We start from the raw sequence: 72,089 nt of genomic DNA, 5'->3' as shown, positions 1-72,089 counted from the left end.
ATGGGATAAGAGAGAGTGGGCGTGGGGGCTAAATTGGTGCAAGGTGGAATCCTAGTCTTACTAGGATTCAATCTATGACTTGTTCAAATTTGGTTTCTCAAACCAATTCAAACCAAAACTAAATCAACCCAATTAAAATAGGTCTTAACCCAATTAAGAACATAATTTAATTAGATTAAATTAGATTTAAATCTAATTTAATTTTTTAATCAAATTAAAAATTAGGTTGACCCAAGTCCTATTTGAACTAGGACTAGTTTTTTCTTACACTTGGCTTATCCAATAAACCAATTGGACTTGATCCAATCAAGCCCAAATCAAATCTAATTAAATCATATTCAATTAGACTTAATCTCAACCCATTTGGCTTGATCAAATTAAGCCAATTAGCAATCGAATTGCTAATCGATCCTCTTGTAACACTTGCACTAGGTTAAATGTTAATCGTATTGATTGTTTAACCCTAGAACGATTCTTAATCGTTGATCAACCATCTGATTGGATCTTGAACTCTAATGTGTATGACCTCATAGGTCTGAACCTAAACTGGTAGCACAGGAATAAACTCTTGTACCAATCGAAGTGACCATCTAGCAATGGTATCCGACGGTCGGATAGGTCGAATGTGTAGAACAACATCCTTAGAATCCATGCGGATATAGTTTCCATATAATTCATCTCCTTGACCAAAATGCTCACAAAATACTTCAGAGTTCCACTGTCAACTCTAATCAGGTTGTCCACATTGTATTTCAAAATATCAAATCCATCGATGGATTATCCTGACTAAGGTTTTGCTAAATTGAAATACAGCGACTCATTCTTCTCCAACTCTTGGAGTGGTCAATCCTATCTCGATCACACTCTGACTTCGCAAGTACTTGACTGTGCCTAGAAGCCTTTCCTTACTGAATTAAAAATTCAGTTAGTCCAGTACTAAAGCACAGTGAGTTGCTTGCAAGTCACTGAGGCGATCTCAGGTCTAAGGGACACTTATACGTATATCCCATCAGAGACATTCTCGACAGCAGAATGCTCTGGAGTTGGTCACGTTCAATAACGATGTATCTTTACATCTCGTCTGTATGCCATACTAGTGTCTCCACACTCTTTGGTTAAGAGGACAACCAACCCATATGGCCTACAATGACCTATGCTTGATAGAGGCTGTCATCTTTATTAACAGCCTATCATTTAGTCGTGAACAGTTTTAAGGACTAATCGATAAATTCTCTCTTTATCGAACCTAAATAGTCCTAAAAACTTCATCATAACAATAGAGTTCATTAGAAGATAAAAACTTATGATGACAATGTCAAAAATATATTTTATTTATTAACAAATCAATTACAATACTTGGTTGCTCAACCGTCAACAGGCTGACGATTGGCATTTAGGACATATTTTCTAACATAATATTTGTAGGTTAGTAGTCACGTTATACAATCAATCCTAGCTAAGGATAATCCTAGATCTAGACAGCTCTTAACTTGTCAAGGTTGCCTTTGAGCACTCTAGGTAAAAGACTAGCCACTCAACTGGCCAGGTAAGTGTAAGATTGGTGGGGGTCCCCCTGTTGCTTTCCTTAGATACCAACTGAGTTGGTCAGGTAAGCGAACGGAACCAATTAAATAACCACCTTCCTTTAGGATGTAGTTCTTGAACCACTTTCCTAGACACTAGTCAAACTGACTATCCCTAATCCGATCTTACTCTAAGGATCCCTTATCCTATTAAGCTCCAAAGTTCTTAGGAGCCAACTTCTAATTGATTTTAAGTTAAGGTTTAGGTCAATGTAATATGCAGGATGGTGGTTTGTGGACCAAGGAAGAATGATGAAATCTCCAATCTTATCTTGTTTAGGATTTGTGCCCTTAAAATATTTTATGAAATTATGCAATGCAAGAAGAAAAAGTGATCAGATTTGGTAGTTAGTCAAAAGTAAATTAATTTGTTTCACTTTTTAAGTTTTGTGATTAAGTATCTAATTTCCTAAGTAGATTATGAGGTGCCAATATAGAGATTTTTTTTTTGAAAGAAAATAAGTTTGACAAAGAAACTAAGTTAGAAAGCAATTAAAAAAAATAAAAAATAAAAATTATTTTTTTTAAATAATCATGCCTAGATCCTCATCGATGGTACCAAAATTTAATCGCTGTCATAGGCGATCAAGAATAAAAACCAACTCAAACTATATAGATAGGGTGAGTAGGGATCGTTTCCATGAGAATCTAAGGTGATTATCTTTTTCTTTTAAGAAAAAAAAAATTAATTGTAAAAGGATTGAAAAAAAATAGAATAGCAAGAATTAAATTAAAAGTATAAATTAATTTATGAAAAAAAATAATTCAGAGAAATAATCTAGAAATTTTAAATTCATCATGTAAATTAGATTTTTTTTTTTTCTTATGTTATAATATTAATTTTTATGATTAAGATATTAGCATAGCTTATCTCTAAGGGATACAGACTATATCAATAGATCACAGCTCGTCTTATTAGAGTATAAACTATTTAAATTCAATTACAAGATCTAAGATTTAATCTCACATACTATGATCTATCTCTCCTAAGCACATACCGTATCCAGAGATCACGGCACATCAAGAGAGGGTATAGACCGTGTAGGCTAGATCAATACCTCAAAAAAATAAAAAAATATGAAATAAAAATATAATTTTATTACATAAAAATTAAATACAAGAAAAAAATAAAAATTTATTTACAGATTTCATCGTATTTCTAGATTGAAGAGATTTAGCCACGCATCAAGCTCTCTAGCTCCATAATCTCCCAATAATTGATTCCTAAAGCTTTTTGAATTTTTTTTCTATTTTTTTTGTTTTTTCTCTAATTTTTTCTTCTCTCAAAGCTTATTCTCGAATCTCCTATTTATAGATGAATTTTTTATATTTTTTTGATCACAAAAGGAGTCCTAAAACCCTTAGAAAATATATTAATCTCCTAGGAATATTCCTAGCCATCAGATCTGGATTGGACCGCTCAGATCAGTCCAAAAATCAGCCTTTTACTCTTTATCAAGGTCGGATTCAACCACAGCCATCCGATCGTGCTTCAGATTGAATTCTGGCCATTGGATCATGCAGTTTTCTTCCTTAAAACAATCGAGGATGCTAACAACCGTTGGATCAAAGGTCGGATGGAATCTGGGCCATCGATCAGCGCATTTAATCTCTTATTGAAAATCAAAAACTACCACAGTCGTCGGATCAGATGATAGATTGAATTTTGATCATTCGATCATGCAAAACCTTCCACCTCACTTGTGAACCATGCCTGTGGACCGCGAACTATTTCTGTGGATCGCATCCTGATTTCTGTGGACCGACCGACCGGTCTACCGTACATTGGAGGCTATTTTTTTTATTTTTTTAATATATTTTGGCTCCATTTTTACTTCGATTTTCATCTAAAAAATTGAAAAACAAAATGTATTAAATTTTTAAAAAATTTTATATTATTTTGATACTTAAATTGATCAATTAAATTAATATCTATTTTTCATAAATATATTCTAATTTTATATATTTCTTTAAAATTATTTATTTTTTAAAAAAATTTAATAAATTCATGAAATTAAGTTTCTAAGAAGATGTTAGTACCAAATATTATCAAAAATACCTTTAATAGATACAAAAATATATCACTTATCAGTTGAATTATGATTATGAATTGTAACAGGATTTGATTATCAATTTGATTGATAATTGATCCAATGCACATGTTGCATTATGTAACTTACTAAAGAATTAGTGAGTTATAAGAGGATTAATTAGTAATAAGATTGTCAATTGGCTCAATTTGATTGAGCAATGGGGCTTGCATCAAATCCAATTTGATTAGATTTAATTTGATTCATTATAGGTTTGATTTGATCAACCCTAATTGGATTATAGGATAACCCCAAAAAGATCGGATAATTAGCCTCAGTTGAATTAGAATTTGGGTTTGATCCAATTTCTAATTAGACTAGGATGTATGAATTTCTATTTGGACTAGGAATCTTCATTTCTATGGGTGTATCAAATCTAAATTGGATTAGGATTAAAAATTGAGTTTGACTCAAGTACCAAGAAAGAGTTCAATTAGACTAGGACTCCTCCAATTAGAAGATATTAAATTTAAATAGATTGGGCTCCAAATCAAATTTGGATTCTCATCTATTTGAGTCTAATCTGGTCCTTATATGATTAGGATTCATTGATGTTTTATTGGTTTTAAAATAGCCATTTAATCAAGGGTCCCATGATCATGAAACTCCTCCGATCCATGTGCCAAAATCAATCCCACGTTCAACCAGTTTTGGATGCCTCCTCACAACCAAATTTCACACCATATTTGCTCCTCTTCTTAGCATGTAAGAAGCCTTTTAGAACCCCTATTTTACTGTATAGAAATCTGGGGAAATTATCTAGTGTTGGGCGGCACAAAAGGGATAGAGTCCAAGGCTTTTTAGACTCATATCTCCTAATCTATTTCTAACTCCCTTTACATCTATTTGAGGGGCAGCATATGGGACGGTTACTAGAAGATTTCCATCAGGTTATGACGTCCAAAATAGGAGCTTTTTGTGCATGGAAAATATAGGAGAAAAAAGGTGGGATGGCGTGCATGGGTGTGGTGCAAGGTGAGATAGATTTGATCTTTTCTTTCTTACACAACCAAAAGTTGGTTGTTTTGGACATCTTCTTCTCTCCCTCTTGTCCATGTTTAGATATGGTTGTCTCCTCTTTCTTTTATCCAAAAGTTGGATAAAATTTTTACATCTCTATTGTAGAGATATGGTGCATGGATTTTAGGAAGAAAAGAGAAGAAAAGATTCTTCTCATGATCTCTAGTATCGAGATCAAGATCCTCCTATATCTTTTTATTCTCTAAGAGTATCTTAGGAGAAAAAAAGATTTTCAACTGTCAAGATACGATCCCTGCAAGGGAGATAGCACCCCGATAAGATCAAAAAGCTTCTAATCAGATCAGTCTCATGTGGAAATCCATAGAGGTCAGACACTTATGCAGCTAAAAGGAACCTTCGAAGGACATCCATGATCATCTATTCATGTTGAAGATTGATCCATGTCTCGGTATATTTTATATTTATTTTTTTCTATTTGATTTCTATATCTGAATCTTATCTCACATATGATGATCCTGTTATAGTTTGAAAATTTAATCTTATGCATGCTTAAATTAAATTAGATTTAATCTAAAAAATTTTAAATTCTACTGCATACTAGTTTTATAAAATCATGCGTGCATGAAACCATAAAACTCTAACATGACCGTTCTGCTTGCCGTTGGAATCAATCTAGCTTGAAGCAGATCGACTCCAGTGTGAAGCCCCTCAGACCCACCTGCAGCATATATAGACATGGAGTTCTGTGCGTAGTGGATAAAGGCTAATAAATCCCACCTTCTATCAGGGATTTCTCTTTTAAAAAGTTAGTTAGTAACTACAGTCCTAACACCTTACCACTAGTAGACTTGATATACTGTTTAGTGTTTGTATATGTACAAGATTTCTAGCAAATCTCAAGGAATCTGATATGCTTGCAGTTAAAAGAATATTAAGATACTTAGAGGACACACAAAACTTAAGACTATGGTATTCTAAGCAATCATCAATTAATTTAATTGGATATTCTAATGCAGATTATGGTGGATGTAAAATTGATAAGAAAAATACTAGTGAAATATGCCAGTTCCTTAGGTTGAACTTAATTTCTTAGTTTAGCAAAAAGCAAAACTCGATAATATCATCCACGGTCGAGGCTGAGTACATTACAGTCGGAAGTTGCTGTGCTCAGATTCTTTGGATTAGACAACAACTTAAGGATTATGGTATTGATCAAACTAAAATTGCAATAAGATGTGATAACACTAGTTCTATAAATTTAACTAAAAATTTAATTCAGCATTCTAGAATAAAATATATTGAAATAAGACATCATTTCATAAGAAATTATATTCAAAACAATGACATTGAGCTTGAATTTATAAGTACTGAAAATCAATTGACAGACATCTTCACCAAACCCCTAAGTGAGGATAGGTTCAATATAATTAGGAGAGAATTAGGCATATGTAATCCATTCTAGTAAGAAAGCCATTCCACAAAAATTTCTTGTTTTATCTTAATTTCTCTATCAATTCTTTGTGAATTCATACATTTGTTAATGATTTGAGTCATCTCAAGAAATTTAAATTGATCTTTATTTGAATTGAATTGAATTCTCCACCTAAGACTGTGCTCGAGTCGACTCTCGTAGGTGGCTGCAAGTCAACTCATTGTTCAAGTCGACTCACGTAGATTCTATAAGTCGGCTCATTTATCGAGACCCTATTTTTTAATGGGAACCCCTTTGGCCGTTCACTTTACTATTTGTATTTTTGGTCCAAGCCATCTCTCACAAACCCTCACCTGACTCTTCCCTAACCTCCGAAACCATCAAAACCCCATCTCCCCTCTCGATTTTGTGGGTGATTTGAGGAGAATGCCATGCCAAAAGCACACTGCTGTGCGTGATATAGGTCCTAAAAGTTCAAGGAGGAGCAAACGGTGGACAAGAATTGAGACCGATGAGCAACCATCCACAGGTTCCCCTCTTCCCTCCTTACCTGCTTGATATTATATGGCAAATAGGGTAGTTACTATTGGGAGAAAGGTGGATTTTGACTTCTTAGAGAGAAAATTTCAGAATCAGGGGTTGAATTCAATGCCAAGCTTGGGTCAAGATGTGTTCTTTAGAGGTACGGACCTATCCTACTCTTATTCGGCAATTTTATGAGAATTTAAGGGTGGGTGTTGGGTCGATTGAATCTTCTATAAAGGGAGTTTTGATTGTACTATCTGAAAGAAAGATTGGGGCCCTATTGGAGATGCCTAGGGCAGGGGTTCACAAACCCAAACTTGAATAGAAGAGTGTTGGTCTTCAGTGCATTCTTAAGAGGGATGATGTGAGCAATATAGATAATTTGCAAGTGAATTAATTTGTAGTAGAGATGAGGCTCCTCCACCACATCATAAGCAGAATCTTTTTTTCAAAAATGAGAAGGTTTGATTGGGTTACAACAAAGGATGTGGCTATAATGTACCATCTGATTCAAGGAGAACCCATGAACCTACCTTACATGATGATAGAGCAGATGAAGGAGGCTGCTAGGAAGGTCGTGCCTGTCTACCCTATGGGATGGTTCTCACTTTGGTATTTAGAGATTTTGAGGTAGATTTGGAAGGTGAGGACTTTCAAATTCTACTGCACATTGATCAGTATAATGAACGGTCACTCCATCGCATATCCTGCCATAAGTTGGAAGGCGATAGGTACATGGAGGCTCAGGGCAGGAGCCTATTCGAGAGGATGATGAGGGGACTAATGATAGTGATATTGAGCCCTAGACTCCTCCCTCACCACCTCCTTCAGTAGCAGCAAAGCCACCATTAGTAGCAGCACCTGTTACCCCAGCTTCACCACACACACCCAAGGCACATCAGCTTCAATTGATCACATCTTTCAGAGGCTGGATACTTTATTCTCTGAGTTCAGACACGAGATCCTACATGAGCACAGGGAGGATTTTCAGAGGCATCTTGGTGATCTCACATAGGAGGTCAGTCAGATGGTAGAGAGGCTAGCAGCTCTGGAGAGAGTACATGGACAGAGGATAGAGGATCCAAAGCAAGTTTCTGATATAGCATAGGTGTTGGCACGGCTGAGCAAGAAGATTATTGATGCTATCATTTCTCAACATGGGAGTGTCAGGATTATATGTGCTACTGTGAGGAGGTTGGAGGATGAGATGTAGTTCCTAGTCTCTACCTTTGGTCATTCTCTCTCTTCACCCTCGAGATCTCAGCCCAATCCTGCCAGCCCCCCCAGCCTCAGCCTACCATAGCTCCCACTAGGCCCCTCAGTACTATAGTTAGACCTAGCCTAGGTTTTCCTTCTCTATATCGAGGGCCCTCTATGAGGATCTGAAGCAAGAGGACAGCCCTCTCTTCGGCTAAAGTGAGATCCTTGACTCACATTAAGGTTACCTCTGATGATGAGTCAGCTGATTAGGTTTAGGATGCATCTATCATAGTTTGCTTATTTATCTTTATTTTCTATTGTTCTCAAATCATGTATCCTAGATGTATTAGTGGGAGACACTTTTTGTATGCCATACAAATTTTGTATTGATACATGATTCATGAAATGAAATTTTACTTCCTCTTCTATTTTGTGTATTGTGCAATGTTCTCAGTAATACTCTTTCTATTTTGTTGATAACAAAAAGAGATGTTGAGCATAACTAAAACTCCTTAGGCACAACTAAAACTCCTTGCAATACTGAAAGCATTAGCATTACTCCAAACACTTTTAAAGCTCTTCAAAGCACATTGAAATTTGAAATTTGAAAATATTAGAAAGCACGAATTAAGGGGGAGCAATTTATTAAAATTTAAAAAATATTAGATAGCCCCTTATTCCAACAAGAAGGGGAGAACTCTTTCATCTCTAAATTTTTCTCAAATTTTTCTTATACCATGCTATTAGGACCTTAGCCCCTAAACATTTTATCAAATCTTGTTTTGCATTACTTAAAGTTGAACATTATTTCTACTTTGCAATTCAGTAAAATCATATATTGTTTAACTATTTGATATTCTATCGATACTTTAAACTTTTGAGCATTACATTGCCCCATCTTAAGTAAATTCTATATTATTTTTTCATTGTTATGCTCGATATTTTGTCATCATCAAATAGAGGAAGATTGTTGACCCTAAAGAATGATTTTGATGATCACAAAATATTAGAGAATGAAATTCAAACTAATATCTTCAAAGTATTCTAAGAATGTTTTTATAGGAAAATAACATCTAAAGAAGTCCTTGGATTCAGTTGGGAGAAGTTTGAATAAAGAAAAGTCTATTTGATGTTGAATTTCAAAAGAAAAACTAAGTTCAGATAAATGAGTCAACTCATTGGATTAAGGAGTCGACTCTGGCACACCTTGGCACCGACATGCTATTTTGGCATGTAGATAAGTCGACTCATTTATAAATTGAGTCAACTCTCTCAAAAGGACTAAACACAATTTTTTGAAATAGACAATCGAGCCGACTCATAAAACAGGCAAGTCAACTCATGGACAAAATCAAGCCGACTCAAAATAGGCGAGCAGACTCTCTCAAGGTGAAACAGAAGATAGATTTTGTGGAGTTGCACATGAGTCGACTCAATGACTGAGAGAATGGACTCATTTACCAATCTAAGTCGACTCGTGAGCCTTTGAGTCGACTTCTGCAGATCTGACAGTTCAAATGGCTAGTTCTGCAGCATGATTTATTTCTGTCAAATTTTTTTTCAATAGCTAGATTTTGTTTCTAATGATCAAAAATGGTGAGAAATAGTTTCAAAGTGCATCAAACTTGGAGGGAATCAATATTAGATATAAGAAAAATAAAGGAATCAAAAGAAGAACATTATTCATAAAGAAAAAGAGAGAAAAGTCCAATTTCAGCATTCATTGTCTTCAAGTGAACTCAGCTACTTCCAACCAAAATTTTTTTTGAGATTTGTGAGGACATTCAAGAAGATAAGAAAGAGTCTTAATTGCAAGCATTCAAGCCTACATCAAACATGCTTCAATCGACAACAAATCTGCTCATCCAAAGAGCTTTCTCTTGTTGTAAATTATCTTAATTTCTAAATTTCTATACAAGTTTCATTGGGACTAAAATTTGAAGATAGGTTTGATCCAAACCTTTGAATTGGATTAAGAGCTTTGGGTTAAGACTTGTAAAGGTTCTGATTGGTTGGCCTGGTAAAACCAATTGGATTGTTTGTGATCCTACTTAAAACAAACCAGCTATATTCTTTGGAATATAGTAAAACTCCCAAGTAAAGCTTGAGGAGTGAATGTAGGTACTTGGAGTACACTGAACCACTACAAACTCTGCTGTACTTGTTGTATGATTTTATCTTATTTACTTGCATCTCATTTAGCTTGCAATACACTCACTACACTCAATTAAGAATTGAAAATTGCACATATTTGCTTATAATTTTTGAAAACCCAATTCACACCTTCTTTTTAAGTTGTCTAGCTGGGCAACAATAAGTTAGCCAAATGCATTAGAGAATTGATCTTATTGAAAAAGTTCTTAATATTGTATTTTACATCTCAACAATGATTTCAAGCACATTGAAAACTCATTCAATTTGTCTGTTAGATGAGGACAAACACATATTGCATGATACTTGGATTTTATTGTTTTTAATGAGAAATTGATGCTTTATCATTTATTTATGTTCTTGTATATTCTTGAAATTTTAACATGAATAATAATATAATTGGACATTAGTTTTTAAATGAGATATTGGAGGAAAACAAGTTTGACGTATTTCTTGGAGTTACTCATACAAATACAATTTCACATCAAAAAGAATATAAAAGTCAAAGTGAAAGTGGACTGGATTTATTATCCATCCAAATCCATTTTGTATCCAAATTTATCCAAATATTTATAGAAATTTGAGTATCCGATTAATATCTATATCCGTATCTATTTTATCACACAAATAGATATAGATATGGATAGATAACTATTTGATCTGAATATTCAATTTAATTTATAATCATATTTAATTTTATATAGTATTTATAAATTTTTAAAAAATATATATAATTATATTATTATACTATTAATTTGATTTATCATTCACTCAGTAATATCTTTGATCATGTGGTCATAAAGTTGAATTATTCAATTTATATGTATATTTATATCCATATTTTCAATATGATTTGCATCCTTATATGTTTAAAATAAATATAGATGTAAGTTTTATATCTAAATAATATCTATATCCATATATGTATCCATCAAATAAAATAAAAATAGATATAGATATGCTGTTGTTTATATTCTACACATTGTTTCCATATCCTTCCTACCTAATGCTCCTTCTCTTTCATTGTTTCAAGAGTTGAATTATGGAACGATGTCTTATTTGAGGAGGCAAATTGTAGAAAGGCAAGATCAAACAAGAAAAAGTGAGCAGAAGCAAAGAATGGTTTGGGAGGGAGGGATGAGGGTAACTGTCACACCTCTAATCTGAGATCGTGAGTCAAGAGTCATGGCAACTGCCATATATTTATGGAGAACTCTCTACAAGCATACAAGATATCTCATCATAACATCATAAGGTAATAGCGGAACAAAATTTAAATAATTAATATTCAACCTTAATTCAAATAATCAAATCAAATATCTTACAAAATAATATTTCATAGTTTTGCATCAAATTTTAAAAAAAATTAATATAAAATAAAAAAATATTAAAATCTACCTCTAATTCTTTCTTCCATAATAAATCTCTAAGTCAAGCTACTTCTCTGAATCTTTAAAATAATAAATTATAGAATAATGAGTTAAACAGTCCAGTAAGTAATATATACTTTAGCTAGATAAATCAAATAATAACAATATACTAAAAATAAGAATGCAAAGTGTATCAATTCAAAATATATAACACTAATCAAAGATCCATATGAATTTATTTTCATTTATAAATTAATTTTTTTTAAAATATCATGTTCATCTCGACAGTCATGAACTAAAATAAAGTATCAATATATAATCCCCAGTAACAAGATATCAAATTATCAGTATTAGCTCTCCATTGATAGGATATCAAAATACCTGCACACAATCTCCACTGACAATGTATCAAAGTACCAGCATTTAACTACTCTACTGGTAGGGTATCAAAGTACTAACGCACAACCCCTACTGGCAGAATATCAAGGTACCAGCATTTAAGCCCCACTGGTATAGTTCAATATATAGTCAGACTGTGAGTCAAAATTTATCTCAAATCAATACCTTTTCTTAAAAATATATTTTATATTTCAAATCAAATAATTCATAAAGCCATGCAACATTGAAATCAATCAATATGATTTATATCAGATTCAATACATTCAATCATAAATCACTTAGTATTTTAAAAAAATATATATTTAGTAATTTAAAATACATAAATCATAAATAGTCTATTATAAAAAATATTTTATAATTTATCGATAAATCAAAAAAAAATAAAGCATTACTTTACCTTACACATACTTCGATGAATCCACATAATTTTAAAAATTTTTCTTTCAAAATCTAATATCCAAAATTATACTTTTATCGAAATTTAACCATAATTATTTTGATAATAAAAATTTAAAATTTTGAAATCCTTATAAGGCTAGATGAGCTATAACGATCAACATCCAGTTTGTTTGATCTAGGATATCTAGCTAATCGATTAACAGTCATACTAGGATGCAATCGATGGTAAAATCTCATAATATCTAGCTCGAATAAGATAAAGGCTAACAAATTATCCAATAGTCAATGGTCAAGATCCCTTCATCAAGATCTATGAAAGTTATTAGAGGATCTTTCTAAGATCCAAAAAATTTTAAAAGAGAGACACCATCTAGAGAGAGATACTTTTAAAGATAGAAACTTATAAAGAGAGAAAGTGAGCTTTTTGCAGAGAGAGAAAATAAAGAGAACAAGTAGAAAGAGAAAATAAAGAGAGAAATAATTCTAGAAAGAGAGAGAGAGAAGAGAACTCTCATCTTCCCTTTTTTTTTCTTCTTTTTCTTTTTTTCTTTTTTTTTTCTTTCTTCCTTCTTCTTTCTCTCTTCTTTAATGGAACAAGGGACCCTTTTATCCCCTTGTTCTTAAAGCAAGGGAGGTCCCCCAGTCGGCAACACCTATGGTTGGAAAGGCAAACCATGGTGGTGACCAAGGAACTTCGGTTCGGTGAATAGCAACAGTAAATGACACTAGGAAAAGACTAATACACTAATGAAAAAATAGGAGAATTTAAGAGATGACTTTCCAAGAAAAATTCAGCAATCGCTGGCCAAGATCAATGGTCTATAGGCTAAGGAAGGGGAAGGAGAAGATTAATCAATGCTTGCTTGCCTGTTATCTAACTTTTCTAATGACTATTAGCTGAATCTCAAATGAACTTGAGAAGATGAAGATGGATCTTTCTTCCAATGAAGAATGATGGGTGGCAATGGAGGTTTCATAAGGGACTTCATCCCTTTAAATAAAGGTGGAGGGAGGAAAAGAAGCTGAAAGAAATCCAACTCCCATCATGATTTGGAGTCGGAGTCAAAGGAGGAAGGAAGACTCCTTCGGGAGTCCTTCTTCCACCATAATTTATAGTATGTGCATTGCACGTGTTGGCCTTTCCATCCTTTTTTTTTATTCTCTTTCTTGCCACTTTAAAATTTGTGCTGCTGGATTTTAATTGGGTTGGATATCATATTCTCTCCTCTAAAAAAAAATTATCCATAATTTTTCTTGCTCAAGTCCTAAAAAATTCAAAGTTACTTTTACATTAAATCATAATTATCCTCTAATTTCAAAATCAAATCTTTATCATAACATCTTTCAAACAAAATTCTTATTTTGATTAGCTTAAAAATAATTCAAACCACTATGCTTCTACTGTGTCACTCTGATTCAAATTGAATAATGCACTTGTGTCAAATCTAAATTTCTAAGTTAACATAATTAATATAAGTTATCATCCCAATATCCCTAGTGCCCACCCACCTACTCTCATCTTTGATTCTATATGTTATAAATTGTCCAACTCTGATACCATATTAATTGTCATGCTCTCAATCTAAGATCACAAATCAGGAGTCATGGCAAGCACCGTATACTCATTGAGAAATCTTCCGATAAGCACACAAAATATCTCATCATGATATCATAAAGTAACAGTAGAATAAAATTTAAATAATTAATATTAAATTTTAATATAAATAACTAAATCAAATATCTTATAAAATAATATTCTATAATTTTACTTCAAATTTTAATAAATTCTAATATAAATAAAAAATATCAAAGACTGCCTCTAGTTATCTTTTCCATAATGAATCTCCAAATCAAACAAGTCCTTTGAATCTGTAAAATAGTAAATTATAGAGTAACAAGCTAAACAGATCAGTAAGTAATGTACACTTTAGTTAGATAAATTTAACAATAATAATATATTGAAAATAAGCATATAAGGTGCATTAATTCAAAACATACAACATTGATTAAAATAAAATCCATACGAATTATTTTCATTCATAAATTGATTTCTTTTAAAATAACATGTTCATCTTGACAACCATGAACTAAATAAAAGTACTAGCGCATAATCCTTATTAGAAGGATATCAAATTACCAGCATTTAATTATCCCACTAATAGGGTATCAAAATACCAGCATACAATCTTTACTGACAGAATATCAAAGTACCGATATTTAATCATCCTATTGGCAAGGTATCAAAATATCAATATATAATCCTCACTGATAGGATATCAAAATATCAGTATTTAACCGTCCTATTGACAGAATATCAAAATACTAGTGCACAACCTCCACTGACAAAGTATCAAAGTACTAGTATCTAACCCCTACTCAATATATGTCAGACTGTGAGTTAAAATTCATCTCCAATTAATACACTTTTCTCAAAAATATATTTTATATTCTAAATTAAATAATTCATAAAGCTATGCAACATCAAAATCAATAGATATGATTCATATCAAATTCAATACATTCGATCATAAATCATTAAATATTTAAAAAAAAGGATATATTCATTAATTGAAAATATATAAATCAGATTCATAAATCATATAATCCAATATAGAAAATATTTTATAATTTATTGATAAATCTAAAATAATAAAGCATTACTTACTTCATATGTACTCCAACGAATCCACATAATTTTAAAAAAAAATTAAAATCTAATATCCAAAATTATACTTTTATCAAAATTTAGTCATAATTATTTTAATAATAAAAATTTTAAATTTTGAAATCCTCATAGAACTAGTTGAGCAATAACAACCGAAATCATGTTGGTTCGATCTAAGACATCTAATCAATTAACGATCATATTAGGATGCAATTGATGATAAAATCTTATGATACTTGACTCGATCAAAATAGGGACCGACAGACTGTCTGACAGTCTACGATCAAGATCCCTTCATCAGGATCTATCAAGTCTATTAGAGGATCTTTCTAAGATCCACAAAATTCTAAAAGAGAGACACCATCTAGAGAGAGACACTTTTAGAGATAAAGATTTTTAGAGAAAGAAAAGTAAATTTTTCCTAAAAAGAGAAAGTAGAGAGACAAAGTGGAAAGAAAAGTGGAGAAAAAAATAATTCCAAAGAGAGAAAGGGAGAGAAAAGATGAGAGAGAAGAGAACTCTTTTGTCTTCTCCTTTTTTTTCTTTTCCTTTTTTTTCTTCTTTTTTTCTTCCTTCTTTCTCTCTTCTTTAACGAAATAGGGGATCCTTTTATCCCCTATTCCCGAAGCAAGGGAGGTCCTCCAGTCAGCAGCACTCATGGTTGAAAGGACAAACCATAGTGGTAATAAAGGAACTCTGATCCGATGCCGACAGTAGCAAACAGTGCCAAGAAAAGACCAATATGCTGATGCAAAAATAGGAGCATTTTGGAGTTGACTTCTCAAGAAAAATTCGATGATCGTCAGCTAGAATCAATGGTCTATATATAGGCTAAGAAAGAAAGAGGAGAAGGTTAATCGATGTTTGCCTACTTTTTACCTGACTTTTCTGGCAACTATTGGCTAAATCTCTAACGAACTTGAGAAGAGGAAGATGGGTCTTTCTTCCGATGAAGAACGGTTGCCAGCGATGGAGGTTTCATAAGAGACTTCATCCCTTTAAATAGAGGTGGAAGGGCGTAAAAAGAAGCCAGAAGAAATTCGACTCCCATCATGATTTAGAGTCGAAGGAGGACTCCTTCGGGAGTCCTTATTCCACCATAATTTCTGGCATGTGCAACGTACGTGCTGGCTTTTCCATCCTTTCTTTTTTTGGTTGTCTTTTCTACCACTTTAAAACTTGTGCAGTTGGATTTTAATTGGGTTGGGGTATCATAGTAACCATCTAAGGTAGAAGATGGGCAAATGATCTAGGAAGGAAAGGCAACCATCTAAGGCAAAGGAGGTAATGACTAGGGAGGTCATGCAAACAATCTAGGTAAGAAAGACGAATGATCTAGTAGGTGAAGGAGAAGAGGAGAAACAAGATCCAACCACCAATCTTCTTTGGCGAGGATCTAGGAGGTCAGTATAATTTGGGACTAAATGGGTTGAGGTTCTCCCCTTTCTCACCATGATAGGAGAGAGATGCTTCCGATCATTGTAAAGAAGGAGAGACTTTGCTCACATCTAGATCCCACTAAGAAAAGGGAGTCAACTTTTCTTCAACTCTTATTAATGCATTGAACACTTTTAGTGAACAAGAAAAAATAAGAAATATAATGATGGAGAAGAAAATGGCAAGCTCATCTAGTATAATTGCTTCTTTAACTACATTTGGATCACCTTATAAGAGACATGTCAAAGAAATCATTGAATGCTCTCTCAAGAGTAGATAGGTCGAGTAACGCAAAGGCTGTGGCAAAATTTCATGTGGGCCTAATTATGATAGGATTGTTTAAGGATGCCGAACAAGCGATGATTTGGCTAAAAAATCTTCAGTGAAGAAACTAGATGTGATTAGTTTTGCTTGGGTATGCTTAGGTTTGGTTGAAGCTTGTGTGGACGTATTTTAGTCATTTGTTGATGTCATTTATTTGTGAGGGCATGGTTTAGTCTTTGGTTCGGGAATGTCAAATGGAACATCTATTGTGAGGATTTTATGAACGTTGCATTGAACCTATGATATTTGCTTTTCTTAATACTTTTGGTTTGGTTTCTCTTAACTGATGTTGTTGTTACATATGTTTTCATTAATATTTGATGAAGTAGTACGCATATCTGTTATGGTTAAGAAAATATCATGTAATAAGTAGCTGTGCTTGAAATGGTTATTTTGCAGTAGGAAGCATAAGATCATTCTATAATCATACTAAAATGAGATATTAATATTCCAAATGTGATAGGAAGCATTTATATCATTGGTTTATGTTGACAAGATGGAGAGATGCTATCTATTAGCTATGATTCAGAACCATCTAAAGAATTCTATTCTAATACAAATGATGAGTCACTAAAGATGCTACATATTATAGCCATCACCGTCATACGAGAAGTATTTATGTAAGCAATCTTGTAGATTATCTTGCTTAAGAGAGCATATGTATTGAGGTGCTCCAAGTTCTTTGCGATAGATGTTTTAATTTCTTCAAAATGGATCGACATGTGTTTGTGGATTTTTGCAATTTATTGGAGAAACAACTCTAGAAAAATTTAAAATTTTTATCTGTCAAGAATAATGTTGCAATATTTTGATGATGAAATCTCATAATGAGCAAAATTGAACTATGGCAAAAGGATTTCAATACTCAGGAGAAATTATATCTTGAGACTTCAATAAAGTTCTTCAAGAAATATGTCTGGCAAGGAGTTAATTTTTCCCCCTTTTGATACAACTTCAGTTGAGTTTTGATTTAATCCTAAATATTATCCATATTTTCAGGTAATTCATTTTAACGAACCACATCATAAATTTTGCTATGTAATCTCAATAATATTGTGCGCTTTTATCCTTTAAAGAATTATATTGCAACTACAGATGTATACCAGTGAGGAGCAAATTCCATATCGCAGGAAGATGATCGATCCAACACAAAATATCATCAGTTCTCGTGCATGTAATATGTGCTTTTATATGTATATCGATAGTATGAAAAGGAGCTGCAAATGATTCTACTGTTTTCCTAGAGTACCTAACAAACCTAGAATGCCAATTTCCATTACTCCTCGAAGGTAATCTGATATTATCTTTTATTAGTTATCTTTGATAAACTACAAGAATGATGTGATAAAGTAATTTATATGTTCTTGAAATATATGGGAATATTATCTTGTCGATTCAGGATACCCCAATATACCATGTTTTCTGTCACCATATCATGGAGAGAGATACTAAGTGCCTTTGGTGGGGCACGATGAAATTCTACTAACATAAAGGAGCTATTTAACTACAGACACTCATCCTTGTGCAAAGCTATTTAGCCTTGGTTTAGAGCACTAAAAGCCCAATTCCTAATGTTACCTTAACTCCATGCTGTGCCATGCATATTTTTATCAAAATGAACACTACGAGAGATCGTTCATTTGAGAAATATGAGGAGTAGATGATTCTGTATAACCTCAACAAAATAGCACATCATAGGAAAGGGTTTAAGTAAATATAGCACAAAGCCAAATATGGCAGATGAATCAAGCTTGAGATTAACATAATAACATAATACATAGTATATGGCAAGCTAGATGTTATCTGTTGTTTCACTTTTGGACTGATTTTTTCACTTTTGTGGGGACATATATCATTATAATACTGCAGTATTTTCAAGAAGTTTTTTTTCTGAATTTAGATTTATGAATCATCTTCTGTAAATTTTATATGCATAGTTTTAAATTATAGGTGTTATAGTAGATCAACATATCTTAGAAAATAATAGAGAAATTATAAATGTGTTGTTTTTTTATTATTTTTTTTCTTTACCAAAAAAAGTTTCCATTTTCTGTTATTAACAAAAAAAAAAAACTAACAACCAAATATATTTTTGCTGCCACAAATGTTTAAAAAAGGAAACAGATTTCCTGTGTTTGAATTCTTTTAAAAAAGGAAAAGTGGCATCACGCCAAAGGCAACCTTAGTCTCCAATCTCAATCGTAACCCTAATCCCAATCCAATTATTGCTTAGAGGCAAGACATAGAAAGAGAGAGAATGGGAGGGGCGCGACAATGGCTGGAGTGGTAGCAAACTCCATGATCATGGTGGATTTGAATGCTAGAGTACCAATGGCTGTGAGAGATATGACTGGAAAGGGAAGGGGACAGCTTGATTAGAGAAAGATAGGATTGAATGATAAAGGATGGTGAACTGGTGAAGGAGAGACTCGTGTAAAAAGGGAACGGATGGTAGTACATTAGCACAAGACTTAAGAAGAATGCAGGGGGCCAAGGTGTGGGAACAAAAATATAGGGATGGTTTCCTGGATATTATAGACTGGTTGAAACTTTATCTAAGCATACATTCGGAAATTTATTCAGTTGTGGTTTGAAATAAACATGGAAACCACTCTTCCCATGAAAAATCATAGAAATTGAGCTTATCCAAATAGACCTTAGAATATTTGAATATTATGGATAAATCACGATTGTTTGACAACCACTGACCAGTACCTATCCACTTGTTTCACATGGCAATATTTTTCTATGTTTGCTCCGTAGTCCCATTGATACAGTAAAGACACATGCGAGCATGCATTTCCTCTTGCATTTGCATTTGGTACACGCTAAATAGAATTTGAGTATTTATTCAAGATCAAAAAATTCAAACAACACTTTTTAGCTAGTCATTTTGGATGAAATCTTAAATCCTCATAAATAGATATATGCAAAAAAACCGATCAAATTACAAAACCAAACGGAACTGCTAATTTCAATTCGATTCAAATCGATTTTTTCAAATTCAATTTGATTTCGATTTAAAAATTCTAGAAACCAAAAAAATCAATTCAATTTTGATTTTAATTTAAAAAAAACCGATTTAAATCGAACGGACCCATGAAAACTACAATAAATATATATATATATATATATATATATATATATATATAGTCTATTTAGTCCATCTCATAAATTGTCTATTTAATCTATCCCATAAACTGCTCATTTAGTTCATCTCATAAGCTATCTATTTGATATAAACTCAATAGCCCACAACTCAATGAATTGAATTGATTTTTTCGATTTGATTTTAATTTTAATTTTAAAAAACCGATTCAAATTAATTTGGTTTGAAAGTTGACCCCAAACCAACTTAAACTAAACAGTACACACCTCTACTTATAAATGATATTAGAATGAAGTCCACGACTTATATGAACCAGAGACATTGCAGTATAAGCTCCTTTGGTACTGACCATAAACTAATGATTGAAATTGATTGGATAACTTAGCGAAAATGTCGTGACTTAAACAAGATGGATTGTGTAAAGATGGGTGCAATCGTCCATATCATGTAGAGCAGGATGTTACAGAAAAAACCGGCAACAGCAGATAGGCAAGGGGCAGCACTCAAAGGTGGTCGGGAAGTCATTCTTCAAGAAGATCAATTGTGAGAAGTAGAAGATTTATTATTTAAACGAATTGATCATACCACTCCCAGATTTGTTTCTTGGATAATGTGTTCCCAAAAATTTGGACATGGATAGGTTCACAACATTAATAGCCTTTACACTCAATACTAGATAGGACTAAAATCGCATCGGATACGGATCGAATATCATCGTATCCATATCCATATTTATTTTATCTAATGAATACAAATATGAATATGGATATTATTCGGATGTAAAAATTTATATCCATATTTATTTCAAACGGATACAGATATAATTCGAATACTGAAAGTATAAATATACTTATAAATATTACTTAGATAATTAAACTTTATGAATATATAATCAAAGATATTACTAGACAGATAATAAATCAAATTAATAATATTTTTATATAATTATATATTTCTCTTAAAAATTAATAATTATTATATAAAATTATATAGAATTATATATAGATTCGGATATTCGGAAACGGATTAGATAGTCATCTATCCAGATCCATTTTACTTTAACAGATATGGATACAAATATAAGTCGGATCCTCAAATTTTTATCCATATTTGAATTGATTCGAATACGAAAATGAATTCGAACGAATAATATCTATATCACTTTCACCCTCAATACTAGAGGAAGACTAGAAAAAGAAAGAGAACATATCCAAAAAAAAAAAAAAAAAAAGGAGGTCAATGATGATGGATATATAAGGAGCCGCATTCAAGAATAATGAAGCATAAGATGCTCAGAGAAAATTATATTGTATCTTACCACAAAAGAAAATATTATATTGTGGGAAAATAGATGTTGTTCAAGAATTATCAACCATAGACCATTAGTCTCCCCTTCATGTTATGATAGAGAACTTTAACAGCATGGTAATAATGGCAATGTACATTGTATGAGGGTGATATAGGAATACAACACTAAGAAAATACACCCAATAGCATTGGTGAAGGTACAAAACTAAGCAAACAACATTGAGAACTGCATCAACCTAGCACTAGCTTGGAATTAAAAACTGAAAGAAAATACAAAGCAATTACATGGTATGTTAGGTTAGCGTTTGTATTCAGCAAGGTAAGAATGATGACATAAGCAACTTTCATTGGCAAGAAAACGCCAAGACACAAGAGAGGTACCTGCCACTAGTTCGGGATTGAAAGACGTTGGCAGTGGCATCAAACTGAGCTCCAACCATGATAATAAAGTCTTGAGAAGTAATCTTAGAAGGATTTTAGTCAAAGTAAAAGAATCTCGACTAAAAGAAGACCAATTACCTATTAAAAAAATGACATTGTTTCCATTCAAATGGAAATAGACACCCCCAAATCATAATACATTGGCTCAAAAGCATGAGTGGGAAAAAGAATCATTGGAGGGAAATGATCAGCTTGACTGCTTATAGCTAACATTTCCATACGCCTAGGCAGACTATTTTATCCTGGTACTGAAATAACTAAAGTTCAATATATTCAACCAAAAAATAAAAAAAGAAACAGAAACAAGTTCTGTATAATTAATTCAGCTTAAAATGATCTCAAGCCAATGCTTGCCATCTTAGCTCCCTATAGAACATAACAAAACATATGGATATCAAATATCAATTAAGATTTTTACATTGCATCATGGCATCTTTACTCTCTTCTTTCAGCAAATGACATCAGTCAGGTCCAAGTGTGACATTTGTGTTTAATTTTTTTTTTCCTGGAAAGATACAATTTGGGAGATTGAAAGCAAAATATTGCAGATCACCAAGCCAACCACAGTCCAGGTGACCATCACTCATCATATCTTCATTTTTCATATTGAGTAAAAAAAATAAAATAAAATAAAACGAGGTTTTATTTAAAAGTATTTGTGATTTTTGGAATTTATAATGCGTAGCAAATATTTCAATACTTTTGATAGCATTGTAAAATATTAATGTATGTGGATCATATTGTGATTCTCTTTCATCCACAGAGCACATTCCATTCTTCAACCTCGAAGGAAACTTCGAGTACCGGTTAGTTTGCTTGCTTATGTGGAAAAGTAGGAACCTTTTCATATCATGGGAGATCAATGGAACACTTAGAACTGAGTAACAGTGGAAGAAAGTACTCAACATAGCTCCTCTTCCACGCAACTTTTTAGACTTCTATAAAGCACAAGAGTTTCAGTGACCAACTGTCAGCACCACTACATCCTTTCCTGCCTCTAATATTAGACACTCAACTCTGCTACTCCCTCTGTGTAGAAGATGTAATTGAGAAAAGGGGTGAAAAGAGAAGCAACAGCTAAAATGTCAATAGCACCTTGCTGTAAGATCTCACTTCTCTTGTACATAAAAAAAATGGAAGAGAAGCGAATACTAACCTCTATCCATTAGCATTTGAAGCATCTCGTTGATTAGCATTAGCCCGTATCTTCTCTCGCCAATTCTCTCCCCACAATTTTGCCTCTGCCACTGCTCGCTCCCGATCGAAATCCTTGTTCAAGGCCCCAACAACCACCCTTGGGGATTCCTCTCTTTCTTCTACAAATTTCCGGCCAGACCCTCCACCTTCCTCATTGTTTGCTAGTACTCTTACACCTCCTTGATGGCTTCTTTCATCATGGTCCCTGCCAGATCTGTTGCTGAAGGCATGCAATGCACCAGGGTCATAAGCTTGGGATGCCAGGTAGGAAAGTGCAGTGACAACATCAGCAATAAGAGGACGGGAGGCAGCTTGATCTTGGACGCACATGGATGCCACTGCAAGGGCTTGGTAGAGCCCACGCATAGGGAACCGTCCTTGCAGCTTTGGGTCAGCTAATTTTGGGAGCTTCCTTCGATCATTAAGTATGGGCCTTACCTGAGGAGGTACAAATACTAATGAATTACTTTAATCTCAAGAGTGAACATCATACATTACGTGAACACAAATCTAGAAATATATTCATATGATACATTGAGAAGCACAATCGGCTTATTTTATGAAGGTGCCATAAAGCTTCATTTGTTTCCTTAGAAGCATGGACGATACCAAGTTCAGATCAAATTTTTCCCCCAAAGAACCAGATGATTAATTTGCAGTTCCTTGCACACTGCTCAGCTCTGCATCACTTATGCCACTTGCAGACAAAGCGGTATACACCTTTTACAAATTATAGCGCAGACATTTAAAGTATCAAAATCACATTAGAGTCAAATTTTCCCTCTGATGCTGCCGGATTAATAGTCAATTTTAAGTGTCTAATATGGACACAAATATTTATGCATATTTGAATTTTTCCTCTGTAGTTTCTTAAGAGATTTGCTCAAGTGACAACTATGTATTAATCAAAATAGGTGAAACTAGGTAAAATTGGAGTTTTATGTCTGGAAAAGATAAGTGGCTCGTTATGCAAATTTGCATCAATATTTTCATTGTATCTGTGGAATGATAAAATACAGCCCCTAAAGAGTCCAAACCAAATAAGTCCCCTTTCAAAAATTGCCTGAAAATTGTAATTAGATATTCCCAGACTACTAGATGCAGTCTGAAAAGTGAAAATATAGCAGAGCATTCATTAGTTTGAAATTCAAAACCAAATCATAATCTACTATGAGTAGGTAAAAATGCTCACCCATGAAACAAGATTCTGTTCTCCTTGTGGTCTACTGTTATCAACGGCCCTCCGTCCAGTGATCAGCTCCAAAAGTACAACACCAAAACTGTAGACATCAGACTTAACCGTTAACTGTCCAGTCATAGCATATTCTGGAGCACAATATCCATAGGTACCCATCACCCTTGTTGATACATGAGATTTATCGCCAACTGGGCCAAGTTTTGCGAGCCCAAAATCTGAGAGCTTTGGGTCAAACCCCTCATCCAGGAGAATGTTGGATGCTTTGAAATCTCTATAAATAACAGGTGGGTTTGCCTTATGATGGAGATACTCCAACCCTTTCGCTGCACCTGTAGCAATCCTCATTCTCGTATTCCAGTCTAGTGGTTCCTTGTCAGGTGGCAGGTCTGTAATCATCCAACCACTCCAATTACCAGAGTTCTAGATTATTCAATCTTTTGAAAATGAGAAGTCTTTTGTTACATTCAAGCAGAAGATAAATATATTTTGCTACTTTGTCAAAAACAATAAGATATAGTATATAGTCCTGCCATGAATCCACATAGATATTTCTCGCAGCACCATCATTTCTTAGGAAATATGCATGCATCAAAAACTTTGGCGACAATGCATTAGACTTCTAAAATCTGAATTTCAAGCACGCACGATACCACAAGTTTCATGAGAAACTAGATATTGATGGGCATGTTATGCATCATCAAGTGCAAATTCTTGGTTGATTCAGGTTGTGTGATCTACCAGCAGATAAGCACTAATTGTCATCCTCTTGGGGCCAGCCAGTAGTCTTGTTTGGTCACATCTAGAAATCCAGATAAGGCATGTTCCTAAAGATCTTCTTTGTCCAATATTTTTGCAAAAACTGAATATGATTGGTCACTGAATCATCAAGTCACACAGACGTCTTAGATCAGCAGATTCATGTCTTGTTACTTAAGATACAAATTATAAAGATGTCACCACGGAACACCACAAGGAATTATTACACAAGTAAAAGATCTGCTCAAGTTTGACTTAAACCAAGCCCAAGGTCAATGATATCTTTTCTTTTTCTTTCAAACACTGGAACAATCACAGCAATCCAAAACTGAAACAACAATTCAGATCATAGAAAACAAAAAGCCAAAAACCCCTCTACTCATATGACACACATCAGGGTTCCTAGTGGATATCTCCCGTAGCTGACTAAAACCAGGACTTTCAACACAGATTAAAAAAGGGCTAGACTTTAGGTCCTCACTTAAATCCAAACTCAAAATTAAAAGATTCCATGGAACTTCCTTGCAGTCTGGAAAATTTTCATGGTATAATAAGCTAGTGAGTTGTTTTAAAAGAGACCGAGCGGATAATACTCATGAGCAAAGCTTTAAATTCCGTGGGACAGGACTGTCTCGATTTTTCTATGAAACAGGATGCACCACCGTCCCATCCCGTCCCGACACTTGGGACAGAGGATATCCCAAGATATCCCGACATATGGGATGGCACCTTGTCCCGGTGTCCCACGGGACGTCTCGCTAGGATCTGAATCTTTGCTTATGAGAAACATAAAGCTAGTTCTGAACTCATATTAAAACTCATGTCATAACAGCAGAAAAATCAAATGATTCTTTACAAACAAATTTCAGAGTTATCTAAGATATTCCCTTTAGACCATGTAATTTTTGATGCTCAAATTCTTTAAGAAACAAGTTCAGATATCAAGTATGAAAATTTATTTGAGAAACATAAAACAGTATAACAGGACGATAACTCCACCTTTTGCTGTCTTATAAAATCTTAAAGTATCCAGATCAATTCCAACATATTGTTTGATTCCTTAAGATTTAGACAATATAAATTCATTATATGTCAGAACAAAAAACATAGATCCTATCAATAACAAAAAAAATGCATTCTGTCCAAAAAAACAATAATTAATAAAAAGCTTCACAAATATTGCAAAAATAGATGGAATGGTAGTCCATATTTAGACATCAATTATTTAAGGAAAAAATATATTCATCTTTATTTCCATAAATTATTGCTATAAAGGCGGCTTTCTCATATAAGGGCCTATTTGGATGTCTAAGATTTATAACCTTAGGATAAAATTCATAACGGAATGTAGGTTTTGATCCTATAGGATTATACATAGGGTTATACATAAAATCCTATTGGAAAAAAAACTCTGTGTTGCTAATCCTAACCCATATTTAGATGATAAATTAGGATTTCTTCTCCATCACTTGTTTCTCTTTCCCTCCTCTCTCTACTGCTTCTTTTATCAAAATAATAAACGTATCATTATCAAAATATCATATTAATCATTATAATTACAAAATAATTCATATCAAGAAAAAGCTAACATATCTTTGTATATCTTTAGAATTTTAAATTAAAATCCATTCAGCTTTGGGATGGATTTGAAAATCGCCCCACGAGTACCTGCCAAAATAATAAAATTATCATTATTAAAATAATATTAATCATTATAATTGCAAAATAATTCATATCAAGCAAAGCTAACATATCTTTGTATGTCTTTGGAATTTAAAATTTAAATTCGTTCATGTTTGGGATGGATTTGGAATTTGCCTCTCAAATAACCGCTCTTGAATTTGATTATATATTCTATAAATTTTTATCATAAATTTATAAAGAAACTTAAAAAATAGGAGGATATAAGGATTTGAACTCCAAGTTTTTTAATGGCCTAAGGTTTGTTGTACCGATACCAATTCGCATACCGGCACCGAGCCGATACGATATGGTACGGTACTAATGCCGTACTGTACCGACACACAGTATGCTCTGGCGTACTGGTTCGGTACCGGTATAAATTTTTTTTTTGTTTTATTTTTTTTTAGATCTTCAAGTTATTAATTCATAATTATAACCCCAAAATTACATTATATTACATATTATTGACATATTTAAGTTCAGTTTTTGAGTTTGGTAGCGGTACAGAAAATCTTAATCCAAAATTTTAAATATGTATTTATTTACATTATATTACAACTCTATCATCCTAAAATTAAAAAAAAAATATACAAATGTGCATTAAAATATATCTAAACTTTTAAAGTACAAGACACAAAAAATGATATACTAACCTCAAGATCTGCTCTGCATTTAATATCTCGTCGAGTGTCTTGACGCTTGTAGATATCTGAATTATTGGTATAGTCTGGAAGAACATCAGTCCATCCTTCTAATCAAAAAGCACTGTACTCCTGAATATTCATCCCATAAAGCATCCTCTCTGGATTATAAGACATCTCAGATCTCTCATTCAAACTCTGACACTGAGAAGTATCTTCGAGATGATGATATGGCTATGGAGGATCCCATCCAAATATGTCGGTAGTAAAATCTGATTCATAAGATGCTTCAGACTGCACAAGATAATAACCACAAGAAGACGATATCTCGAATGCACCATATCCATATGGATCATAAGGTGACTGTGGATAATAGGATCCATAATGCAAGGATGATCCAGATACATCCATGGATCCTACTTCACGTGCAAGATCGTCTGCAGCTGCATCGTATGCTGGACGGTCTCTAGGAGCCCATCGTCTATATGAAATCGGCTCTCCACGGTCTCTACCGACTCATCCACCATGATCCCTATTTTGTATGGTGTGTATAAACTGAGACTTATCGGTGAATCGAATATCACCCTACGGCTATGTCTCATAAGTAGTGGTATCCTATCTTTCAGTTTCTCTCTAATCATCAGATCTATGACTACTACTACTAGTATCATCATCACTCTTTCTGATCTTCGAATTTGAACCAGATAGCTCCTGTACTCTCGAGAGTGATGCACGTGCAACTGTCTTTTCTTTTTCCCCTTGTGCCCCTCTGTGACTAAATTTTCTATGATTGGAAGGATGGATGTCTTGTTGCTAACTGCTGACCTCGTCTAAACATTTATGGCTCAAACCTCTGCAATGATATATCGGACATCGAGTCATGTGATGAATGAGTCCCCTATGTCCCCTCAGACTGTAGCTGATCAATTAGAATCTTATGTAAAATATTTCTTTCTGCCCATTATCCTGGATCCACCCTGATCTTCCAAGCTACCACACTGGCTGGTCGTGGAAGAGACCCCAGCTCATCAAGTTCTGGCTCCTACTGCTGACCTGTAAGCCATTCGATGATCGGATCATCATCTTCGTCAGCATAATCATCTAGTGTCGGATCAGTGTACTTCAATTGTACTTCCTTCTAAATGCATTTTAACCTCAACCTCAGATTATAGTGAATATATACAAAATCATTGAGGTACTTTTGTGTCAGACGATTTCTTTGTTTGCTGTGGATAAAGATGAAAATCGACCAATTGCGCTCACAGCCACTAGCAGAGACCGTCTAAGAAATAATGCAGATAGCCATACCTCTTAAATATTCTGCGGACATTTCAAAATGAATCCATCATTCAGCTGCAAAAGCAAAATTACATATCAAATTTTATGATATTATTAGGCATTTGATATCAATCTATGCTGCTCATTATTGATATGAAATTTATCTGAATTCATTTGCTTTTTTCTTATAACAGCTGATAGAACTCCAAAGCTATCTGATCCCTCTTTAAACTGTTTCGTCTGTAAAAAAATATATTTATTAAATTTATAAATATATCGTTGAATACAGATCGAATTCAGTTGAATAATCACATCTGTTTGAAACTAGCATACCTCTTACAGATACAAGGATGCGATTTTTGGATCGAACACCATCTTATATATCACATTATGAAGAGCAGCAAGAAGCTCATCATCCATATCTATCCCATGAATGGTATACTGAAATCTCGGATTCAAATAGTAAGCTACAGATAAATTTCATAATTGATTAAATACACTTTTATAAGTATAAAAAAATATTTTAAAATATTTTTGAATCCGTACTTACCAACTAGATACAAATCTCTACTCATCTGATAGTCCCAATGGTGCTCAATGATGTTAATAAATTCTTGAGTATGCTTCAGATCATTCTCACTGATCTGTTTCTTTATCCTCTCCATCATGTAATATAAGAAGCCCATCTGCGGGTATCGTTCACTATCCACAACGTAAAGCATCTCATATAATGGCTTAATAGCCTTAACTATCTTCTCAGTCCGCTGTCAGAATGACTGACTCGTCATCAAATTCTCCACATGACTTCCATCAGTGCCGACCCTCACATATCTGCTCTCTCGCCACTCAGCACCAACAAACATCTGATGTAAGGTTGCTTTCTTCTGAAAAAGACCATCAAGTGCTATGTAGTTGATAACAAATCGTGTGACATCAGTCTTAAGATCTTTCCCCAGTATATGTCTGCATCAATAAAAGGATCCATGTGTGATTGTAGATGAATCTAATAATACTCTGGGCAATCTCCACTACCTGCTACACCCTACGAATCTTCCCAATATCCATCAATATAAGATCAATGCAATGTACAGCACATGAGATCCAGTATATTTGTAGTCGCTGCTCCATCAGTAACTCTCCGATAGCCTTATATTGTGGCCTATTATCTGTGATGACTTACACGACATACTGCTCACCCACTGAATCAATCACCTCCTCCATCAGATCAAGGATATACGAGGCATCGTGTATCTTATCTAAAGCATCAATTGATTTGTGAAAAAATATTTTTCCATCACAGTATGTCAAAAAATTAATGATGCTCTATCTAGTAGGATCGATCTAACCATCACAAATCACTGTCAGTCCGTATGTAGGTCATTTATTCTTGTAAAAAGCAATCCATCTCTGCAGATCCTCTTTGTTACTGTCAAGAAGCTGACCATAGATGTCCTTAGGTCCTGACGGATCTACACCCTGTCCGGCAGCCTCTATGGCTGAAATAACAAATCAATAGTAAAAATTACCTGCTGCATTTGCTGGAATATAACTGAAATAAAACCATAATCCAATAGCTCGCCACATATCCTTCTTATTTTTTTCACTATAGTGTCAATCTTCTGTTGCTTTGAATCCTTGCTGGAAAAAGCATGTAGATCCAAATTATAGATGATGGCTCCTGCTGGAATATCTCTAAAAGATCTCCTACTGTTAAAAGCTCCCAACAAAGATGACATGCTGTGTCTGATCCCTTTACCACTGGACTCTCTGACTAAGGTAGTCCTTTTGAACTCAGATTCTCCCCCACCGATTACTGATCCAGATCCTGATTCGTAGCATGATGGTCCAAATCGCTCTCTATACCTGACCATCTCTTCCTACCAGTACTGATCATCCAAACTCGTCTGAATAGCAGCCTCAATTTGTGCCTCCTCATTATCTGAAGCGGAAGCCTCTTCTGACTCTCTAGAGTGATAAGAAGGTGGTTCTGCAGCTCAATGATCCACTTCCGTCCTCTTCTGCTTTGTCCTTTCCTTCACCGCTTTCGAATCAACGAAGTACTTCTTCATCAATTATCGGATCTCCTGTGGATATTTCCGACACATGGACATATCAGGATAACCACCGTCAGATACTGCTTCAATCTAGTCACCCCTCCTCTCTTGAACTCTGTGTTGCACCATTTACATTTCCAATGATACTGAGCCGAGAACATCTCGCCATGATCCCAATCAATGTCACGCTCTGAATCTTTCTTCTTACTCATTTCTGCATGTATAATAAAACACAGCAGTTTAATAATTATTAAAAAAATATTATATATAAATTCAAAAAAAATTCAATAATAATTTTAAAACTAATAAATTCAAAAAAATATGTTATATGCTTCAAATAATATTTTTAAATTAAATATAATATAATATTAATTTTACATATTTTTATTTGATAATATTTTTTATTATTTAAATAATTATAAAAATATTTTTTAATTTCAAAACTTTCAAAAAAAATTTGAGGTTAGATTCAAGTAGCTTGAATCATTCTAAATATGATTCTGAAACTTTGATTTTTTATTTTTTCAATTTATTTTTTAATAATTTTTTTATAAATAAATATATATTTAAAAAATATATAATTAATGAAAATCAACGAATGTCACGATCTGAATCTTTCTTCTTTCAAATTTTTACAAGTATACCAAAACATGATAGTTTAATAATTATTAAAAAAATATTATATATAAATTCAAAAAAAAATTCAATAATAATTTTAAAACTTATAAATTCAAAAGAATATGTTATATGCTTCAAATAATATTTTTGAATTAACTAAAATATAATACTATTTTTATATTTTTTTCATTTAAGAATATTTTTTTATTATTTAAATAATTATAAAAATATTTTTTAATTTCAAAAATTTAAAAAAAAATCTGAGGTTAGATTCAAGTAGCTTGAATCATTCTAAATATGATTCTGAAACTCTGATTTTTTATTTTTCTTGAATTTATTTTTTTAATAATTTTTTTATGAATAAATATATATTTAAAAAATATATAATTAATAAAAATCAACGATTTTAGTGTCATCATGTAGATCTTCCAAAGATCTATCACATACGATCAAATCATACCAAAATAACAAAATTTTGATATAATTTTCTCTTATTTTCATACTTCTTCGTTCTTATCCTTTTTTAGTCACAAAAACATAAAAAATAAAATATTTACTAAAAGAATAATACATTACATTATTTTTGATCAAAAATCAATATTTTCTCGAACCAGTGCTACAATTTGACAGAATTTTTTTTTCTAATTTTTTTCACGTGTCGTCGAATGCCTGAGAGCTCGAAAGTTCTCTAAGAGAGCTCTCAGGTCTCTCAGAGAAAGTATCTGGACTGCCACTAAATGACAGCCCAGACCCCACTACACCCCCCACCTCCCCCATGTGGATCTTGTCGGAATGGTTCGATTCAACGTCGAATTGAACCAAACTGTACCGAGCCATACCACCCGATTTTGGACGGTATGGCCCAGAACCGTGCCGAACCACCCGATTCGATGCAGTTCGGATGTGGTTTTCGAAAAAAAGGGCCAAACCGGATCGGCTGGCCGTCGATTCGGTTCGGTATGCCCCATACCAAACGGTTTGGCCCGGTACGGCATTCTCTGGGCCTAACCACTATCTTAACCAATAAGCCACAAGTTCACATCTTCTTTAAATTGATTGATAATAAATTTATACGGTTTAGATTGTTATATATAAATACCCAACACAAAATCCTAGCCATCATCTAAGCTTCCCTGTTCGGCAGCTCCAAGCCACCCACCCGATTGAGACTCCCAGGGATGTAAAAAATAGAGGAAAAACCTGGGGAAGACAGGAAAAATCAATGAAAAAAAGGGAAAGATGGAAAAAATTAAAGGTAAGACCTTTTCCCGCATAGATTGGTCATTTTTTTTTTCTTTTCACTTCTTTTTCTTTTCATTTCATGCTCTTTTTCGAAAATCTGTGGCGAAGGAGAGCACTTGAGGGATGTCGGAGGGGTTTCTTAGGTTCTGGGGGGGGCGAGGAGATGGAGGTCGAGGGAAGGCCATCGGTTGGGGGAGGGAGAGGAGGGAGAGGAAGGAGAGGGGCCAAAAGGGGGCAGTTGGAGAGGGGTAGGAGTCGGAAGAGGGGGAGGGCGCCGACGTGGGAGGAAGGAGATGGTGTGGGCAAAAGAAATCGGAGATGATGGAGGTGCGAGCCCAACAATCGTAAGACAAATATGACCTCTAGAGGTCATTTTTTTTCCTATGGGATTAGCCACTTCTTATTTTTCTTTTATCCCACAATTAAATCATTCAAACATTTGGAAAGGAAATGCGATTTATATCCATAGGATTTGGGGCAATCCTATCCTTTCCAAACAGGTCCTAAGGATTGAGAAATTTAAAGCAAGATGAAGAGCACATGAATGAATAATTTTACAAAATCATATAATAGAGAATAAGAGAAGCTATTTCCTGGTGATGGATGAAAAGCATGTTGAGTCTGTTATGTATTGGAGATGTTTGAAGATAATTACATTGGAATATTACTCAGCAAACAAGGTAGCTATATAGGGAGCAAGAACAAATTGAGATAAGCCCTAAGAAGCCAAGTTACTTGTTAATTGGCATATTCTCTAAACTCACTGGTTTTCTTTAAGTTCCCAAAGATACCCTTGGGTGCATGTTACTGCAGATGATATAGAGTTGATTGCTATGAATAAGGGTGAATGCTACCAAAGAAAAAGTAGGAAATTCTAACAGGAAAAAGGTTCAAATCAGTTTAGAATGCAGGTTGTGCAAAATCTATGCAAACATTTATAAACCAAAGAATATCATTTGTTTTGATGACCAAGAAATTCATCAAACATATTACTTCATGACCTTAGATCTATCAAATAAAAATGGTTTATGTGGATGACTCAAACAAGATGAAATCAGAATGGATGAATTAAAGGTGTCGCTAAGGTGTCACATAGTCATTAATAGCACTTATGCGAAAAATGTGTAAGCCAGAAAAGAGAACACATGAGCATAATAAGCATGAGCTAAGAAAGTTAAGGTTAAGGTGAACTATAATTAATGACAAATTAAAAATATGTGAACATAGGATGTTTTAGAGTACAACATCAAATAAGGTGGGAGATTTATTATAAAGATTGATGGAAATTTTTGTCATAGGTTATCTGCACAGGATCAGGGCGAGAGTTTTCTGTCCAATTAGTCAAAAAGAAGAGATCAAAGAAGACTTGGATGAACAAAGTGCAAAGAGATTTGGAAGAGGGAGGAAAAAAGAAAGAAAGAAAGAATTATATGTTAGACAATTTGGCATCACACACAAACAAAATGAAATCATACTTGTTGCAAAAAAAAAAAGTTCTATGTCAATAATGTCTATGTTCAAGACTGAAACATAAATCACAAGATTAAAATGTAAGCCTTTGCTTCACCAATTAGTGGCTAAGATACAATATTGCATTATATTTTGGTCAATCCAGGGATTCATATCCCAACGACATTAGCATGTCCGGACACTATTGTAACATTCCAATGAAGGAACGGTACCGAAATGCCCCCTCAAGCACAAGCTCCCACATGGTTCAAGATGTTCCAGCTATCCTGATTGTTACAGGTCAGGATAGTTGGGAACTTGGGATGCTAGATTGGCGCTCGATACCCACCAGGATAGTGCATCTCACTCAAGAAAGAGAAAGAGAGAAAACGAAAAAAATGGTGTCTCGGTACCTTATCAGGATGCCTGCCCATCTCAAGTGCCAAGATGAAGGCATCCCTTTAGCATACCAGCCTGGGACCAAACCAGGATGGGTATTGGTACCATGACTTGAATCCTATTGGTCAATTATTACAATCACCGGCATCAAAACTTGAATCCTTTGGACAATCATTATAATCATCCTGCAATCTACTTAGTCTCAGAACATGAACTCAAATACTTGCAGAAGAAACTTCAGTTTTTGCACAAACATATGACAAATTATGCATGGATATGTATATGTACACTATATTACATAAGCAAGGCCACAACCACCTCTTTTTTGCACAACAGAGGGGGCTTCTGCTATCTCCAACAGTTTTGAAAAGATGGGCCTGATTAAGTGTGCTGTCAATGCCTACCAATTATGAATTGATGCTCATAACCAACTGGAAAAATACAATAGGACTGCATGATGTAGCTAACGCAAAGACGAACATGCATTTATCAAATGGGACACAAATTGATCCACTGCCTACAAGTAATCAGAAATAAGCAGTGCCTTTTTGGTGAAAGGAGAACATGGATCCTAGAGATTGTAGCTCTATGGTCTAACAGGCTCAATTTGATACCTGCACAGGGGTGGTGGAGACAGGGATCCTGGGTGACTATGTCCCCATAAGGTTCAAAACCGCACTTCTTCTAAAACATGCCACAGCATCTTAGTTACATTCCTCTACCCAAACACTTCAATCCCCTCCACGCCAACCACCTCACATGCACAAAAACAAAGAGATAGAAAGGAGAAAAGAGGCAACACCAGTCCTATGGCCCCTCACCCTCCAGTACTCCTGTAAGAGGCTCCCCCCTCAACAAATAACATTCACATCCCACTCAAAATCAAATACTTCTTCTTTATTAAATTCTTTGAGTGCACCATCGCATGGGCATTTACTAGAGTGCAATTATCTGAATGAGAATTGCTGCCATTGAACTACAAAAAGAAAGTAATTAAACTTCTCATTGATTTTCAGCAATAAGTTATAGATTCTCTTTGGTCTAGAAAGAAGGATAAATATGGTTGAGTATACATGACATTGATTTACACATACAATGTCATGTATCACAGGTGCATAAAAATTAGTGATTTGATAATGCACAGATGGCTGACAAAGAGAAAGAAATTGGTAAATCCTAAAAAATATCTGAACTAGGACACACAAACTTATTCAATATAATAAGGAACTTTGTTGCCTCCAATATGATCCACCATTTTATAACATGACTTCAAGCTGCGTCCAAGTCTCTTAACTTTATCTAATATGCATAGCATTTAAAGAAAAGAAGAGACCCTGGGCGATCATGAAGGCTCCAAATGAAAACTCCTAAATGTCTATAAATTGACAAAACGATGTTAGCTGTTTCGAGACGCACTCAAATATTGTATAACTTCGTTGTCATCTAATTCTGCTTACACAAAAGACTGAAAAACTTGATATTAGAAGGCCAAAAAAACATGATTGAATCATGAGATGACAATATATTTATAGTTTAGGAACTAGATATTCAGCCTTTTTTTCTTAATCTTCAAAACTGTAACACAGAACAAATTAAAAAAGAATAACAGGAATTTAAAAATAAATTTTTAAAAAAAATGCTGTTCAAGAGAACAAAGATATGCAGGAAGAAACATTCTATTCCACATGGTTGTACTCAACTACTTGTAGCTTCTTAGGTGCCAGATAAAGGAAGATTAATAACTCTGAACTAAGTGAAGAAATTAAAAAAAAAAAAAAAATGAAAGGTCTAGAGACCGTACCCAATAAATGATCTTCCAATGAACCCAAGGGCATAAATTCATATACAAGAAGGCGTTGATCTCCATCAGCACAGTAACCAATTAAATTTACAAGATTAGGATGATGCAATAAGCTCAGCATAAGAACTTCGACAAGAAATTCTCTGTTCCCCTGAAGTCCATTTTTATCCAACTGTTTCACGGCTACAACCTGATGGTATAAGTATGCAGACCCATCATTAAATGTATCAATCTAATTCCATCTTGTAGAATCATAAAAATTCTTGACATGTGCACATACAAAATCCTTTCCCAATGTATACATTTTCTATTTGCTTATAGATTTTGATACCAAATCAAGCAAATAGAAACAAAATCCTTTCAATTGCAAAATCTTTTCTATTTGCTTATAGATCTTGACATGTGCACATACAAAAGCCTTTCACTTGCAAGAAACAAAATGAAAGTTTCATATGTTAAAGATGATGATCACCTTGCCAGTGCTCTCTAGGTACCCCTTGTAGACCCGGCCAAATCCCCCTTCCCCTATAAGGCACTTAGGTCTAAAATTCCCTGTGGCAGCAGCAAGCTCCCGAAAAGTGAACGTCTGTGCCGAGATAGTAACACCAGACCCATCCTTCTGATACTGTGTTTCCCTTTCTGATCTTGAGTTGCTTTTAGACCTCATACTATCAGCTACTGTAAATCCAACAAACAGCATAAATACAACCTAACTTGTGCAGGAAGTAAAATTTCATTCAGTTTTAGCAATCCAAGATCTTAAAGAAAAATTCTCAACTCCATTATAGATCAGAGGGAGGGGAGAAAACTACTAAATCTACACCAAACAAACCTGGAAATTAGATAATTGTTTGCTCCAACACCCATAAAATTTATTACTTATATCGGCCAAAAAAAAGATTAAAACTTTGAAACATTTGAAAGTTGACTGACTAAGTAAAATTCATAGCTTATACAAGCCAACTAAAAATAAAAATAAAAATTTAAAACGGTTTCTAAAATTCCATTCAGTCATTCAAATTAAATCAAAGATCAAGAGAGGAAGCAATATCTGTGTGAACTTTTTTCAAAACAAAAACAACAAAAAAAAAAAAACTTTGTTGTTCTTCCTTCTCTAATGATCCAATGTAAAAAACAATCCACGGCTAACCAAATCATAGTTTGAGAACATTTCGGCGCCCCAGATCAAAGTAAAACGAAAATCCATTAACTTTACGACCCCAGATATTCAGATTGGATCCAGCCATAGAAAAATTCAATTTAAAAAAAAAAAAAAAAACAAAAACAAAAACTCGAACTAACCCGAGGATACTAGGTCCACACGGGGAGGGACCATGGGCTGCTCCTCCCTTTTATCCTCCCTCTCGCTCCCTGTGTCGAACACCCCCTCATCGCTCGAATCGAAGCACGGGAAACAACCCATCAACCTGACCAGCCTCAAGCTCGATGAAAAACCCCTAAAGATCGGATTTTTCCATCCAAGCCTCTCCCTCCTCGCCCATTTTCTCCACCAAATACACTGCCGTATCAAATTTTATCCAATTTTTTCCACCGCCGCCGATCCAATCGAAGTCATTCGACGGAATGGATCGGCGAAGGAACGAATCATCGAAAAAGGGGTGGGTGTTGGGGGTTGGGAAAGGAGAGAAGGAGAGAAGCGTTTAGCTTCGGAACGAGGTGAAGAGTGGGAGGGGCGAGCCGGCGGATGTTATATCTCGGAAAAGAGACGGCAAAGTCTGTGCCGAATTTATCGAAATTAACGTGGGCATCCATACAGAGAATCCTTTCCAAATATGGCGTCTAAAAAAATAAAGTTGGGGGTGTGGATATACAAAATCCGAGCGAATCTGGTGGCGACCGCGTTGGATGGAACGCAGCCATCAGTGTATCCCACGTGCTACCCACTTGACATGCCCAAAGATTGCTGCATTCTGCCTGTGCGGTGAGTTAAAGTCGCTTCTTTAATAATTTATTAAATTTGTGCTATTAATGGCGTGGAAGGTTTGAAATTGGATAAGATGTGGCCGACTTCGGAACAGTGAAATTAATTCATTAATATCTAATCTATCAGTGGACATGGGATAAGTACATGGCCGACTTCACAACAGTGAATTTAATTCTCTGCCCTTATAATCAGTAGTAAACTTTTGCTAGATAAGATAGCAGCTAATCTGATCGAATAAGATCAACACAAAAATGTTGAAACTAAGGCAATTGCGAATTTAATATTTTCCATGCTAACTTGCAAACTTGAATTAGGATAAAATATAGAAGAGGTGTGCTAGGGATTTTCATAGCAAATAGTATTGTCAGGCCCTTACTCTTAATATGAGAGGACGGGGGATTTATCTTTTTGATTTTATTAAAAATACGGTGTCTCTCACATGCAAAATATTAAAATAATTTTTTTTTAAATAAAAAATATATATATATCATTCAAAACCATCCGATTCAAAATGTACTAAATTATACGGGACATAACCAATATAGTTCTAGTTTAAAAAATCTAACAATAAAGAGGAAGAGGGAAGCAAAAGAGGAAGAAAGAGATAGAGAGGGAGAGAGAGGGAGGGAGGGAGAGCAAAGGAGGGAGAGGGAGGAAGAAAGAGATAGAGAGGGAGAGAGAGAGGGAGAGAGGGAGAACAAAGGAGGGAGAGGAAGGAAAAAAGAGAGAAAGGCCAAGAGAGAGAGAGGAAAGACTCAGAAATCCTCATCTCCTCTGTAGCTCCTCAAATCATAAAGTTATCTTTATTATGAAATAAAATAAAGTTGGAGCCCTAAATTTTCTTTGAAATTGCTTAAATTTGTTGATTTCGCTGAAAAAATTTAAAAAAAAAATAAGGCTCTATCTCCATCTCTCGTTGACTTGTGGAGGAGCTACGAAAAAAATGAGGGATTTGAAGCTCTCTCTCTCCTCCTCCCTCTTCTCCCTTCATCTCTCTTTCTTCCCTTTTTGGCTCTAGCATTATTGGAACAACTCAGAATGATATAGCATAGGGGGGCATACCATATCGTAGTGCTAAAGAACCAATGCAGATATCTTTGTCTTGCTTTGCTAACCAATTAAATATATGTTTAAGGCTTTCAATTAAGGTATCTAATAATACTATATATTTATGCTTCCAACAAAATCTATACTAATTTATAAAAAATGAGTTTTATATTATAAAATATTTCATATAAGATTTCAACATTATTTTTATATCAAAATTTCCTCTTTTCAATATTCAAGTTTTATCGATCTTATTTTTCTTTTTTCCTTTTTCTTGAAGCCATCAGCACTATTGCTCCGATATTTTGGTATGCAGGCTTCTATACTTTAAAAGTACCTAATTTCCCTCTATATGCACCATCATTTACCAGTATTGTTATAATTTTTACGGGTATGCTTCTTATATACACCTCTAAGCATCTAATCACATCCTCTCTTTCACAAAGCAATTTGATTGGTGAATCACCTTGACTATTTATACCAGGCTCTATGACACAAGGAGGCTTTTTATTACTTCATGTGGAGGCAAAGGAGAAAGTCCATATGTTCAGAGCAAAGATAGTTAAGACTATAACAATATTAGCTATGCTATATCATTTTTATTTTTAATGAAAATTTCATATACTAGCCAGAAAAGTGCTTGGCATTTAAGATTGCCAACTAGCTTTGAGACCGTCCATGATATAACATTTTTCATCTTAAAATAATTGTTTTCTTTTTGAAGTTTTGTAGACATATATATCATTATCATGGTAGAGTTGATAAAAGAAAGAAAAATACAGTGAATTTTCCCAAAAAAAAAATATGTTGACAATTTTATTTATAATGGACATAGGTTACGTCATATTATGCCACTTTTTACCAACAAATTTAGGCGTAGCACACCAATCTATGCATTTGTCAAATGCCCTCATTGTCAAGTTTTTTTTTTTTTTGATACCAAAAGCCCTCATTGTCAAACTGACGGCCTTTCTTTGTTGAGAAAGGAAGAAAAAAACAACCTGCCCAAAATCTTGGTTTCACACTAAAAAAAATTGCAAAAGGACGTGCCGTTGTGGGCGGGGAAATGCTGGCAAATGGAGCAGTTGGAATTTGGGAAAGCATCAATTTGGAACGAGAGATTCGAGTGTCCAAAACGGCATCGTGGACATAAATTAAATGGTCATTAATTTGTTAGATATAAATTAAGGCGAGATTAATGTTATGTGTGAATTTATAGTTGCAAACAATGTAATGTGTCAAGTGGGTCCGCCAATATGGGATTTATAAAAATAGTTATTCAACTACCGTATGCCTGCCCAAAACCATTGAATTACGTGACATCCCATTTGATACGGAGAAAACCAATTTTCAGCCCTCGGATGTTTACCGAGCTGCACCTCGGCCTCCTAACGACGACTCATAAATCGGGAGATATCCAGCTCTAATATAATTTTTCGGGTTATTTCTTTCACTCCTACAAATGTGGATCGATATTTCTCCTATTATGGGTGTAATAATTATACATAATGATTATCCAATCATGAATACAATAATTATCTATATTTTAAATCCATTAATATCATAATTGACATTGAGTCCGAGGTAATAGTTCATGGATCCTCTCCAAATAAAAAAAAAAAAATTACAGATAAGTTCTTTTGAACGGAAACTCTCTTTCGACTGTTTCTCAAGTTTCTATTAACTTAATCATCAAAAAAATTTTCATCAAATAATCTCTGCTAAATAGACTTATAGTTGCAAGCACTGATGCCCATCCTCAATTCATCTTTAATCTCCAACTCGATTATCTACCAGCCACACCACCTACCAGAGCTTAGTGGCATACCATGAGAGTCAAATTTTATCACAAAATGATTACACAGTATTTCACTAATCTTATCTTTTATATGCATAAAAATATTTAGGAGAGCAACGCTGTGCAGTGCCAACCACTCACCATTCTATTTATTCTCCAAGAACCTAAGGGGGTGTTTGGTTCATGATCAGAATCAAAATCGAAACTGGAATCAAAGTTGCTTGAAATCAGAATCAGAATGACCAAATCTTCCAAAATGCTTGGTTCGTGACGGGAATAGAAATTGATATCAAAATTGAAATGAAAATTTGAATCCACAGATGAGAATAGAGATTGAATTTTATATAGATTGAACCATTCCCATTCTATCCCAAAATCGAAATCGGAATAAGACTCCTCCCAAACCAAACGGTTGGAATGAGAGTCATCCATTCTCATTTTGTTTTCAAATCCTCACTCTTCCAAACCAAGCACCCCCTAAAATGAATTGATGCAGTAGATAGGGACTTTTCTAAAAACATCTTTTTTAAAATATATTTAGGTGCTATTGAGGTGGCATCCCAACGGAGCGGATCTTTGTTTCCAATGGCAAGACCCAGATTCGAGTTATGGCGGATATCGGATTGCGATTAAATGCCAGGGTGCGAATGACTGTCGAATGGAGCGTATTTTGGTGGTCTAGACACAGCATCTGGTCCGTTAGCCCTCGATGGTACTGGGATGACGTACTCATCCGTTGGATTCATCCATATAGTAGGGAAGAGGCCGCCTATTTATCCAAACTCGATCCTAAATCGAACATTCTTCAGTGGAGGTTGGAGCCCTCTGGTTACGCCCAAAAGAGGTAGATGCACCAGGTAACCCCCCTCCAACTTTCATTTTATTTTAACAAAAAAAAAATATATATTTAGGTGAATCTATAGATCAACGCGAGACCAACCTCATTGAGTTTCATGCGGAGGACATAGACGGGGGAAATGGATCCCAAGGATGATTAGGCCAGTTTAGGGTCAACTAGCCACAACTATTTGTCGGGCGATTTGCAAGGGGAGGGATCAAAAGAGATCTTCAATAGTTATAGTTCTCCACATTATAATGGCAGTTAGTCTATCTTTTTTTTTTTCTCTCTTCCGCACATTTGTAAGTTTTTGCAGTTCTTTCTTCTTAAATAAAAAGCTTGGGCCCATTTAGTTAGGGTGTGTCAAATTACAGAATAATCTAATGATTTATAAAAATTATTTATCTAAAAAAATAATTACAAAAAAATAATTTTTATTATATTTAGTTAGTAGAAAAATTATTTCGAAAAATGATATTGAAAAAAAATTACTACTTTTGATTGGAGGTAATCTTACATAGAAATATGACAAAATTTACAAATATATCATTTAATATAAAATAATTTATTAATACTAAAATAATATTATTATCTTCAATTAGTTTTTATATAATCACATAGTCTTTTATATAATGCCATCTCTATTTTAATTTTTTTGTAAAGGCTCTGAAGGAATTTAGAAAGATATCAGAACATATTCAATAATTATATATGCAACTTTATTAAGAATATTTTTGTCAAGTATAGATTATCACCACTTAGAAATTTACCAAATACTAACCCTCTATGGTATTTATTTTGTCTTCTTTCTGAAAAATAAATATGAGATCCATCAATTTTTTTACCATCTTTCTCTTTCATTTTTCATACCAAATATAGTAATTTAATATAAGATTCATATTTTCATGTCAGATTATCTCCAATCAAATGGACCCTAAGAGAAGAAAAAAAGGGTGATAGGAGATAATGAATCACAATCTTGACACGTTAATTAGCTCCCTACATGAATGCTGCCATTGATTTAAAGGGACCATGGGGTCCAGATTCTGGACTACCAGGGAAATTGTAATATAGAATATGAGGCAAATATGTAAAATTGTGTCAACATAAAAATTCCTAATTGGGAAAGAAGATAAAAACCCAATACTAAAACCATAATATCCTTTCAATTGGAATCTTTTAAGACTTTTTCTGATTCATCATACTAGCATTACTATTACCGTAAAGAGATATTGGAAAGTTATCTCTACATAGATTATAGTCATTTATGTTGACCAATCTCAACGCATCCTATCCTTCAAAATGGGTGGGTAGTTTTGAGGATTCTTTAAAACAACCCATTTTATTTCCTTTTTTTTCCAAATTGGACCACTTTTTTAAAGAAATACTTGATGCTGAATTTTTAACACATTTTTGTTCTAGCATTAATAGATATGCTCCAGTCATGCCTTCAAAACACCTAAATGCAAATATTTTCAAAATAAATGCATATTTTTTTAGCTAATGTTTATACTTTTCTATACCAAACGTATATGTTTTAATGGGATGGACTAAGCTCATCTCAAAAAGAGAGAGGGAATCTGCTCCTCTTATATCCTAAATCAACAATTAAGTAATTAAATTGAAAATCCACATTATTTGTTATAACCTATATCAATAAAGATGTTTAAAACTAGAAATCACATATTTGATCATCTCTAACCTATACATCAAATAAACAAAAGAATGGACAGTTTCTTTTATGCTAGTATGCTAAAATATATAATAAAATATTTAAATTAAGAATCCCTCTTATAAACCATAAACTACACACACTAAAAGATATATAGAGCTAAAACCAATATATTTTAATGTTTAGATCACAGAAGAATACAAACTAATATTCACTACAAAAAAATAGAATTTTTACAATAGAATTATTTATTATAAAAATATTTTCATCACAAATACTTGTATTTATGATAGAAAAATATTATCATTGCAAATAATATATTATGTGTGATGAAAAATATTTTTCATCACAAATAACAGAGTAGTTATAATGAAAATATATTTTTATTGCAAATACAGCTTATTTGTGACAAAAAAAAAATTATCGCAAATAATCGATGAAAAATCAAAAATTTAAAAAAATAAATGATAGATTATTTGTGGCAGAAATTTTTGATCACAAATAAGTTCATTCTTACAATAGAAATTTATTTTTCATCATAAATATTAAATTATTTCTGATAAAAAAGTTTTATCGTAAATAATCAATGAAAAATCAAATATTTAAAAAAAATAAATGAAGATTATTCATGATAAAAATATTTTGTTGTGAATAATTATATATTTGCAATGAAAATTAGTCATAAATACTAATTTATTTGTGATAAAAAAATTTTATTGCAAATAATTGATGAAAAATTAAAAAATTTAAAAAATAAATGGTATATTATTTATGACAAAAAAAATTTTCTACCAACTTTTATCCTACTTCTCTTTCTCTGCCGACTTTTATCCCTCTATTGTATTAACATTCTCTTTAACCAATCGTAAAGTCTGAACTTGCAACTTTCCAAACTTCTTTTTTCACTCATCCCGTTCATCTCCTACCCTTCTCTTTTTGTACTAACTCTCAAATTTTAACAATTTTTGACCGTCAGACTTACACGAAAAAAAAAAAATTTGATTCGAGCATGGCAAAAGCCGAGGGGGATGAATCATTGATGGATGCTATATTTTCATCGCTAATGTCTAATTATTTACGATGAAAAATTTTGGATCGGTCTAATTGGATTGATTCGGATTGGATCATGGATCAATTTGGGTAATTTGCACTTCGAAGATCATGAGCATCGAATAGCATGCATCCCATATTGCATCGAACGATATGCATGCTGCTTTGCATCGAACGGTCCAAAAATTATTGAAATTCCTGTACCCTCTGCATCACATCAGAGTTTTTGTCGTCTCCATTCGCAATCATAATATAGGTGGCGTGCATCTGCAGAAAATATTTGCGATGTAAAAATATTTTTCATCGCTAATTTTTTGGTTAAATTTTTTAGAGAAAAAAAATTTTTAGAAAAATTTTTTTTGTCAAAAATTATTAGCGACGGAAATATATTTTCATCGCTAATAATATTATTAGCAACAAAAAATTTTGTTTCATCATAAATTAATTTTTTATAAAATTTTTTTGGTTAAATTTTTTTAGACAAAAAAATTTTTAGAGAAAAAATTTTTTTTAATGAAAATTATTAGCAATGAAAAAATATTTTGCATCACTAATAACACTTATTAAAGACAGAAATTTGTTTTTCATCGCAAATTAATTTTTTTATGGAAATTTTTTGGTTAATTTTTTTTAGAGAGAAAAATTTTTAGAGGAAAAAAAAATTGATGAAAATTATTAGCAATGAAAATAGAATATCTATCGCTAATAATAATTTTTAGCGATAGAAATCACCTTACGTCGCTAAAAGTTAAATAAAAATCCCGTGTCACTTTTGTCTGCCTCTCTTGGTTCCCACGAAACCCCCTTCTCTCTACCTCTCCCTCCCCCCCTCTTTGGCTTCTTCTCTGTCGTCACCAGCAGCCTCCTTGCTCTTCTTGCTACCATCTCTCTGTCCCACCACCAATGCTAAGCCCTCCCTCCCCTCCCTTCCTTCGTCCCGCCACCATCAGAGCCCTCCCAACCCTCCCTTTCTCCATCCCGCCACCGTCGGAGCCCTCCCTCCCCTCCCTTCCTCCATCCCACCACTACTGGAGCCCTCCCTCCTGCCGCCGGTCAGCCCCCGAGCGATGGCTCGTGGCCCCCTCTTGGCTTCCGATCTGCGGTGTGTCCCCCCTTAAGAAAGGTATCATCTGTATACCCTTTAGTTTTTTTTTTAGCATATTTTGCTGGATTGGAGGTGGTCTTTTTGATGGATTGATTTTGGAGATTGTTAGCTATTCTTGCTAATTTTTGAAAATATTTGCTTTGATTAGTTATGCATGCATATTTTAAGAAGTAAAAAAGATTAAAATCTCAATAGGTAAATAGGATATAGAAATTAGCTGTATTATGGGTGATTTTTTTAATTGCTTTTGTGAAGCGAGTAGTTGTTCATGCCAAAGACAGCAGCAATGAAGGCAGTTTTCATGCTTGATAGTTGATGTAAAGAGGAAGAAAGATAGGGAGACCTAATGCCGTATTTATTCATGTAGAAGAAGCATGCAATAGGAGCATTTTGATAAGCATCATGCCAGATAGTAAGAAATAAAGATATACTTATAGAGTACATGTAGATGTTGAAGACATAAAAAATGAATATTTTTAGAATTTATAAAGCCATCCACAGCAAGACAAAACAAACATTTTGTAGGAGAAAACAAAAATAGCAATAATTTTCCATGGGCGAAAAATGTGGTTCTAAATGTGATAAAGTTTCAAATAAAAATTCATGTCCTCTAATAAGTTTTTGTTGGGAAAGAAAACCCTAGACCCCACTAAAGTTCAAGCTTTCATAGGTGTTCCTTTAAACAAGTTTCTTACTTGCAACAATCTTCAAATCAATAATGAAGCCTTGCTAGTTGCACTGCTCTCCACAACCTATTAAAATAGCAGTTTGCTGCATGCAGCGACTCTTATTCTTTGAGGCTTGAGTCATATTTAATATTATAATATTTGATAAATAATTCTTCCAATGAAAATCTAAATTATTTTCAAATGTAAGTCATGCCAATTAGGGTTTACTGTGCATGCTGTTTTATTTGGAGGGCAAGCAGGATAGGCAAGGGGCTTTAGAGAACAAAAAAATGAAGAGTATTTTAGAAAGAATGTAAAAAAGCAATACACACTATGTAAAGGCACCAAATCCTATTCATTTTGATACAGTAAATACTTTAGAAACCTTAATGCAGTGTCAAACAATTTAAGAATTCACTGCACCAATCAATCTTGATATTGCCATATATTATTGAATATACTAATGTAGTAGTTGTTGACAACCCTTAATTTTTTGATGTCATTGGTTTCTGATCCTTTATTACACAAACTATATATTGTTACTTGCTATTTGATTTTATTATCAATATCTGATTTCATTACACAACCATATCTTTTTTAATGAATTTATATTTTAAAATTATATATTAATTTAACTAATTAATTAGATATTTATTTTTATAAAATTTACATTACATAGAACTATAGATCTATTTTTTGATTAATGTACATATTCTATGGCATCCGTATATTTATATATTTTTATATGGATGAAAAAATTATGTATATTGGTCAATTAATTATTCAATTTGGATAGTTTAAAAATTATAATTAATTCTATAAGTAATTACAGCAATCAAATGGTATGTTGAGGGTTTAAAAAAAATTTTGAATAGTATTTTTCTTTAGTTCTCTTCATACATCTTCAGTCATATGAGAAGAACTAAGAAAAATACTGTCAAAATTTTTTTTGATCTCTATTGTATATCGTTTGATTACTATAATTGATCTATAGAATTAATATAATTTTTGAATGGGATAGGACCTAACTTTATCTATTAGTTGGTGATAAGATGTATTTATTATATAAGTTATTTTAAATAATAAAATAATTAGATATCAATTGCCTTGTATTTGTATATACAGAATACATAGATAGTGTGCCATGGATCCTAAGCCCTAAAATCCTAAGCCCTAAATCCTAAAATTCTGAAACCCTAAACTGTAAATCCTAATCCTTAAATTAACCCTAAATTCTAAATTAATCCTAAACCCTAAATCCTAAATTAATCCTAAACCCTAAATATTTTTTTATTATTAACAGTTTTCTTTGTTGTTAGATGGATATCAATAAAAGTTGGATGAATATCAGAGATATTTTTTTGCTTGAATATCGAAAAGGTATTCGAAATTTTATGAAGTTTGTACGGTGTAAGACTAACAGTGCCAGTAGGATAAAGTATCCATGTAAGAGATGTATTAATATGGTATATCATCACATATCACTTGTTGAGGAGTATCTGCTATGTTATGGTATGGACAAGAAGTATACTCGCTGGATATGGCATGAAAAAGGTGATTTGAATGAAGTTGTGCATGATGATGATGATATTGAAGATGATAGTGATGCTACTTAACCTATCAAACATGATGGTATAGGTTCATTATTGAATAATTTACATCAGAGTGTTCGTTCAAATGTATCCATGAGTATTAGTGCATCTAAAGGCAGTTCTGATCATAAACACAATATTAATGAGGTAAAAGAGACTTTTGAATAGTTTGCAAAGCTTGTAAGGGATGCATGAGAGCCACTCTATCCAAATTGTGTAAAGTTCTCTAAGTTAGAATTTTTGATCAAGTTACTTCATACTAAAATCGTGAACTGATGGAGTCAGAAGTTATTTGACCAAAATTTGATATTGATTAAAGCAGCTTTTTTTGATGGAGAGAGATTTTGTTATTGAAGCCATTGAAAATATGAAATTTAGAAAAATATTGGGTATTCGCAAGAGGAAGCGTATTGAAGCTGAGCTGAATTAGACGAAGCGAAGCACATTTTTTGAACTACCATATTGGAAGCAGTTACTATTTCGTCATAATCTGGATGTAATGCATATTGAGAAGAATATTTCTGATAATGTTATCGATACAATGTTGAACATCATAGAAAAAAATAAAAAAATAATTCAAAAATTTATAATCTTGATTTGCAAAAAATAAGAATTTGATTGGAGTTGCATTTAGTTCGTCGAGATGATAAATTTTTTATGCCATCTGTATGTTATTCACTATTTGGCAAGGAGAAGAAGAGTTTCTGTGGATGGTTCAAAATCGTAAAATTTTCTGATGCTTATGCTTCAAATGTATCGAAATATGTTGGCAACAATGATGGCAATATCTCTAACATGAAAAGTCATGACTCCCATGTGATAATGTAGTACTTACTTTCTATGGTCATATATGGCTATCTAAGTGATGATGTTTCAGTTGCATTGATTGAATTGAGAGTATTTTTTTGAGAACTGTGTTGTCAAAAATTAAAAATTAACTTAAAAAATTTGAGAATGATACTATGCCCATTCTTTATAAGTTAGAAAAAAAATTTTCACTATTATTTTTTGATGTTATGGTGCACCTGACTGTTCATCTCCCAAAAGAAGCTCTTTTGGCTGGACTGATACATTATCGATGGATGTATCCTATTGAAAAATAAAGAAATCATAATTTCTTTGTCATATCAATTATAAGATGTAAATGTATTAGTTAAATTTAAATTTATTTTTATTTATAGATTTTTATGTACCCTAAAAAAGTATGTGTGCAATAAGGTATAGTCTGAAGGGTCGATAGCGGAAGCATATATAGCTACGGAGAGTGTCATGTTCTGCTCGATATTTTGATGATATCAAAATAAGATTCAATCATACAGATTATAATGCAGACCATGAATAGGATAATGATGAACTGACACTATCCATATTCAAATAAACGGTTTGACTCATGAATAGAAGGAGATATGAATTTATGGACATGAATAAGCCATCCAAGCCACACTTCTATATTCTAAATGATTGTGAAGAAATTGAAGATTTTATTAAGTAAGTACCATCTTAGCATACTTTTTAGTGTTCTAATTAGTTTTTTTATGTTGATGTAAAATTAAAAATCATGATTTGTTGCAGTGAGTACAAAAATATACTATCTAAGAAGAATAATATAGATATTGATGATTGACATAAAAGAAAATTTACAAAATGATTTGGAGATCATGCAAGTTCCACCAGTATTATGTTATATTTTAATAATTTTAAAATTAATTATTTGAACCAATATAATTTTTTATATTATATTGTAGATGAAATATAGGTATTTCAATAAAGAAGAGGGTATGACTGATGAGTTATATGATTTAGCATGTGACTCCAATCAAAAGGTTAACCACTACGCATCCTGTATCATTGGAGGAATGAGATTTCATATAAGAGAGCTTGAGATGCAAAGATGGATCCAGAATAGTGGGATTGCTACAATACGATATGAAGGAGAAAATGTGATTGAATATCTCAGTATATTGATAGATATCATAGAACTAAAGTATGGATCCAATAATTCAGTATTTTTATTTCAGTGTGAATGGTAGGATATTAGCAATAAAAAAATCAGTATTCATATGGATATCAATATAAATTTTGCATAAATATGATTCCAGAATGAGCTGTATATATTAGCAACTCAAGCGAAATAAGTAATATATTTGAAGGATCTGAAGTATCGAGGTGATTGGCATGTCATACAAAAAATAATACCTAGAGATGTATATGACATACCAACTTGATTAGAGATGAATGAAAATTCAGATCTACATGAAGAGGAAGCTTTTCAAGAGGAAGAATAAATATTGACCTAGCTTCTTGTTGATGAAAAACTTATGACAACTCTTTTGAATAGAGCTGATCTGTCGTCCAATGAAGTTGAAGCTGATTTTGTATTTAATCTTGATAATTCGAAGGACAATGATCAGTTCATAAATGATGATGAGATAGAAGACGATACATTAGTCAATTATTATGATTTAGAGGAGGATCTACAAATCGAGGAGGATATTGATGAGTAAATCTATATTCTTTATTGAATCTTCTCTTACAATAATAATATGCAATACAATTCTATTCATTAGTATTTATATATTTTTTACTATTATTATTTATTATTATATTTATTTATATGTCAAATTAGTTATATGTGAAGAAAATTTATGGTAGTGTAGTACATGCAATTAAAAAATTTTATGCAGCAGAAATAATAAATTAAATAATTTAATCCTAATCATATGTATAAGATTTAATCTTAGATTATCATATCAGGATCTTTGATATAAAAAATATATACTTTAAATCTGAAAATAAAAATCACATCGATCTCATCGATGCTAAAATTCTAGATCCAACTATTAGATCTACCATAGGAATCAAAATAAGTTAGAGATCGTTATCAAATAAATTTTGATCTTGATCTTCTCTGATCTAATAATTGGAGAGGGTGTTCCTCAAGTCACTTGCAGCCACATGAAGTCATCTGGCCTCTATAAAAAAATTCATGCGAAGACTGACACAAATTAGGGGCTCGGAGATGCTAGTCTGCGAACAACTTCAACAGCTGACCTTTTTCTTCTTCTACAAACACCTTAGACACTCTAAAGTGATAGGAGATCTGGAGGAGGAAGAGAGAAGGAGGAGAAGAGGCTCTAAAAATAAAAAATTTACAAGAAAATTGATTATGGGACGTCCAAGAGAGGGGTCCCCTTTTTATAGACTAGAAATTATGACTTTCCAAGAAAGGATGCCATGAATCAACACCAAAACCCCATTTGGCATCCTCAAAAATTTCAAAAAAACTATTAACACATGGAGAAAAAATTTAGAGTCTCACATACTAAAGAATTTTTTAAGAAAAATAAGAAAAAAAATAATATGGCTCCAACAATATATTATATACGAAAAATCTCTTTCTTAGTCTGCATCTTATCTCTAATTCAGATCGTATTCGAATTAGGCAAGAGATAATATTATGACTCATCATCTATAGCCAACCACTCTTATTAGATCCTCTCTTATGATATCAAATCACAATCCAAATCCAATTAGATGTGAAGAAATTGATATGGATCCAGATGTGACGCAAAAGATAAGGATAGAGTCCTAGTCTGACTTGGACTCTTTATGTCTAATTCAATTCTAATCCAAATCAAATTTGGATTGAAACTACTGATAGAAATGAATCTAATATAATTAAAAATTTAAATATCTCATCAAATTTTTAATTCAATTAAAAATTAACTGAATCCAAATCCTGATCGAATCTGGATCAAATTTCTCTTGTAATCAGGTTTGATCATATCAATCACAATCTGAGTCGAACTAAATCTAATTCAATTAGACTGGTTCCAAAGCTCTTTACTCAATCAAATTAAGTCAATTAGTAATTTAATTACTAATTAATTCTCTATAAATGATAAAATTTCAGTCCCAATGGGACTCTCCCACAGAGTCCTAGTCCAAGTAGGACTCTTCACCAGAGTCACAATCCAATTGGACTTTTCAGCCATCAGATCTGATTAAATTTTCTAATGCGTGTGACCTTATAGGTTCGAACCTAAGTTGGTAGCATAGAAACAACTTTCTATATCAATCGATATAACCATCTAGCAATGATGACCCGATGATCGGAGGGGTCGAAGTGTTGCAAAGCAACCTTCTAGAACATACTAGCATACGATTACCGTATAATTTATCCCTTTGACCCAAATGCTCAAGATGACTTAGGGTTTAATTGTCAATCCTAATTAGGTCGACCACATTGTATTTCAATCTTTCAAATCTATCTCATGGATTATCCTGACCAAGATTTTGCTAAATTGAAATACACTGATGCATATCTCCTACCAATTCAAAGGGATCAATTCCATCTTAACTCACACACTGACTTGATAAGTACTTGACTGTACCTAATATCCTTCTGTCACTAAGTTAGAAACTCAGATAATCTGATACTAAAGTACAATGAGTTGTTTATAAGTCACCATGGTAGTCTCATATCGGAGGGACACTTATACCCATATCATTCACAAGCTACTCTTGACAGTAGAGTGCTCAGCACATGGTCACGTTCGATGCGAATGTACTCCTATATTCTATCTGCATGCTATAACAATATCTCTATACTATTTGGTTAAGAGGACAACCAATTCATATGGCACACAACAACCTACACTTGATATCGCTATCGTCCTAGTAATAGCGTATCATTTGGTCGCGAATAATTTTTAGGACTTAACGATAAATCTTTCTTTATCGATTAATATATATAGTCTTAAGAACTTCGTTACAATACAAGAGTTCAAAGATGGTCAATTTGTAATGAAAATATCAAATAATTTTTATTAATAAAAATTTATATACAGTTTACAAGATGAGTATAATTGTCTAACGATTGACTTTGAGACACATTTCTCAACAATATGCATGATTTAAGCATTACGGGTATGGCACCAAGAGGAAGATGACCACATTCGAGTTCCGAGCCTATCTTGAGGATGAGCTTTCCCCCATTTCCACTGTCTCACCATCAGAGCCGCCAGAGGATGCTACAGAGATGGGTCTGAGTAGTATTTTAATATTTTTTATATAATAAAATTTGATTTTAATTATATCTATTAGGTTTATAGATATATATCATATTAATGATTTATTCATTATTGTTTTAGGCAATTCTCTGTCAGGAGTTTTATGTAAGTTTTTTCAACTATTTTTTTCAGTGATATTTTGATTTTCAGTACAAACCTAGAATGGTTATAATTTTAATTTTCAGGATCGTATGATAGAGATTAGATCCCAGCCTATCTTTGAGGACTCAATCGCACCCACAGATGACAAGATCTATGATCAGATACTTGGTACGAGATTCTGTTATGTTAGGAGGCTAGGGCATGGGATCAGAGCTCTCCCATCTTCACTTTCATCTAGGGCTGATATCCATGCTGCCTGTAATGTCTGATTGATGGAGATACAGAGATAGGCTGCTGAGGATCGACAGCGAGCTGATGAGTTGGTTGTATGCATCGACTTGTGCCAGTTGTTTCAAATGCAGATGATGAAGTAGATGGCACAGATAGAGCACATGATAAAGTTGATGAGATAGCAACATGCCAATCCATCGTACTCTATCTGTTCTCCTTCTCTAGATGCTGATGTTTGACAGCTAGACGCTTGTTTTTGTACTTTCATTTTTATTTTGGATCTCTTGTAATTATTAAATTTATTTTTTTATAATTATATTTTAATATAAAGAAATGATCAAATTTATTTGTGGATTTATTGTGTGAATTTTTTATTTTTATTTTATAAATTATAAATATAAAATATTAAAAATATAAATTAAAAAATATATATTTATAAATTATTTTTTAAAAAATATTATATTTTAATTAGTAATGAAAGATTTATATCGTAAATAATTTATTTTTTAAAAAAAATTAATTTTTTTTTAAAATTATTTGCCACCAAATATTTTCATCGTAAATAAATTTTTTTATGATGAAAATATTTATGATGCAAATTGTTCATTGCAAGTAATTTATTTTATTTTTAAAAAAATTAAAATATATTTTTAAATTATTTACGATGGAAAATTTTTGTCACAAATAACCTTATTAAAGATAAAAATAAATTGAATGCTAATATTTTTATTTATGATGAAAATTTATATCATAAATAATTTATTTTATTTTTTAAAAAATATTTTCTTTCTTAATTATTTGGGATGTAAAAATACATCACAAATAACTTTATTTCCAATGGAAACAAAATTTCATCTTAAATATGATTATTTGAGATGAAAATTTTCATTACAAATAATTTATTTTATTTTTTTAAAAATATTAAATTTATTTATTAAATTATTGACAATAAAAATTTTTATCGTAAATAATTTTAATTATGATGAAATATATTTTCATAGTAAAATCATTTATTTGTGATGAAACTTTTCAATTATAAATAATTTAAAAAATAAAAAAAATTTTGATGAAAATATTCCATCTTAAAAAGTATTATCAGAGACAAAAATTTTTATTTTATCATAAAATATTATCTGTGATCCTATTTTTAGCGACTAATTATTAGTGATAAAATTTTTATCGTAGTTAATTATTTATGATGGTAATTTAGTATTTGTGCTTTTTTTTTTTGCATCACAAATATCTTTTTTTGTTGTAGTGATTATTTTAATTATCTATCTTTATGTTCATTTGATGCATAGGTTTGCAACTTCTAAAATGAATAACTTGTGATTTTTAGACATTGTTAGTGGTCTAGATCATAATCAATGATGTGGAATTTTGATTTGCTTGCTTAATTATTATTTTGAATCTAAAAGGAGTAGACACTATCTCTTCTTAAAAGAAGCAAATAGCCGCTTCCCCTGAGAAGAGCAAAGTTTATATCTTTTTTTATATCGACTACACATATTTATCAAATGCTGGACGTATCTTAACTTTTTATAATGAATATCTAGAATTTATTCATGGAGCAACTGATAAAACCATTTTAACATTTTAAAATTAAGCCATTTGTTCAAATAAAACCATAAGTTCTCTTAGTGTAGAAAAATAAATTAAAGTGGGCTACTTGATCATTTTGATTTAATTTTTTGCTATTATATTCACATTCTTGTTTGATTTGAAGCGTTCAATGACCTTTAGCACGTGACTTGTATCTACATGTTGCATGCATGCAATTTTTTTAGTTCTTTTCTTTTCTGGTAAATAATTTTTTAGTGCTTTAATTATGTCTAATAAACCAAGCAGCATCCCGGAAGTTGGGCATCAACTACCACTCCAATGGGACCATGAATTAAGTAGGATGGAATCAGCTCAATTATGCTATATTCAAAGATACATGTTGGTCCTTCATCAAAATAAAGAAAAGGATGCATGTAGGTTGAGTTACGGCCGCTAGCTATCTAGCCAACTCTTTCTAGCCTTTGAATAGGCCTAACAACAGCTCATGTAGCTCAATTACAACACGGGAGATTGGGAGCACATTGACACCAAGTATTTTGGCCATCAAACTAAGGCATTGTCTGGTTTAACTATCATATACCAGCACGTAAGGATTAAGTTAGATAAATAATATTGTAAATCAGAAAAACACATCAAAAAAAAAATCATTTAGATGCATTGATTCATTTAATGGCATACTTCATGATGCTAATTTGAAGGGAGCAATGACATTAAACCACACCATGAGTTACTTCTTTAAGGTACGCATTTTCCTTTATGGCAAAACATATCTAAGTTCACATGTATGCGAAATACAAGATTAGGGTCTACAAAACCATCTTTTGTTCCAACAAAAGACACTAGATTTCTAGAAATGTGGTGTTTCTACATTTGCTTTCGGGTCGAATGATTTGCTGCCAATTTGATTTGCAAGCAAATACGATCCTTGAAACCAGGCTAGATGAAACCCTAATTGTTCTAGGAAATTTGGTCTCAAATTTGATTAGGTCAAGTCAGGTCTAATAACCAAGTTGATTTACTCGCCGGAGTAATAATTTCCTTTTTCCCATCTTATGCTAATGACTTTGAATCCAAGTCCTTCCATGTTGCAATTTGTTCCATAGCCAAAGCTTGGTGAGAATAAAGGAAATAAAAGCTGGTAAGGCCATCACCAGCAAGCATGACCTCATAGATTTGAAGATATCAAGCATAAGCTAGTGCCAATATTCCATGTTTCAGGATTGGAAGGTGTAAAATTTGCCACGTGTCATGTAGTGGGAGCAAGGGATAAGATGCTTCTTGTTTGCCATTGTAAGTGGCGTGCATTGACCTGATACATAAATAAGGGCCATCATTCAGGTAGATAACTATTATCATGAATATTATACGAGTAGACATAGTAATTATGATTTACATAGACTGGTTTAATTAGTTAATCATACGATCGTGTGGTTTTAGCATTGCAGGACATGTGTTTGTTAGCCAAATAAACTGATCACACTCCAATGAATAGTTTATGCATGTTGATAAATATTGTGATTCTCGCTAATTAAAGATTTCATCAAGAGATGAATTCTTATCATAACACTCCAACATAAATATGATGTAGCATCACACTCTTCTTTGTCTCTCAAGGAATCAGGTGGAGCTATTCTTCTCCTTTTTTTCTCAAAGAAAAAAAGAAACGAAAGAAAATTTAAAAAAAATAATACTTTATAGCATAATTTTTTTTTCTTTCTTTATCATCATTTTTTGGCTATTTTTTGTTAGACATAGACCAAAATGTTACTTGTGATCATCCTTGGTGCCACATGTGTCAAATTTCCAACATGATGCCCGAGGGGTCATTGGATCGCCCATGGCAACTATCATACCATGGCCGTCTCAAGGTGTGAATTGAATTGATTTCACATTATAATGCTATTATAGTGCAATTGAATTGACTTTTACTAGGAACTCATAATATTCTTCATGTATTTTGTCTCTTTGTTGTTTTGAATATATCTTGAAAAATTCTTTCCTTTTTTTCTTTGGTCTTTTCTGAGTAAAATTCTTCTTTTAATACCTTCTTATTTATTTCATACCTCTTTAAGATAACACGTATTTCAGAGTCCTTATTTTTAGTTATGTATGAATAAGTAGGGGATATTGGTGGAGATTGATTGATATTTTCTCTATACCATGTTTGAAGAATTTTTTGGTCATAGATTCCACTAAGACGAGTTAATGGAGTAGAACAACTATTTCTACGGGGAATTGTGGGTACACTGATTGGACTATTTATTCTACAACTGTGGCTTCTAAGTTTTGATCTATGAAACTTTAATTGTTTTATCCCCATCAGGATGAGTAGTGATGGTTTCTAACTTACTATTTTCTTATCTAATTGCTGGGACTGCCTTCTCTAAAAGTCAGCCTTTAGGCAAAACTATTTGGTCCCATATTAAAGTTTTAGAAATATGAACATTCCCTTTGTTTGAATCTGTCTGGAAATAAGTAGTCTTGCCAAAATTCCTTTAGTTAATGACCCTAATATGGTCTAAAGCGTTTAATATTTGATCATACATCCTATATATGATTGCTGCAAGATATGATCCTAAGAGCATCTTTACCCTATGAAGTTTGACCTCTAACTCTAAGTGTTGGGATATACCGACTGACCGGCCGACCGACCGATCGACCAACCGACCGATCGACCGACCGACCGACCGGCCGACCTTCCGATCGACCGACCGACTGAAACCGACCGACCAACCGAAGGTACGTCGGTCGGGCAAACCCTTTCTGCCCTCCCGACCGACTGTACCAGGAGGTCCGATGCCCGACTCCCACGACACGCCCGACTGACCGTCGGAGGGTCCGAATCTCTACCCGACGCCCCCCAGCTGGCCACCGATCCAAGGTCGGTCGACTCCTCCGATCGCCATACTACTGTCAGAGACTGTCGGTCCTGACAACAGCATGCGGCACTGCCGCCTAGGGGCATTATCCCACCTAGAGCATGGGTCAACCCTAGCGATTTGATGGCCTCACGGCGATTTGACACCTTTACGGTGACTCTGACAGTCTACGGTGAATTGACAATTCTTCGATTGTCCGCGCCATTAATGACAGCGCCATACCGCGCTCCACTATATATATCGGGGAAGGCAACAGTGCTAGGGGCTCTGAGGAAAAAAACCCCAGGCTTGCTCTCTCTCTCTCTCTTTCCCTCTCTCGATTGAGCTCTCTGTCTTCTTTTCACTGTTGCCCAGTCTCCTCTCTGACTTGACCGTCGGAGGGTCTCCGCCGGAGCCGCCTCCGGTCAGTGCGGACTTTCTTTTGCAGGCGTTCGTTCTCGGCGACCAGGCGACGAGGGGATTGGCCGCAACAGATTGGCGCGCCAGGAAGGGGGGACGCAAGCAGAAGATACTAATGACAAAGACAAGAGCTCAATGATCGAGAGTCACCGGGTCGGCGAGACGCTCTTCCCACTGGGAAGAGACCTCTCCGCCACCCTCCGCGGCGGAACCTAGCTCCCCGCATCCCGCGGTCACCACGGAGGCGCAGATCGCGACGATCGTACGGCAGATGACCGTGCTGACGGACGCCATCAAAAGCCTCCAGCAACAACCCGCACGGCTGCCGCCATCATCGGTCGGGCAACCAGCGGTGCGTTCGATGCCCTCCAGGAGCAGCCGCCGACGCCCGCGTCGATCTCCGTCGTCTCTGCGGGAGCGCCAGCCACAGCGCTCCCACAGAGGGGAGGAGGCGCGGCCGCGGCGCGATGCCCATCGGTCCCAGCAGCTTTCTCCCTCCCAGCTGGAACGAGTAAGGAGGGAGAAGCGACCGCGAACGCCGTCCGCCTCCCTCTCGAAATCTTCCAGAGACTCCACTCCTGGGGTCTCCCAGCACCAACGGACGGACGACTACGAACGTCGGTTCGAGAAAATCGACCGTCGGCTCGCGCAGTTACAGATGGATGGGCAGAAGTCTTCGAACGATGTTGACTTCCAGACCGCCCAACCTCTCTCCCGACTCATCCTTGACGAACCGATCCCCGGTCGGTTCAAGATGCCGCACGTGGAGCCCTACGACGGCTCGACTGACCCAATCGACCACTTGGAGAGCTATAAAGCTCTCATGACGATTCAGGGGGCAACCGACGCTCTCTTTTGCATCGGCTTCCCCGTCACGCTCCGCAAGGCTGCTAGGGCCTGGTACTCCGATCTTCGATCGAAAAGTATCCACTCCTTCGGGCAGCTCGAGCACTCTTTCGTGGCTCACTTCAGTACCAGCCGGAAGCCGCCGCGAACGTCGGACAACCTCTTCTCCCTCAAACAAGGAGAAAATGAGACGCTCCAATACTTCGTGGCGCGATTCAATACGGCCATGCTCGAGGTTCGGGACCTCAACGAAGACATGGCCATCTCAGCCATGAAACGGGGACTGAGGACGTCCCGATTCACCTACTCCCTGGACAAGACCCTCCCCCGCATATATGCCGAACTACTGGAGCGCACGTACAAGTATATGCGCGCGGACGAAGGAGCCTCCGACCGGCGCTCAGCCGAGTTCAAGGGTCCGAAGGAAAAGTGAAGGGTCGGGACCCCGCCGAATCTAGCAGACCCCCGACCGATGGTCGGGTCTCACCCCCGCGATGAAACCAAAAGTCGCCCCGACGGTAGACTCCAAGGCTGACACGCCCCAGGTATGACTCCTATACTCCACTCTCCGCTCCCCGTGCACAGATTTTGATGGAGATCGAGGGGAAAGAATACCTGCGACGGCCTCCGCCTCTGAAGGCAAAAGGCCTCGACCGACGGAAGTACTGTCGATTCCACCAGGGCCACGGCCACAATACCGAGCAATGCATCCAGCTTAAGGATGAGATCGAAGCTCTCATCCGCCGAGGGTATCTCGATAAATTTCGAAGGAACCCGCCGACTCGGCCAGTGGCCGACCGACAACCCCAGCCGATTGAGGAAGTGACGACTAATCAGCCGACGGCCGGGGTCATCAATATGATTTCCAAACGACTTGGCCCGGGGACGACTGCTGGAGGGGAGTCCACGAAGAAGCTGCGCCCGGACGACTTGATTACTTTTACGGAGGAAGACGTTCAGGGCGTCCAAACTCCCCATGACGACGCTGTTGTTGTCTCGACAATAATAGCCAATTTTGATGTAAAAAGAATTTTTGTAGATAATGGAAGTTCAACAAATATTTTATTTTACTCGACCTTCTCCCGGATGTGACTATCAACCGACCGACTCAAGAGGGTCCCTGCGCCCTTGGTAGGCTTTGCCGGGGATGCCGTCGTGATGGAAGGTGAAATTACCCTGCCCGTGACGGTCGGCACCAAACCATGGCAAAGCATGGTTCATTTGACTTTCGCGGTTGTCCAAGTACCTTCGGCCTACAACGCCATACTTGGAAGATCCGGACTTAACGCCCTCAAGACGATCGTCTCGATGTACCATCTCCTAGTTCGATTTCCGACCAGGAACGGAGTCGGAGAGATGCGCGGAGACCAACAGCTCACTCACCGATGCTTCCAGATCTCCACTCGGAGCGACGAGTCGAGGGGCTCCCTGACAATCGACAAACTGGACCAACGGGAGGAGGAAGAATGGGGCTCGCCGGCCGAACAGCTCATGTCAGTCCCGATTGCAGAAAACTCCGACCGGAAGGTTTGGGTCGGGTCTCAACTATCCGACCCAGAACGACAACGGTTGACGGAGCTGCTGACGGCCAATGCCGACATATTTGCTTGGTCGGTAGCAGATATGTCGGGCATCCCCCCAGAGACAATAACCCACCGACTCAACATCGACCCGACGATGAGGCCGGTGAGGCAGAAGAAAAGGACTTTTGCTACCGAAAGACAGAAGGACATCGATGAAGAAGTGGACAAGCTGCTCGAGACGGACTTCATCAGAGAAGCCACATATCCCGATTGGCTCGCCAATGTCGTCATGGTCAAGAATGCCAACGAAAAGTGGAAGATTTGTATTAACTACACCGACCTGAATCGGGCCTGTCCAAAAGACAGCTTTTCACTTCCAAAGATCGACCAGCTGGTGGATGCGACGTCCGGATTTTGACTGCTCAGCTTCATGGATGCCTTTATCGGGTACAATCAGATCTAGATGGTGCCCAAAGATGAGGAGCACACTGCCTTCGTGACCCCCAAGGGCCTCTACTATTATCGGGTGATGCCCTTCAGGCTGAAGACCGCCGGCGTCACCTACCAACGACTTGTCAATAAGGTTTTCAAAGATCAGATCGGGCGCAACATGGAAGTATATGTGGACGATATGCTGGTGAAAAGTGCGCAGATTCCGGATCATGTTCAGGACCTCGAAGAGACCTTCCGCACTCTACGACAACATCGAATGAAGCTGAATCCGACTAAGTGCGCTTTTGGGGTGACCTCAGGGAAGTTTCTCGGATTCCTGGTTTCTCAGCGAGGGATCGAGGCCAACCCTGAGAAAATAAAGGCGATCATCGACATGCGTCATCCAAACACCAAGAAGGAGGTTCAGCAACTGAACGGAAAGATCGTTGCCCTCAGCCGATTCATCTCTCGATCGGCTGAAAGGTGCCTCCCGTTCTTCAAAACTCTGAGGCAGGCGAAGGGCTTCTCTTGGTCGGACGAGTGCCAACGGGCCTTCGAGGATCTGAAGAGGTACCTGACTTCCCCGCCGCTGCTAGTAAAGCCAGGGGTCGGGGAGACATTGTATCTCTATTTGGCCACCTCTCCAGAGGCGGTCAGTTCGGTGCTCGCCCGAGAAAATGAGAGCCGAACCCATCAGCCCATCTACTATACCAGCAAAGTGCTCCGCGGTGTGGAAGCCCGATATTCGGAGATAGAAAAGATGATTTTCGCCCTGACCGTCTCCGCACAGCGACTCCGACCATACTTCCAGGCACATGCCATTGTGGTTCTCACCAACCAGCCCCTGAGGGCGATACTGCACCGACCCGATACCTTGGGATGACTAGCGAAGTGGGCGATGAAGCTTAGCGAGTTCGACATACAGTACCGACTGCAACCTGCTTTAAAGGCCCAGGTCCTGGCCGACTTTATCGCCGAATGCCCGACGGCCGACCAAGGGTCGGAAGGTATGGACCCGGGACGAGACGCGGTCTCCGAGCCAGACCCGGTCTCCACCTGGGTACTGCACATCGACGGAGCTTCGAACGCTCAAGGGAGTGGGGCAGGGTTCTTGCTCACCAACTCGGACGGGGTAGTCACCGAGTACGCCCTCCGATTCGACTTCAAAGCCTCCAATAACCAAGCCGAGTATGAAGCGCTCCTTGCCGGCTTGAGGATGGCGAAGGAGCTTGGGATCGACAGCCTCCGGGCATTCTCTGATTCTCAACTGATCGTGGGGCAGGTCAAAGGTGAATTCGAGGCGTGAGACCCAGCCATGGCAAAATATCTTCAGAAAGTGAAGGATCTCGTGACACGCCTTAGATATTTCGAAATTTTCCACATCCCTAGGATGGAGAATGCCCGGGCCGATGCACTCTCCAGACTGGTGACCTCGGCTTTCGACTCTTTGGGCCGGACGTTTATGGAGAACCTCGAGCAGCCGAGTATCGACCGGGCCGAAGAGATGCTACAACTGACAGCTGAACCAAGCTGGATGGACCTGATTGTTCGGTTCCTGACCGACGGGATCGGTCCTGAAGATCCTACGGAGGCCAGGCGGCTCCGATGGTCGGCCTCCCAATATGTGATCACGGATGGCCGACTCTACAAAAGGTCGTTCTCCCTTCCCTTGCTCAGGTGCTTGGGACCGACCGACGCAGATTATGCTCTCCGAGAAGTGCACGAAGGAATCTGCGGAAGTCATCTGGGGGGCAAATCTCTAGCCTACAAAGTCCTGCGACAGGGTTACTATTGGCCCACCATGAGGAAGGACGCGGCTGAGTTGGTTCGGAAGTGCGAACCTTGCCAGAAGTACGCCAACGTACAGCACCGACCAGCCAGCCAAATTGCTCCTATTGTCGCTCCATGGCCTTTCGCTCAGTGGGGGGTCGACATTCTCGATCTTTTCCCTCCAGCATCGGGTCAAAGAAAGTTCATAGTCATCGCCATCGACTACTTCACCAAGTGGGTGGAGGCCGAGCCCCTGGCGTAGATTACCGAACGGAAGATGGAGGACTTCGTCCAAAAATCCATCATCTTCAGGTTCGGATTGCCGCATACCATCATCACCGACAATGGACGGCAATTCGACAACCAAGACTTCAGAGACTTCTGCGCAAGATTTCACATCACGCACCGACTAACTTCAGTCGGGCACCCACAGTCCAATGGCAAAGTCGAGGTGACCAACCGGACCATACTACACGGGCTCAAAATCTGACTAAATGAAGCCAAAGGCCTCTGGGTCGACGAGCTAGGCTCCGTTCTGTGGGCTTACCGAACGACCCCCCGCGTTTCGATCGGAGAGTCGCCTTTCAGTTTGGCCTATAGGACGGAGGCGATGATTCCACTCGAGATTGGACTGCCATCTACCAGGATCGAGCGGTATCGAGAGCCGGACAACTCTGATTGTCGGAGGGCCGACCTAGACCTCCTCCCCGAACTGCAAAACGAGGCCCAACTTCGCATGGCTTCATACCGACAAAAGGTAGCCCGGTATTACAAAGCCAAGGTCAGACCAAAGCTTTTCAGGCCTGGTGACTTAGTCCTGAGAAAGGCAGAGGTCTCGAAGCCCCTGGACCAAGGGAAGCTGGCTCCGAACTGGGAAGGGCCCTACATGGTAGCAGACACCTATGGGCCGAGGGCTTACCGACTGGAGACTCTGGAAGGGAAACCCATTCCCCGGACCTGGAACGCCGACAACCTGAAGTTGTATCACCAATGAACCTTGTACTTGTTCATTCGGAATACAAATCCAGTCCGAAATTTCGGAGTTCCGACTCTTCGACTGACGATCGACGCTCACCAAGAAGGTCGGGTCCCGACGTCCCGACTCGGACTCGGTATCTGCGTGAAACCGACGGCCCGACCGCCAACGACGTATCGAGCGCTCACAAAGGCCATCTACGGCGACGGGAGTTGACACTCCTTCTACGGTCGAACTTTCGGACCAGACCGTCGGCTAACCTACCGACTGAGCCCCGACCAAAGAAAGGTGAAATGCCTACGCGACCGTCCTCGCGACTTACCGATCGAGCTATGGCTGGTCGAAGGATATTCGACTTACCACCGTCTATCATACAATGCGACCTCAGTCGCGTTCATGACTCACCGACCGAGCTACGGCCGGCCGGAAGATATTCGGCTTACCACCGTATATCATGAGGCACAGTATAAATACCCGACACAAGAATATCGGGATCCGACTTATCGTCGATCCCCCGACTAAATACGTCGGACGACATTCGACTGAACGCATCGGAAGAGACCTGACTGCCAAACCATTATCCGACGGTCGGTCGACTTTCGACTCAACGAACGCGCCCGACTCACGGCATGGGGAAGGATGCCTGACTTACGATCCAAAGTCGGGACTTGTTCTACCTTCGTGGCGGCACGAGTTGCCGAACGTCTTAACCGATCTATATGGGTTAGCGACTTACGTGTTCGGATGCATTCTACAACACGTGAGAAAAGAGAAAAACAGGCAAAGGAAAAAATTTAAGTCCAAGACTTTGATTTCATTAGAGATCAAAATAGGCTTTACAAAATCGGGCCGAAGCCCGGTTACAAGTGTTCTAAGAAAAACAAAAAGGATAAAAGAGGACGAGGCCACGGTCATCCTTCCGAGTCAATCTCCTCGACCGACGGAAGCTCGAAGATGACCGGCGTGTCCACCGCGATCGACACTTGGTCGACTACCGGAACAGGATCGTCGGTCGGCAACGGGCTGGCGGTCGGCGCCGGATCACGAGTCGCGGCCGTCTCTCCTTCGGCAATCTATTCCTGGACGGCCTCTCCCACCACGGTGACACCTCCCGACGACCGGTCGGCCATCTCTTCCGTGGCTTGGTCCTCGACTCCCGGCGGGACGATGCTGCTGAGATCCAGCTTCGGGTACAGGGCTTGAACCGCATCCCGACCATCCTCGTACCCCACCCGATACGACGTGAAGCCGGACTCCAACATCTCCTCTCGGTACTGGCCGGTGCCGCGAAAGTCGTCCACTGCCCGACTCGCCGACTCCTTCGCCGACCTTACTTCCGCTTCCGCCCGACCGAGAGAGTCCTTCGCCGACTCCGCCTCTGCCTTCGCTATGTCGACATCGGTCTGGGCGATCGACAGGTCCTCCTCAGCCCTGGCGAGCTTCTCCAGACTGACCCGAAGCTGCTCGCGTTCGCCCTCGAGTTCGGCGGCGACGCCGTCCCGCTCGTGCCGCAGACGGTGCGCAGTCCGACCCTTGCGTTTGGCTTCTTTTCGGGCCGACTTGAGCTCAGACCCGAGACGAGAGACCTCGTCCACCAACTTCGCCTCCCGGTTGGTCGACTATTTCAGGTGTTCGACCAGCATTGCCCGGTCGGCTTCGACGGCCGCCGCTCTGTCCTTCCAAGCCACCCGGACGTTCCCGAATCTTCGGTACCCGGCTTCAAGTTCGGACATGGTATAGATCAGCTGCGAACGCGGGCACTACGTCAGGAAAATGAAATAATGAAGACACTAAAGAAAGGGGAGGTGAAGTAAAACTTACCCCGACCATGGTCGGATAAAACGAAGATAGCATCTCGGTTACTTGCCGAGACCTCAGCACCTCCACGTCGGCCGGGAGGAGGATCCCCTGGCACAGCCTCCTGGCCAGGTTGTGGTCGGCCAGCACCGACACTCCTTCGGGGAACTGAGCGCTGGGTGGCACAGTGTGACTCCCCGACCTTGTGTCGTCAGCGGGGTCCATCGGGGCTTTCCCCCGATCGGCCATCCCAGCCAGTGGATCTGGTAAGGAGGGGATGCTCGAGTTCGACACGGCACCCCCCGTTGCAGCCGCAGATGCCGTCGGATGGTGTTCGGGTTTTCGAACGGTATCCGACGCCACACCCGCCGGCGAAGCCGCCGACGTCCCTTCAGCCGCTTCCTCCGCCCGTCGCTCCTCCGGTTGCACCGCCGGAGCCGCGAGTGCTATCACCGGCTCTGACTGGTCGGTCGCCGATGCCTCGACGGTCGGTGCCGCTGTGGAGGGTTTCTTCGGCGGTCGCGAAGGTCTGGCCCCCGATGCCGGCCTCTTCCTCGCCGCATACTGTCGGATTTCGGCATCGGTCGGCCTCATCCTCGGCAGTGTCCCTGCGATACCGACAGAAATATTAATATAAGCAAGAGAACGAAAGCCAAATGAAGAGACGACCGATGGATCGGGCGATACCTAGACGGGGGACCAAGCTCAGGCCAGCGTCATAAAGGGCTTGTTCGGTAACAAGCTCCCTCTGCTTTGGGACCGACATGTCCTTGAGTCGGTGGAAGTCCTCTCGGTCGTCCGCCTCCACCCGGCTGTTCTCGTTCGCCTCGGTTCGGGGCACGCCCCAGTGAGAAGGGAAGCCCCAGGGAGAAGAAGATGAAACAAAGAAAAACTGGTTCTTCCACCCATGGATGGACGATGGAAGGCCAGTGATGAAGGAAAGACCCTTCCGGGGGTTAAAGAGCCACCACCCTCGGGCCTTAGGGTAGGGTCGGAGGACAAAAAATACCCGAAAGAGAGAGATACGAGGGTTGGTCGGCAGAAGCTGACACAACAGGACGAAGCTGATTATTAGACGGACAGAGTTCGGCGCCAGTTGCGCCGGACAAAGTCCGTAATAATCCAGCAGATTTCGGACGAACTCCGAAATCGGAAGCCGAAAACCCGTGCTAAGATCTTCGACATACAGCGCCACCTGACCCGACGGAGGGTTGTTAACCCGACCGCCGACCCCGGGGATGGAAAGTTGGAACTGCTCCGGGATACGATACTGATCCCGAAGCCGATCAACGTTCGGCCCCAAAAGAGAGGAAACCTCAACTTCCGGAGCCGACCGAGGGTCATTGGTCTGGTTTTCCGACCGAGCCCCCCGAGATGAGTTTCCGGCCATCGCACCAGAACCAAGAAAGGCGAGACCAAAGAAGAAGGAAACGGAAGGAAGGAGGTTTAAAGGAAAGCTAAGGCAAAACAGGAGGAAGCACGAACCCCGAGTGGACCCTTGCGAGAGCGGAAGAGAAGGCAGCTGCCGGCGACGATGGAAGAAGCACTCGGGCAAAGTCTCCGCAGCAAATCGTCAAAGATGGGGCTTCAAGCGCGAGTGGTCCTATATATATAGGGCCGTTCGATGGCCAAGATGACCCTACACCGACCGAGATCTCCCGGATGGGCGACACGTGGCGGCATCCCGGGAAGGCCGCACCGCCTTCATTAAATGCGGAGGATGCCGGCCCAACGACCTCCGACACGTGGCGAAAGGGCCGCGGTTCAGAGTTAAATCGCCCATGACGATTCACGTTCCCGATGGGACGCCTGACAGCGCCCTGCGCTCCCAGAACCGGTGCTGGGCGGCGGTTTGCGTTCCCCAAAAAAAGTGCCGGACGCCCGGTCGTCTGACACCAAACTGTCCGGCGCCTGATCGTCTGACACCGAATCGTCCGGCGTCCGATCGTCTGACACTGAATCGTCCGACGTCCGGTCGTCTGACACCGAATCGTCCGGCGCCCGATCGTCTGACATCGAATCGTCCGGCACCCGATCTCCTGACACCTAATCGTCCGGCACCCGATCGCCTAGCACCGGATTGTTTAACGTCCCATCATCCAACAACGGGACGTCTGACATCGATCTGATCGGACCATCTGTCGATGTGATCGGCAAACTTGGTCCAGGACGTGGCAAGGAATCCACTCCTTTCGTCTGCGTGGTGGCACGGGGTAATGCGACGTCAGATTCAGGAGTGAGGGGGGCAACTGTTGGGATATACCGACTGACCGGCCGACCGACCGATCGACCGACCGACCGATCGACCGACCGACCGACCGGCCGACCTTCCGATCAACCGACCGACTGAAACCGGCCGACCAACCGAAGGTACGTCGGTCGGGCAGACCCTTTCTGCCCTCCCGACCGACTGTACCAGGAGGTCCGATGTCCGACTCCCACGACACGCCCGACTGACCGTCGGAGGGTCCGAATCTCTACCCGACGCCCCCCAGCTGGCCACCGACCTAAGGTCGGTCGACTCCTCCGATCGCCGTACTACTGTCAAAGACTGTCGGTCCTGACAACAGCATGCGGCACTGCCGCCTAGGGGCATTATCCCACCTAGAGCATGGGTCAACCCTAGCGATTTGACGGCCTCACGGCGATTTGACACATTTACGGCGACTCTGACAGTCTACAGTGAATTGACAATTCTTCGATTGTCCGTGCCATTAATGACGGCGCCATACCGCGCTCCACTATATATATCGGGGAAGGCAACAGTGCTAGGGGCTTCGAGGAAAAAAAACCCCAGGCTTGCTCTCTCTCTCTCTCTCTCTTTCCCTCTCTCGATTGAGCTCTCTGTCTTCTTTTCACTGTTGCCCTGTCTCTTCTCTGACTTGACCGTCGGAAGGTCCCCGCCGGAGCCGCCTCCGGTCAGTACGGACTTTCTTTTGCAGGCATTCGTTCTTGACGACCAGGCGACGAGGAGATTGGCCGCAACACTAAGCTTCTTAAAATATTTTTATCATTAATTTTGATAATCAGATCTGTGTTACAATTAAAATAAATTGGTCCCTCGTAGAGACTGGTTTCCACCATACCTAAGAGACAGTCTTGGAAGTCGGTCAGTCTGCCATCCCTCAAACACAAAAGAATGACAGTATTTAAACCTTTTCTAATCAAGGGTTTAACTACAATTTGGATTAATCGTATATGGATAAATTCATACTTGGACTTATGAGTTTTTACCATTTTCTCACTTATTATTGGGATGATTCCATGTTCCTTTGAATTTGATATAGTTTTATCAACCATTTTAATTCTATAGTCTGGGATAATCCTGTTGTTGCTAGTTTCGTATATGGACCTTTTTAATATTTTTGGTATTGACCAGTTGTCAACTGTTTTTCTATGTGCTCTACAATAGATCCTTCACGATTGATAACCTTTTTTTTGGAAGAGAAGCTAGCAAAAGATCTAGATAAAAAGTTCATCATGAACGTTGGTATTCTCAGTTCACGGACTGTCAATGAGTTATGCCAATAGAACGGTCCTAACGCATAGCCTTGAAAATGGCAACGCGATTTTGGTCAGATGGACTGAAAATATCAAGATTCACAAAGAACCATTACGATTACTATTAGTTACTTATGAAACTTGTCTAACATGTTTCCTTTGCATTTATAATTCATATTTTGGTGGCATTCCATCTTTTAATCCAAAAAATAAATAGATTGTCAGAATTGCAAATATCCAAGGATGGCAATTTTAATTGATCCGTTAGAAATTTCATCTAACCGGATCTCAAGAGGACGGGATTTATCTAACCTAACTCGACTCAAATGAAATATATTTTATTCAATGTGACTAAAATTTGAGATGGATATAGGTTTTAGATAAAATACCTGAAGTACGTTTAGATCAGAAATATAAATAATGGTATGTCCTGCTTCAAACCCAACTTAATATAATCTTAATTTAAATTCTTCTATTCAAAGTTATAATTATTTTGTAATATTTATATGATGAATTCTTTATCCAATCTGATTCGATTCTTCTTATGTATCCGATCTAATCAGATCTGTGCCATTACTTGACCCGATCCGACTTGGGATAGATATGGGATGGATACAGATATAAAATTTTTAATTATAGGATGGATACAAATATTGACCGATTTGATCTATATCTGATTCGTTGCCATCTCTACAGATATTATATATTTATGATATAAATAAAAAAATTAAAAATAAAATTTTCATTTATGAGCAAGATAATGGTCAATGATACCTATTGACAATAGTTCTTGATCATGATTATAGTACGCACATAGCAGTTATAATATGCCCAATTAAAAGAGATGGCTTGGGTGATCATCTTTTTTTGAAATTCTTGAAGTACTTGCTTGCCTTTAATTTGTGTAGCCACGGAAACCAATTAACCACCAGAAAAAAAAAAAAAGTCGTTACCAGTAGGATATCTCCTTTAGATGCGAGAATACAAATATCAGCACGTTCTTGCCGATAGGTAAAGACAACCTAATCTTATAGGATAGATGGTCCGTTTTGACTCCTTGCCATACAACCAAAACCATACACCACCAACAAACACATATTAACCACTAGTTGTACTAACCAAAAAAAAAACCCACTAGTTAATGATGTCTACGTAAGTCTAAAAAAGTAAGTCAAAATTAAAAAATCATTTAAGAATCTCAATGGGGATCTTTCCATAACATTCTAGTTGAAATGATGTCACAGATGCTAATGCTACCGAAAGTATGGGGATGTGTTGAAAGAAAGGACGTTTTAAATCATAATCTTGGAAGCATAAAAGCTTTAATTGCTACCGAAAAAGATTTATAAAAAAAAAAAAAAGGCTATAAAAGCTTTTGCAAGCAAAGAATCAACTAGACATAAGAATCCAGAATAATACTTTATTTTGATGGAAAAGAATCAACAAATACTATATTGGACTTTCTTCAAAACCTTTTAGCCATTTAATTTTTTCTTGGTAAAATTTGGTGTACGGTGTGGAATAACACATATTCTCAGTAGAAATTAGTGCCGAGGAAGAATAAGACATGTCTTGCCTAGCCATGCATTACCGGCCCAATAGAAGCCTCCAACATTTACTAGCTGACCTTATATATCAAAAAGGAGTTGAAAGTTGAAAGATATTCCCCTTTTCCTCCTCAAAGCACATGCATTCCACCAACCCAAGCTCACAAAAGTGAAGTAGATACAAGATTAGTTGATAGATGATGATAATTGCAACCTAACTTGCTCACCAGATAACCAATTAGGTATAGTGGCCTCTTTTTGGTGATAATTATGGTGGAAAGAGAGGAAAATATATTGTTAGCCTCTATAGATTATTAGATTACTTATTTAGACTTGTTGCATTCATATAGCATGAGAAAACTTTTGTGCATATGTGCACCCAAGGCTACATGCTAATGTTGTCATGGTATGAATGATGAATGACCATGTAGGCAGTGCGAAGCGATGCATGCACTGCCATGTTAACAGGTAGAATTTGTTAGGAGAACTTAAGTAAAGCAAATTAAGCTCCTGTAAGGTAATTGTGATTTGTATCTCTTGTATTCTTGGGGACACAACGAGTGTTTTTTTTTTTTTTTTTAATTAACCAATTCATTTTTACCCCAAGCTCTTGTTTTCTTTCTAATATTATACTCGTTAAATTCTGGAGACCAATAAATCTGCTACCTTGTTCCTATAATCATGGTTGGAGGCTAATTATATTTGATTGGATCATGATTGAAGCTTGCTATTATGCACCACATCCTGATGTTTCAAGCTAACGAGTGCTAGAAATATTGTTTTTTGAAACAAAATCTCTTATGTAGCACTTTATTTATATCTATTTAAATAATAAATTTGTCAAGGAAGATCGAGCGTGCATACACGCACGCACGCATATATATACACAAACACACACATACACTACAAAAAATAAAAACTTTAGAAATATTCCAAAAATATTTTAAAATATTTGTAAACCGTTTCCATAAGCTTCTAGAAGTGTTATTTGTCTATTAGCTATACCCACATACTTAAAAGTGATTGAAAATATTATTTATATATATTAGACATATTTTTTGATCATTTTTAGTAAAATCATTTGGTAACGGCTTATACCGTTCCTAAATAGACTTTTGGAACATTTTGCTAGATCATTTTCTATGCGAGTTTTAGTTATGTTATTTATCTGCCCATATAGCTCTTTTGGAATATTTTTCAAATGTTCTCTTAGATTTTCAATAACGTTAACTAAATATTTCTATTAATTTGATGATAATGTATTAAGAATATTCTTCATAATTAATAGAGATATTTTTTAAACTGTCCCTACAGCTCTTTAGGAATATTTTTCAAATATTCCTTTAAAGTTACAACAACGTTAATTAAATATCTCTATTGATTTGATGGTAGCATATTAAAAACATTCTTAAAATTAATAGAGACATTTTTTTAATTGTCCCTACGGCTCTTTAGGAATATTTTTTAAATATTTTCTTAGAGTTACAACAACATTAACTAAACATCTCCAGTCATTTGATAGTAACAGATTAAGAACATTCTCCATAATTATAGAAATATTTTGCAATATTTTTGAAAATCTATAGAAATATTTGTATCCATTCCAATGGCTTTTTATGGATATTTTGTAAAATATTTCTGTATTTAGAAACCTGCATATCAATAGTTTTTAAGATGTTCCTAAAATTCTGTGTATCAATTTTGAATTTTCAATCGAATATAAAAATTTCTAACATTATATTCTATACACACAAACATTTAATTTTTCAACAAATAAGTATGAAGAAATATTAGATTTCAAATATTGTAAAATACTAAATTCAAAAAATCTTCAAAAGATAAAGTTGTCAAGTCTATATCCAAATCCACTAATAGATCAAAATACATCCTTAAAATTCAAAAGTACTCAAACAATGTTATCTCACATGCTTACACATATGTCCAAATACATAGCAAAAAAATTATAGTATTTGAGGTTGATGTCTCCCCAAAACGTTGTCTACATT

General features: G+C 36.6%; 1 protein-coding gene across 2 annotated transcripts; it reads right to left on the bottom strand.

Moving 5' to 3' along the window:
- Nucleotides 1–21,139: 21,139 nt before the first annotated feature.
- LOC105048968 (serine/threonine-protein kinase PBS1) lies at nucleotides 21,140–37,468 on the bottom strand. 2 transcript variants are annotated; one of them, XM_073261069.1, is made up of 6 exons: nucleotides 37,033–37,468; nucleotides 36,203–36,408; nucleotides 35,731–35,920; nucleotides 23,804–24,195; nucleotides 22,571–23,049; nucleotides 21,140–21,492 (listed from the first exon to the last, which is right to left on the bottom strand). In XM_073261069.1, the coding sequence occupies exons 1-5, from the start codon at nucleotides 37,151–37,153 to the stop codon at nucleotides 22,573–22,575; spliced, it is 1,386 nt and encodes a 461-aa protein (XP_073117170.1). In that variant the 5' UTR covers nucleotides 37,154–37,468; the 3' UTR covers nucleotides 21,140–21,492; nucleotides 22,571–22,572. The 2 variants fall into 2 exon arrangements, with proteins under 2 accessions (XP_073117170.1, XP_010926781.1); XM_010928479.4 differs by lacking the exon at nucleotides 21,140–21,492 and adding an exon at nucleotides 22,235–22,443 and having other exon boundaries at nucleotides 37,033–37,467.
- Nucleotides 37,469–72,089: the final 34,621 nt, after the last annotated feature.

This window comes from Elaeis guineensis, chromosome 7, assembly GCF_000442705.2.
Source record: "Elaeis guineensis isolate ETL-2024a chromosome 7, EG11, whole genome shotgun sequence".
Lineage (NCBI taxonomy): Eukaryota > Viridiplantae > Streptophyta > Magnoliopsida > Arecales > Arecaceae > Elaeis > Elaeis guineensis.
The sequence above is the reverse complement of the archived record's forward strand: the minus strand, read 5'-3'. Positions and strand labels throughout refer to the sequence as shown.

Coding starts and splice junctions, on each gene's coding strand:
- LOC105048968 (XM_073261069.1), bottom strand. CDS start 37,153: ATGGGTTGTTTCCCGTGCTTCGATTCGAGCGATGAGGGGGTGTTCGAC. Junction 35,921..36,202: donor ACCTAGAGAGCACTGGCAAG/GTGATCATCATC, acceptor TTATACCATCAG/GTTGTAGCCGTGAAACAGTT. Junction 23,050..23,803: donor AACAGAATCTTGTTTCATGG/GTGAGCATTTTT, acceptor GTACCTCCTCAG/GTAAGGCCCATACTTAATGA.